At 36.1% G+C, this 72089-nt stretch overlaps 3 protein-coding genes and 1 pseudogene across 3 annotated transcripts; all 4 read left to right on the top strand.

Annotated features, from left to right (window-relative positions):
- The first annotated feature begins 12505 nt into the window (after positions 1-12505).
- LOC114748924 (espin-like) lies at positions 12506-16550 on the top strand. The gene is made up of 3 exons (XM_028937386.1): positions 12506-12530; positions 15790-16199; positions 16311-16550. Exons 1-3 carry the CDS (start codon positions 12506-12508, stop codon positions 16548-16550), a joined length of 675 nt encoding a protein of 224 aa, XP_028793219.1.
- A 22832-nt stretch (positions 16551-39382) lies between these two features.
- On the top strand, positions 39383-41129 carry LOC114748923 (uncharacterized). Its single transcript, XM_028937385.1, has 2 exons — positions 39383-40042; positions 40194-41129. Exons 1-2 carry the CDS (start codon positions 39383-39385, stop codon positions 41127-41129), a joined length of 1596 nt encoding a protein of 531 aa, XP_028793218.1.
- A 10081-nt stretch (positions 41130-51210) lies between these two features.
- On the top strand, positions 51211-53192 carry LOC114748921 (flavonoid 3'-monooxygenase-like; annotated as a pseudogene).
- A 9381-nt stretch (positions 53193-62573) lies between these two features.
- Positions 62574-64117, top strand: LOC114748920 (ankyrin repeat-containing protein ITN1-like). The gene is made up of 2 exons (XM_028937384.1): positions 62574-63185; positions 63296-64117. Exons 1-2 carry the CDS (start codon positions 62574-62576, stop codon positions 64115-64117), a joined length of 1434 nt encoding a protein of 477 aa, XP_028793217.1.
- Positions 64118-72089: the final 7972 nt, after the last annotated feature.

Below are 72089 nucleotides of genomic sequence, written 5' to 3'. Positions count from 1 at the left end.
TGTTGTTGATAAGCTTGGTTATAGATTTTAATGAATTTAGGGAGCTTGAAACTCTAGGGGGATACGCTGCACAAAATTCTTAAGAGTAGAGGAAGATGAAATTGATGTTAGAATAATGTTCAAAGCTTGAAAGGAACACGAATCAAGTGGTTTTATGCTGAAATTGGTTGAACTTCATGATTATGTAACTTGAGTAATATTTCGGCCAGGGCTGGTTCTTGGGGTTAGGATTGGATTTTGATTATTTTGATGCTTCCAATGTGTTTAAAATGAAAAATTGTGCGGGGTAAAGGTGAGAAAACAAGTTTGGAAGCATTAGAATTGAAAGTGGAATGTTGAGCCCTAACACCCTATGTTTGGCCAGATCAAGTTGAGTAGGGAGGAGTTTGATTTTGATTATTTTGAGCTTGGAAATGGATTCTACATGCAAAATTGTGTGGGAATAGTATGTGGAATTAATTTTGGGAAGGTTGGAAATCAAGCTCAAAAGTTAGAAGCTAATATAGCTCAAAGAAAACAAAGTATTGATGTTATTGATTACCATGGCTCTAATGAATAAATGGAAATGATGTGTTGGTGCATTTAGGGCCATGAGACATCAAGGAAAAAGGAATGGCAAAGGTTGAGGAAGAAACCTTAATGGTTGGAAGCAAAAAGGAGTAAGTTGAAGAGCAAGAGAAAACTTATGATACAAGGTAGCGAACTTACCTTTCTTGTGTGCTTGATGTGTATGTGTGTATGTGCTATGAATGCCATGATGTGATTAAGCTATGTTGCTGAATTAGGATTGCTATGTTTATTTTAAGCATGCCTTGGTATTATGTTATGTGAATATGAATGAACTAGCTTACTTTCCATGGCATTTCACCATGCATGAAAGATAAAGTTATGTGCACAAAAGCATGCCATACACTTGCATCCATCTTGCTTATATAAATGGTAATGTTTGCTACTAAGGTTCTCCCGAATCTCACCCTCCCTTAACCAACCATACTAGGTGCAAGAGAATGGGAGAAGAAATCAAGAAGTGGAGCAAGAAAGAGAGGAAAAGACTTTAAGAAATGTATTACATTACGTTATACACTGTATATACCAATCTATGTTGTAAAGGTGCCATTGATGGTATGTGATTATAAATGATGATGTTGGCTTGTGTAATTAGCTATGATAATGTATGGAAATAGTTAGTATATGAATGGAACGGTATTGTGTATAGAAAGTCCTAATCATGAACTGTTAGTGCAAGTTAGGAGATAAGCTATCCCTAATTGAGCAACAAATTAGTGATAGAGTAGAAGTATGACAAATGACTGACTCTGCTCATAAAATTTTGCATGATTAAAGTACACACCCTGAGCTTTAGAACAAGTGATAGATCACTTAAAACAGATGTGTGTGCTAAGAGTTATAATTGCTCAAAGTTGGACTGAAAATCTGAAATTTAACCAGTGAACAGTAACCCGAGAACCAATCACAAAGTTCAATCTACGGGCTTATTTTGTGAATTGCTTGAACCATAACGCTTCCAAACATGTACCCTCAGGGGTTAAAGGTAGGATGTTTTAGGGGAGGGGAGCGACAGCGCACTGTCAGATCATTCTTTGCCATTGTCTGTTAACAATGTTTGCAACATCAATGATGGAAGGATTTTGTAAATTTAACAAAATTAACTACAAGGATTCAATAAAAAGAAATAAAACTATAAGAATCTAATTCAAAATTTGATCAAACTATAAGGACCTGAAATATATTTTCCCTAAATCAAGTTATAAAGACACATCATCATTAAAAAAATAAACTATAAGAATTTAAGTTACAATTGGAGAAAATTATAGTAAAGACCTACCGGCTTAATTTTTCTTATAAATAGGAAAAGAAATAAATGGCCACTTAATCCCATAGCTGATGATCACACCATTGAGAAATAAGAACAATGCGCAGGAACCTTCACTCCTTCATTTCTCTTATAAAAATATACTGTATATATAGTGAAATATGTAACTGTAGTTTATATATATAAATATCAACTCCTGAGATATTAGGTAGATTATAGGGAATCAGATTTATTTTTGAATTATTCCTAGAATATCTCTGTAATCTCTCCCAATCTCCTCTGTAATCTCTCCCAATCTCCTCTGTAATCTCTCTCGATCTCCATTCTGCTTATATATACATTGTACAGCAACACCCAGAAATATACAAGTGAATATTTTCATATATACCATGTCTATATGGTACCAGAGCCAGCAGACGGTCATCCCTCAACGAGTCCGGCGAATTCCTCTTCTTTGTCCTCCACGTCAGAGGACATATCGGTTGGGTCGAGCCCCAGGCAGCGTCCGACCACGATGGACCCTCCTGGTGGATCCCCTGCACAAGTTTCTAGTTCGACCAATGCCACCTCCGTGTTGACCATCAATGTCAATAGCTCCTCTATTGCTCTTATGTCGGAAAAACTCATCGGCAACAATTACAGGGAGTGGGCTCAAGCTATGCGATTAGCCATCGGTGGTCGTGGCAAGCTCAGTCTGATCACTGGAGAATCGACCGCACCTAGTGACCCAAAGTCTTCAGAGATGCAGCAATGGCTCACGGACAATTCTCTTGTGTGCTCCTGGTTGATTAACGCTATGTCGCCTTCCCTTAAACAGAGTTTTATGTATTTACCTATTGCTAAAGACATATGGGATGCTGTTCAGGAATCCTATTCTGATGGTGAGGACCTTGCTCGTCTTTATGATCTAAAAACCAAAATCTGGAATATCAAGCAAGGTACTCGCACTGTTACTGACTACTGGTTGGAGCTCGTTGGACTATGGCAGGAATTGGATATGATCACCGAGGAGGAGTGGTCATCTTCCACTGATGCTGCACGACACAAAAACAATGTTGAAAAGGAACGTGTTTTTTAGTTCCTCGCTGGTTTAAACCCTGAGTTTGATGACATTCGAAGCTGGATTCTAAGTCATTTGTCGCTGCCTAACACTCGTGAGGCTTTCTCTGAAGTACGTTGTGAAGCCTCGCGTCGTGACGTTATGTTGTACCCCGCCTCTTCAACCATTTCTGACTCCTCTACCCTTGTTAGTAGAGGGGGGTCCTCATCTTCCTCCACAAAGTCTAAAGTCACTTGTGATCATTGTAAGAAGCCAGGCCACACTCGTGACTGTTGCTGGGACATTCATGGCAAACCAGCTGATTGGAAATCTTGAAAGGGTAAGCCTTGGGATTATCAGGTATCACCAGAACCCTCCCAATCCTCTGATTCTCTTCCACCCTTGTCAAATGAGCAACTGTAGCAGTTACTTACTGCTCTTAAAGGCCTCCCAGCGCAGCAACCTCCCCCTGTTGCGTCTGCCTCCATAGCTCACACAGGTACTCCTCCATTCACTCTTCACACTTCATTCTCGTCTAACAAATAGATAGTTGACACTGGTGCTACTGACCATATGACCTTGGATGCTCGTATGTTTCTCACCTATTTTCCCTGTGTTGGTAATGACACGATCACCACTGCTAATGGTTCAGCTTCTCCCATTGCTGGTAAAGGCTCGGTTACTCTTTCAAATTCACTGCATCTCAATTCTGTCTTACATGTCCCTCATTTGGCCTGTAACCTTCTTTCTATCAGCAAAACTACTAAACATGCAAATTGTGGGGTGCTTATTTTTTTCCCACTTACTGGATTTTTCAGGATCTCTCATCGGGGAAGATGATTGGCATAGCTAGGGAGCATGATGGTCCCTATTATCTCGATGTCTCTACCGTGACTACCTTGTGTTCGCAAATCTATGGTCTTGTCTCTACTTCTGACAATAATGATATTTTATTATGGCATAAAAGAATGGGTCATCCCAGTTTCTCTTATTTGCAACGTTTGTTTCCTTATTTATCCATTAATAAAAATTCCATTCTTCATTGTGATTCTTGTACACTTGCCAAACACCATCGTGTACCTTTCCCACCATCTCAATACAAACCAACTCGTCTATTTTCTATAATTCACAGCGATGTTTGGGGTCCGTCTCGTGTTTCCAACTGTACCCACTCAAAATGGTTTGTCACCTTCATTGACGATCACACACGAATGACTTGGGTTTACTTAGAGAAAAATCCATTGTTCCCTCTGTTTTTATGGAATTCTTTCACCTTGTCCAAAATCAATTTAACACTACAATTCAGGTTTTATACACAAATAATGGTACTGAGTTTTTTAATCAACAGCTTGACTCTTTTCTGAAAACCAATGGCATTGTCCACAATAGCTCTTGCCCTCATACCCCACAACAAAATGGTGTTGCCGAATGCAAAAATCGACATCTTCTTGAGGTCGCCCGTGCGCTCCTGTTCACATGTAATGTGCCTAAATTTTTCTGGGGGGATGCTATTCTTACAGCCGCTCATTTAATCAATCGAATGCCAAGCCGTGTTCTCTCTTTTGTCTCTCCTTTAGACAAACTTCGTGAAACTCACCCAGTCACTCATCTTGATCACGACCTTCCGCTTCGCGTCTTTGGTTGTTCTGCCTTTGTTCATCTTCCTCACCCTCAATCTAAACTTGATCCACGTGCCGTTAGGTGTATTTTTTTGGGGTACTCATCTAGTCAGAAAGGATATAAGTGCTATGATCCCACTTCCAAATGCCTCTTTGTTAGTCGTGATGTCTCTTTTTCTGAGCATGAACCGTACTTTCCCACTTCTTCAATTCAGGGGGAGAATTGGAGTGAATTTCAGTGTGTAGAAAGTGTACCTGAGCCTATGCCTCTAACTTAGCCTGTTCTATCCATTTCACCTAGTAATTCTACACCTATTCCTCCCAATGTTATGCAAGTGCCAAAGGCAGGGGGAGATAACACCAGCAATAAATATAACAAGGTATACACACGGTGAGATAAAGAAACTATAGAGATCATAATGCCCAGAACTCTGCCAGAATCTGACCAAATGAAAGATTCTGAAACGGCGATAGAAGTGAATGAGGAGGACCTGCCCATTGCCCTAAGAAAGAAGACTCGCTCTTATACCATGCATCCTATCCAAAAGTATGTATCGTATGCCACTCTATCTCATGATTATCATGCTTTTACCACTAATCTTGATGCAATCAGAATACCTAAAAATGTACATGAGGCTCTTGAGCATCCTGAGTGGAAGAAGGCAGTGATGGAAGAAATAGCAGCATTAGAGAAAAATGAGACTTGGGAAGTGGTTAATCTACCAAAAGGGAAGAAAACAGTTGGATGCAAGTGGGTCTTTACCCCAAAATATAATGCCGATGGAACACTCCACAAGTTCGAGGCACGATTGGTAGCCAAGGGTTTCACTCAGACCTATGGGCTAGATTATAATGAGACATTCGCTCCCATGGCAAAGTTAAATACAATAAGGGTTCTGTTATCAATTGCAGCCAACTTGGATTGGCCTTTACAATAATTAGACATAAAAAACGCATTCCTTAATGGAAAATTAAAAGAGGAAGTCTATATGACACTGCCCCCATGTTTTGATAGAGAGAAACAAAATCAAGTTTGTAATCTGAAGAAATCCTGGTATGGCCTAAAACAGTCCCCCAGGACATGGTTCGACAGATTCTCCAAAGTTCTAAAGGTTGAAGGCTATAGGCAAAGTCTGTCTGACCATACAATGTTCATTAAGAAGAATGGAGCACTAAAGGCAATTCTTATTGTCTACGTAGATGACATTATTCTTACAAGTGATGATGTAATCGAGATAAACAGAATAAAGACAGCTTTGAATCGAGAGTTTGAGGTCAAAGATCTAGGAAAACTAAGGTATTTCCTTGGAATGGAAGTTGCACATTCAAAGAAGGGAATCTATGTCTCTCAACGAAAGTATATTCTTGATTTATTAAAAGAAACTGGTATGCTTGGTTGCAAGCCAATTAAAACACCAATGAGTGTTAAGGGGGAAAGCACCAACCGAGGTAAGAAAAAGGCAACTACCAAAGAAGAGGCTGAGAAAGAAAAAAAAATGACAAAAAGATGAGAAACCCATGGACATTGGCAGATACCAAAGGTTAGTAGGAAAGTTAATCTACTTATCACACACCCGACCTGACATTGCCTTTGCAGTAAGTGTAGTAAGTCAACATATGCACTCACCCAGAAAGAAACACATGGATGCAGCCTATAGAATTTTGAAGTATTTGAAAGGAACACCAGGAAGAGGACTTTTTTTTTAAAAAAATGTGAATCTAGAACGGTGGGAATTTACACAGATGCAGACTAGGCAGGTGCTCCAGAGGATAGCAGATCCCCATCTGGCTATTGTACCTTTGTGTGGGGAAATCTAGTGACATGGCAAAGTGAAAAACAAAACGTTGTATCTAAAAGCAGTGCAGAATCAGAATTGAGGGCCCTAGCTCAGGGTATTATGGAAGGTCTCTGGTTGGAAAGAGTAGCAGAGGAGGCTCAAGTTCAGATCAGCAAACCAATGAAGCTATTCTGTGATAACAAGGCAGCTCTGAATATGGCTTTAAATCCAATACAACACAGCAGAACCAAACATGTCGAGGTTGATAGACATTGTATTAGAGAAAAAGTAGAGGATGGGATTGTATGTTTGTCCTATGTGACCTCAAAACAGCAAATTGCAAACATTCTCACAAAAGGGCTTCCTGAAGACTTGTTCGAAAAATTCATTAGCAAGTTGGACATGATTAGCATCTATGATCCAACTTGAGGGGGAGTGTAGTTTATATATATAAATATCAACTCCCCGAGATATTAGGTAGATTATAGGGAATCAGATTTATTTTTGAATTATTCCTAGAATATCTCTGTAATCTCTCCCGATCTCCTCTGTAATCTCTCTCGATCTCCATTCTGCTTATATATACAGTGTACAGCAACACCCAGAAATATACAAGTGAATATTTTCATATATACCGTGTCTATAGTAACCAAGAAATTTTATATGGTTAATAATTACATTTGTCTTATTTCTATTATTTGAACGACCACAGAAGGATGAAGACTTGATTTTTATCACGAAAAGAAAAGAAATGTTGACTTGATCAAATTCAGGCACACAAAAAAGGACTTCCAAAAGAAATTGTTTGCAGTGAAAAAGAATAACAATAATAATCACCATCAATCCTCAATAATAACCGTTTCAATAGATTTTTATCAGAAACAACGCAGAAGTTATTGACACCATATACAGTGAAAAAAATTGGAAGAACATTCCGTTAAGCGACACGAGATGGCATTATAAATTGGAACACAAAGTTACCCTAAACTTGCATCACGCAGTAAGTAAACCAATCACATAATGATGAAGCAGACGAGTCATTCTTCTCTGCAAGAGACGGAGCTGATGAACATAGAGACTGCTCATCATCATGAAGAAGATAGGATGAGAGTTCTCTATGAAGCTTCATATAAAGGATGTGTTTCAACCTTGAACTCACTGCTACAGGAAGACCCTGGAATCTTGCAGAAGATTAGCTCACAAGCTGTCTTCATAGAAACTCCCCTGCACATATCAGCTTCACATGGTCACCTTGAGTTCACAAAAACCCTCCTCTCTCACAAACCAGAACTTGCCCTTGAGAGAAACTCTTTACAAGGCACACCTCTCCACTTAGCTTCTGCAGAAGGCCACATGAACATTGTGAAGCAGTTGTTGAAATACGGTGAAGAGGCGTGCTTTGTTCGTGATCAGGAAGGCAGAATTCCCTTGCACTATGCAGTTATAAGAGGCAGAAGAGAAGTTGTGCTGGAGCTGAGTAGAGCAAAGCCAGAGTCCGTGAGGTTACATGATGACAACGGGGAAAATATTTTCCACTTGTGTGTGATGTACAACCACTTGGAGATCCTTAAAGATTTGATGGCTTTGGATATTCACAACACCAATAAGCTTCTCATTGAGCGAGACTCGGATGGCAAGAACACCATTCTCCATTTGGCTGTCATGCTGAAGCAAGTCAAGGTACTTTTTTACTTGTATAACCAGCTTGAGTTTGAGATCACATTACATATATAACTGTTTTCGATCTTTTTCTGGTTCTGTTAGGTATAAGTCACAAGCATAACAAATTAAATTTTCTTGTTGGTTGTTATGTTCAGACTGTGAGTTACCTCATTTCAATTCCAAAAATAAGATCAGAATCACTGAACTTGAAGAACGATATGGGTTGTACGGCCCAAGATATCGCTTATGGGTTTCCCAAGGACTCCAAGAGCCTTGAAATACAAGTCATATTGATGGAGTGTGGAATCAGACGTGGAGGGAGAGAGAAGATTGGCGGTGATAGCAAGGAAGAGAGATGTTGGATGAAGAAGTGGTCGTGGAAAATTGTTTTCAACCAAATAGACCAATGGTTCCAGTATAATGGCGATTGAGTAGAAGACATGAGGGGGAATCTAAGTCTGGTGGCTACTGTCATATCAACCATAACCTTTCAAGCTACGCTTAACCCTCCGGGAAGCGTCATCCAACAAAATATAAGACCCAGCGATCCCGATTTCAACCTCACTACCAGTTACAACACTTCTATCAATGACGGACCCCTCGGCTGCTTGCCGTACCGAGATAATTTTGGGTTTGACCGCTCTTACGGACCTTGTCCCGGGCAGGCCATGTTTGCTTATCGTGAGCCATATTACTTTGGCGAATTCATAACCTATAAAACCTTCTCTTTTGTGGCATCTCTGTGTGTTGCCCTCTTGCTTGTAAGCGGAGTTCCTCTCAAACATAGATTTGTGTTGTGGCTCCTATCCATAGGCATGGGCATAGCTCTCACCTGCCTTCTGAACGCCTATTTTCTTGGCCTCGAACCTCTTTCCCAAGACTCAGTGCAGACCGGAAAAACGGGGTGATGATAGCCACTGGAATTTTTATTGGTTTGTATGCACTGGTTGGTGTATACATTGCGGTGAAGTTTGTTATATGGGTGGTGAAGAAATTGAAGGACAAGATAACGAAAGTGAAGAAATAGAAGAGAAACTTGGCATCAGAAGTCAAGTAAACACTTGATGCGTCTTAGGTGTGTAGAACTTTTCAGGGGTTGGTTACCGTTAATGTTCCTTGTGTATGCATATATATATATATATATATATATATATGCACTTCTTAAATATTTAATGAATGGCCTGTGTTGTAGAAGTTTTCAGTACTGTCTTCCTCATCTTCACTCATCTCATCCTCATCACACAATTTGTATCTTAATATGCTTCAAGTTTTGAAGGTCGTCTCACTTGCTTATGTGTATGGGACGCCTTCTTCCCCCCATGAAATTACATCTCGATCTTTATTTCGTTGTTATCGTAAACCATTTTTATAACCTTTTTTTCCTTAAAAAAATAGATTAATTCAATGAAATTTAAGATTTATATGCATGGCTCACTTTCCTTTAAAAAGAAACTTTAATATATATATATATATATATACTGTTAAAGAGATGTATTGTTCTACTGATAGCAATCCTGTTTGAGATACTATCAGTACAAAATGTTGGCAACTTTCTCAATGAAGATTCAAATATTGACTTGTCTTGTTGTGAGGGATTAACCCCTTCTACTAGACTAACCCCGTTAATAAATTTTAAAATAATTAGTGATGTGCCACCATATCTTATCGAAAATGGGCCAAATGAGAATATGGGTTGTCGATGAAGTAAATGGGCTGAAAAATATGCCCAAGGGTTTGACAAGCATAGGCTATCAATAACAATCAAAATTCAGAAATATATGTATATATAATGACAGAACAAATGTCAAGCAAATGTAATACTGTTCTCATCACAGTATGGATACTATCATACTTTAGAAATAAAAAAATATGCAGAAAGGGAAATGCCAGAAGAAGAGAAGAAGAATTCCAAAAGGAGGGAGGGAGCCAACAGAAAGAGGAGAGATTGCAAAATCATTCCGCCCTCCTTCTCTCTTCGGAGCATCATCTCTACTAGAGACATTTTCTTTACTGCAGACAATGGCTTCACGTTTGGGGTAGGTAACAAGGGCGGCAAATTAGCCTTCGCCGCACTCCCCGCAGACGACACTCCCAGATTCTTGGTTCCTGCCCCGGTCACCATAGATTGATTCCGTGACCTCATCACACTGGCTCCACTATCCTCCTATTGGTATAGCTTGGCCAATTTGACTGCCCTGTGCAACGTGTTAGGGTGACGGGATACCACTTCATGCCATATCTCAGGCGTCAGACTACTTGTAAAGCAATCAATAAGGGCCTCCTCAGAGAGGCTTTCAGTGCGGTTTGCCAAAGCCATGAAGTGTTGACAATACTCCTCCATTGGACCGGTTTGCATCAGTTTAAACAATCTGGTCCTGGGTTGTTCAAGAAGTGAAGGCCCATATTCGGTTTCACCCGCCCGCGTCAGAGTGGCCCTATTGTGGATCACCTTGGTCTTTTGGAGTGATTGGAACCATGGAATAACATCACCTTCTATGTTGATAGCCACTAACACCAATCGATGCGAATCTGGGGTCCCGTAATAATCAAAGTACTACTTTGCAAGGAATATCCAATTTGTTGGGTCGGTCCCATCAAATTTTAGAAAATCAATCTTCACCTGTTTAGACAAATTTGACTGGTGGATCGAGCTCAACCCCCCTGGACTAGACCCTGGGTCCCACCTTGTTCTGCCAACAAACACCATTTGACTTAAATGTTTGATATTTCAGTTCTGCATTTCGACGTCTGTGCTCATTCCAGTTAGTGTCACCGTAAATTTTTCTAATAGGCCATCAGGTACCCAAGTGAAGGCTTCAATAGTAGCCTCAATTCGATCCAATCGTGAATTCTGACTAGCTGCCAGCTACTCAATCTTATCCGTAGTGTTCTTCTCCTGTTGCTCTAGTTGGGCGTTCAAAGACACCTCAATCTGATGAATGTGCTCATTTATGCTCTTCACCTCAGCTTGTACATCCTTAAATCGAGTTGCTTCGGCCATCATGACCCTCTCAATGAAAGCACCAAAATGTTATGGATTTATATATCAAACAACACAAATGGATAACAATCTGGATTTATTGATAACGATATTCTATCACCAATATGCAGTAACAGCAATCCAGACACAGAAATGCAAGCAACTACAATGGATATAATCTGAAAATAACAGAAAGAAAGCAAGGAAGCGATAAGGAAATAACCACAAGGGTCCAAATAGAGACAAACAAAAAGGGAATCCAGGAATCAGAGAGGAAGGGCCAGAGTGAGATCATTCACAAAATATTCCACACCTCCCTCCACTCAGCAACGACTTTTATTCCCGCATATTCCAGGTGGAGCTTCTGACACGTGTACTGTGCCTTAGCACCTTTCCCTCCTCATGGATCCTGTTACGTAGGCCTCTCTCACATTGGCATCTTGGGCTATGACATCAACAAGCCAGGATTCCCTTGCATTATGCTGTTATGAGAGGGAGATTTGAGGTTGTGATGATGGAATTGATTAGAGCCAAGCCAGAGTCTTTGAGCATGCTTCACAAAAGGAACATCATTTTCCACCTCTTTGGGGGAATTGGACACTACTGACACGTACGAGCTCCTCAGTTCAAGAGATTTGGATGGAAATAACACCATTCTCCATTTGACCGTCATGTTGAAGCAAGTTGAGGTACTTCAATTTTATTACCATTCACAAATTCTGTACTATAGTTTAACTAACTTAAGAGATTAGGGGGGGGGGGGGGCACAAGTATTAGCATGCTTATTTAATGTGTGGTTATATATGCAGACTGCAAGGGACCTGCTTTCGGTTCTTAAATAAGAGGTGGCAAATATGGAGAACTGCGTGGGTTACACTTGCTCGTGATTTTGTTAAAAGAATTCCACAGGACTTGAAGAGCCTTGAAACAGAGTTGATATTCATGAAAACTTTCATCAAAAGGGATGAAAAGACAAGAAAGGAAAATCTTCATCAGACACCGGTTACTGCTGTAGTTGTTGACGAAGCTTCTGGGAGACCAAAGAAGAAGCATAGGACAAAGAAAATTTTCAAGTGCATGGGAAAGTGGTTTAAGCAGAATGGTGATCGGTTAGAGGAGATGAGAGGAAGCATAAGTCTTGTGGCCACTGTTATTGCGACTATGACCTTTCAAGTTGCCATTAATCCTCCAGGAAGCTTCATTCAACGATGTATAGCTGATTCCAAAGGCAAATCCGCTGACAACGTGGGACCCCTCCGCTGCTTTAAGATGATTATTACGCGATTCATGCATGTCCAGGGGAAGCGATGCTTGCTTCTCGTTATCTAGATGCCTTTCGCATCTTCGTAATTTACAATACCATCTCCTTCATTGCATCTCTAGGCGTTACCCTTCTGCTCGTAAGCGGGTTCCCTCTGAAGAACAAAGCTGTGATGTAGACGCTATGCATAGGAATGTGTATCACTCTCACAGCCCTGGCCTTCACTGGCTTCAATGCCTCCTTTTGACACCAAAAGTATATAACGTAGCCAGTTTGACTTGGGTTGCATCGCTTGGAGTCGTCGGTGTACACATCGTAAGCGGAGGGGTTATATGGGCAGTGAAGAGATGCGTCAAGGTAATCAAACGTTGGATGTCAACGTGTGAAAGGAACAAAAACGGGAACATTTGCTTTTTGATATGATCTCAATCATTAGTGTGCTATATATACAAACTCTTTGGATAATGGCAAGAGTTTTCAGGCAAAATTATGTAGTGTTTCATATCCTTTTTATTTAGTATATAATATGTTCCGTAATACTTAATATAAGAGTTAGAAAACTAACTTGGAAGATATTAAAGAAATTTGTTAAGTTAGTTATTTATAATAAATGAATGTTGTTTTTCATAAAAATCCTTTATTAATCATTTGCATTGAAATTACTTTTTGATGAAAACTCTTTAACATATATACAATCATAATGAGAATACTTGGGAGCAAAATTAATAAATCTTAGAGACCAATAATTGAATTGAAATATTATATTTATGACCAAATTAAATATCCAACTGGCTCTTATATTAAAGACTAGAGTGAGTGTGAAGCTTAAAACAAGCATAGAATATATCCTCTCTAATATAGATTCATTAACGAAGAGAAGGAAAGAGATCAAAATGAGATTCAAACCCCACTTCAAACAAGAGAAGTATGCCATGCTAATGTTACTCGGATGATCCACATCCCAAGGCCTGGCATTGATGAACATATTGAATTATCTATGTGGCTAAGATTCATCACAATCCAGGCACAAGATGCAATTGCCAAGGGTGCGCTCTACCACCGAGAAGACCCCCATCTTGATACATCTTAACTGTTTGTTTTCGTTTTCTTTTACATTAAGAAACTTTATCAAGAGGAAGTTTGCAGCAGCAGCAACAAAAAGTCTTATCACATTAAGTGAAATCAATTATACGGGTTATGTATATCATGACATCGTGCTTTGTCACAACGAGTTCTTTGGATATTTCATTCTTCAATAGATCGTTTGATTGATAGACCAAATTAAACCCCCAAAAAAAAATATCGGGTGATAACTTTTCGTTTGTTCTCAATCTTTTTTACATCTCTTTATAAGGTTAAAGTCTTTGCTCAACCTCCTTACTGGTGCCTCTATTGATAAATAAATTTATCATATAACAAAAGCAAAACTAACTTGCTAGTTACTAAAGAGTTTGTGCTCAGAAATTTAGTCTAAAATATTTTAATATATATATAAATTATTTGTTGGGCGGATGATCCAATTAAGCCTGTATACTACTGTACAAAAATAGTTCGAATACTGATTAAATGGAATAGAAGGTCCATTATTCGTTCTTCAGGTTATATCTTTTTCTAATGATAAATAGGAATTGTTCGTTGATATATGCATCGCGTGGACTAATCCAAGTGATGTAAAATATTAATTAGATCAATATTATTACTTTCCATTAACTAATTTGGATAGATTAAAAAAGTTAAATAAATTACTTAATTATAACATATGTTACATGATTTTTTTTAAATATTTAAATATATTATTAGATTATATATCAATTTATAAATTAGGCGAATTAGTTTAGAGGAAAACGATATATACGTACACAAATACTTTTTAAAAAATTATTTAATTTTTTTAATCTTTTTAAATTAGTTACCTGGATTTTATATTAAGGACATCAGCTAGTATTAATTAGATGTTGATGGCAATACAAAAATAACAAAAAGTTGAGTTGGATACTTAAATAAGCACAGATCGGTCAGGGAGTGCTACATTATTGATCACATGATATGCGAGCTTGACTGCTAATTAAGGGTCCGTTTAGCAGGGCTTTTGGAGGGCTTAAAAGTAACTTATTTGTAGTGTAAACCCCATTGGAAAAATCAAGGTGTTTGATTGGGCTTAAAAAAAAAAGAAGCTTATGGAATTTAAGCTGGCAAACGTATGTTGTGGCTCAAGCTGAATTTTGTAGCTTATTGAAGAGCTTATTATGGCTTTTAACCGTTGTGATGTGTCAGGGTCAATTTTCTGATTTTCTGCCAAAGCTTTTTGTCTCTCACTTCTGCCATATTCTCTCATTTCAACTTTCTTTGTTTTTTTTTCCCCCAACCTCAGCTTTCACACTACTGCGTTGCCGTCAGAGGGTCCTTTTTTTTTATTTATTGTTCTTCTACCATTATTCCCTATTCACTTCTTTTTTTTTATTTTTTACCAAGCTTTCATCACCCATGACCCCTCTCAGATTAACGTAAAAGCTCATTACTCTGCGGCCCAAGGAGCTTTGTTTTTAAAATATTTTTTTTGATTTCTTTAAAATTTTAAAATTTAAATCACCCATTAAATTTCACTTCTTCATATTAAATTAATTTAAATTCATTATATTACACAAATTTATTTTTTAATCATGTTTCATTATTTATTAAAACTCATACCCATTTTGATCATTTTACAACCAATCTTACTTTTACTCAACCATAATCCAAACAACTTTTTACCAATATCATTTTTGCAAACTAGCTTTTCTGAACTCCAATCCAAACACAATTCAGCTTATTCATTTTATCCAACTTCACTTTTCCATAAGCTATTTTTCCAATCACTGATCCAAACGGACCATAAATCAATGATGGGGAAAACTAGTAATGTTGCATTTCACGTAATAGAAATTGTTTTTAATTCCTTCATTTTTTTAAACTTTTTTTACTGCTTCCCATCTTGAATTCATCTTCTCTCCTCCTCAGTTCTTGACTGAAGATTTTCTTTCACCAAAATAAGAATAAGCACGAGAAAAAACGCTGACGAATATGTAATTTAGTTATATCATTCTTTCTTTTTTAGACTGCACGCCTTCGTACCAAACAAAGCAATTTTCCTTCTCTTTCGCGTGAACTAAACGTATTTTAGACACACTCCCCCACACACAAATGAGAGACATGTGAAAATTTTTTAAAAGTTAGAAGTGGGCGATACACGACTAAAGATTAAAGCAAAATTAAAAAGGTCAAGCAAGGCATACAGGAAAATGGTCGTTGATTAAATTATGCATGTTTAAAGCTCATTTTCCAAAGTCTTCTTGGGTGAGCTCAAATTAGTTAATGCTGGTGTTCTGATGCTTTAACACATTCTTTTCTCCCTATTGATGAACACGTGAAATAGTTTAAAACTTAAAAAGCTAAACTTTTGGATAGTGGAGAATATATTAATAAAGAAACCATTTAGACTGTCCTGTGCATAAAAAAAGCCAGTAAGACCGTCCTAATAAATTGGACCACTAGTTATTCTCAACCGGGCATGGTCCACTAATCCTACACAAAATTAACTCGAGAGCAATCTTCACTGAAACTCCCTTACACATATCAGCTTTACTTGGCCACCTGGAATTCACAAAACTCCTTACTCACAAACCCAAACTTGCCCTTGAGTTTGACTCCTTTCGAAGCACAGCCCTTCACTTAGCTTCTGCAGAAGGCCACATCCACATTGTGAAGGAGTTATTGCAAGCTTGTGACCATGCTTGCTTGATCCCTGATCAACAAGGTAGAATTCCATTGCATTATGCAGTTATAAGAGGGAGAACAAATATCGTGTTCGAGCTAATTAGTGCAAAGCCCGAATCACTGTGGATCCTTGATGAGGGGAAAACTGTTTTCCACTTGTCTGTGATGTACAGTCACTTGGAGATTCTTAAAGCTTTGATGGATTTCGATATCGACGCTCGCATGCTCCTCAGTTTGAGAGACTGGATGATAACACTATTCTTGATTTGGCTAGCATGTTGAAGGAAGTTGACGTAATTTTTCCAACTTTTGTATTATTTCAAGACTTGCGCTCTATTACTGTATTACTGATCGTAAAATTTTTGCTGTATTATTACTGTATAGATCATAAGGTTCCTCCTTTCAATTCCAGCAATAAGAGAAGCTGCAGGCGTGGAAAATGAGACGGGTTTTACAGGTCACAAGAAAGTCTCCAAAAGCCTTTACATGCAGCTCATGTTGATGAAATCTGGCATAAAAAAGATTCAAGACAGCAAAATGGAAAGTCCTCTGCACCCTCCACCTTCAACGACTATCCCACAGAAGGGTTGGAGAAAGATTATAAAGATCATGGGACATAACTAGAAGCATAATGGGAATTGGTTAGAAGAGATGAGAGGCAATTTGAGTCTGGTGGCCGCAGTCATCTCAACCATAACCTTTCAAGCTGTAAATAACCCTCCTGGTGGTTTCGTTCAGCAATGTATAAATCCAGAAGATCATGATGATCCACTTGGATGCTTTAAATACAAAACTGGTGGCAAGGCATGCCATGGCGATGCAGTATCAGCTATTAATTACCCACCTTATTTTCATCCCTACTTAAAGTACAATACCATAGCTTTCATTTCATCTCTCACTGTCGTCCTCATACTCGTAAGTGGGGTTCCTCTCAAGCATAAGGCTGTGATGTGGATGTTGTCGATTGCTATGTGGATAACTCTCACATTCTTGACACTCACCTACATTAATGGCCTCTATATGGTAACCCCAGATGGTGAACTTTTTGACTCAGCTTGGAAGATGGTTAGAGTATCACTGAGGATTTGGATTGGCTTCCTTGGGGTGGCTGCTCTGCTTATAACATGGCGCCTGATTATTTGGCTAGGCAAGAAAAAGTTGAGAGAATTCAAGCGTCAGATTCATCCTAGCATCGGCAACGACAACATGTGACGCCAGTGTGTTTTGTCATGAGAACCATAGTAGTTAGGGATCTTTAGAATATGTTGTCAGAGTCTTGGGCCAAACATAACAATTGATGCTTCTTTCTAGAGTTGATCTGAGTTAGTTTTACTTACTTGGAAGTTTTAAATGCTCTGACATTTCCACAAGATTTTAATTTCCTGATGTCGGTTTTGTAAGTGGGAGTTGGTAATTGATTGGAATCCAGCATTAGATCTATTACATCATGAATAATGAAGTTTATTATCATCGCACAGTCTATTTATATATCTAGTTACAGAGCAAATGTGCCATCTTTTTAACACTATTCAATTACATCCAAATATGATGGGGGATTAAAATACTCAGACGTGTTGTTACATCCTTCAAATAAGAGAAATCTTGAGGGCAAAGAGTCTCTCTACTTCTCTTCCTCTCCATTTCCATCCACTTTCCATCTCAACTGTTGAGATTGAAAGTTTAACAGTCCAGATCTCATGTTTTTGAAAATAATTTTATAAAATATTTTTTATTATTGTTTTGAATTATACTGACTAAAATTTAGTAGTTTTATTTGATTTTGTTTATTTATTTTTGAAAATTTAACATTTTATTCATAATTTTATAAATATGAAATCTAAACCGTTAAAATCTCAATCTTATGACTAATATGAGAAGTAGATGAAAATGGATGAAAAAGGAAGTGGAGACACCCATTGCCCAACTTTTGAAGTGTTTTCTTTATCTTATTTGTGGAAAAACCGTTGTTTAGATTATTTATTATTGTTTACCTCATTAAAAAATATTTCTTCAAAGAATCAATTATTAAAAATCATTATAGTCAATTATTAAATGAGAGTGATTTGGTAAAGAAATTGACATCTGTTAACATATTTATTGAATCCAACTGATTTTGACTGTATTTCTTGATTTTTAACAACTAGTAATTCATCTCTTATAAAAAAAATAGAGAATGTGTAGAAAATTAAGAATGAAGAATTATTCGGAATAGATAGAGACTCAAGAGAAAATAGGCTTTTTATTTTTAAGTTATTTGAATAAAGCTCCATTAACAAATGCTTGGAGATTATTCTTTGCTACCAGCCATCATCCAAGAGCTCAAGAGACACACACGCACGCAATAATTCAATTATGTAATGAATGGGCTTTGCATTAATGAGAAGCAGGAGGAAGTTACTAGTGGGGCAAAATAAGTTACTACTCGGCTCAGGAAGTATGGGCTGTCATGGATAGAGATATCAGAGAATTTTTGCAGAGTCATTTCTCCCTCACTAGGGATTAAGTCTAGTGGAAAAAATTAGTCCATCACATATTAGCAAACTAAAATTTAAATCTTTGTTGGAGGAAGTGCTAACATTAGTACCCAATAGTGTCTCAAATATGATTGCCTCTACTAGTAAGATACATGTGCTTCGTAGAAAAAAAAAACTAAATTACTAATTTAGAGATATGAAGTAATACAAGATCTAGTTAACTAATTTGAAGAGATTAAGAAAGTAACTAAATTATTTAATTATAATAAATGTTACATGATCTTTCTGAGATACTTGTGTGTATCATTAGATTATATGTCAATTTGTAAATGAGACAAATTAGTTTGAAGAAAAATGATAAATATAAATATTTTAAAGTAATTTAATAATTTCTTACTTTTTAAAATTAGCTATAAGTAGATCTTATATTGATGGCTGAAGGTAATAATAACAATAATAATAATAATGCCTCCCCAGTAAAGTATTAACCTAACCAATATCATTGTTGAGTAGTATAAATTTTGGAGTCCCAGCAATACCGGCTTTAATATATTCTGGAAGCATGGATTATTTAAATAAAACCGAAATTAAAGGCAGAACATGACACCTATCGTGACTGTTTTAAGTCATGTCTAACAATTATACTTTTAAAATAAATTTCCTTTTTGAATAAACAGTCCAGTGTCCAATCAACTGCATAAACGCTCAAACTTCAAACCTGCTTATATAAGAAACTTCACCCTCCCCCCACCCCCAAAGACACAGAGAGCTATTGCCTCGAACTCGAACTCGAACTCAAACTCTCTCTCCAGTCTCCAATCTCTCCGTCCTCAGGTCAGTCGTCGGTCTACTTTCTCTCTCCCAGCTTCACTTCTCCCTCCTCACTCCTCAATTCTTACTCAGTCCTAATTTCTGAAATTAGTCCAAGCTTGCTTGCCTATACTAACTTGGTCCTCTTTCTCGGATAATCCACATTCCCTCCCCGTGGAATCAGTGAGCAGGGGGTCCTCATCCCCCAAACGGCAGTGTTTGGGGATGACCGAGGTACTTCGTTTTTTTTTTTAAGTACAAATTTATTCCTGATCACACCACACTGGATCTTTTTAGTGGTGCGGTTTTACCATGGTATTTTTTTTTTAGCAACAAAGATTAAAGGTAAAATCGCACCAGCAAAATAAGATTATGGGTAAAATTACATTAAAAAAAAGATTATGAGTAAAATTATATTATTAGAAAGATTGAGGTGCTGACGAAAAATAAGATTGGAGTAAATTTGCACCTTTAATGTTTTGAACTTTTTATTAATTTTTCTTACTTATTTGGATTAAGTTGTATTTAGCACCATAAATTATTTTCTTAATAGCACCTAGTATAATAAAATATTGTTTAGTATTACTTAGTATCTTCAATTAATTAATTTTTGACGTATCCGACACACTAAATTATTTTCTCAGTAGCACTTAGTATCCTAAACCAATTTTTTATGCATCAAACACCCTAAAATATTTTTCTAATAGCACTCAGTATCCTAAGCTTAAACTGCACCAAAATTAATTTTTAGAATATTGAGTGTTGCTAAAAAAAATAATTCAGAGTATTGATGAATACAACTTAACCCAAATAAAAAAAATTAATAAAAGGCACACAAGTTTTTTTCCAAAAAAAAAAAAGGTTTCCTGGCTCATCCCAAACGCTGCTGTTTAGGGGACGAGCATGCCCAATTTATGAGGAGGGCAGGCGGACTCTCTTGTTCCGGGTTTTCTGAAACAAAATCATATCTTGTCAACTAAAATCATGCACTAATTTGCAGACTATTGATTAATGCTTTTAACAATTTGTATTGATTTTCTGTTGATAAGGACTAGAAGGTTTTGTTGAGCATTGGTTTGGCAGCTAATGGTTGGTCCATAAATAGTTAACAAGCAAACGCACACAGCCACGTCAACAACCGAAAATGGAAATAGCAATAGCTGATAACAGTGAAGAAAAGAGAACAAGGGATCTATACGATGCATCACAAAATGGTTCTGATTCACCTTTGAAAGCCCTACTTCAGCAAGACTCATTGATCTTGCACAGACTATGCTCGCGAAGAACCCTCCTTGAAACTCCCTTACACATATCAGCCTGACTCGGCCACCTTGAATGTACCAAAACCCTTCTTGCTCACTGTTCCCAGCTTGCCCTTGAGTTGGACTCATTTCGAAGCACACCTCTTCACTCGGCTTCTGCACAAGGTCACATTCACATTGTGAAGGAACTGTTGCTTGCTCGTGGAGAGGCATGCTTGGTTTGTGACCAAGAACACAGAATCCCTCTGCACTGCGCTGTTATAAGAGGAAGAAGAGAGGCTGTGTTGGAGCTGATTAGAGCAAAGCCAGAGTCTTTGAAGCTGCATGATGACAACGGAAAAATATTTTCCACTTATGTGTGATGCACAACCACTTGGAGATTCTTGAAGATTTGGTGGCTTTGGATACTCATGACACCAATAAGCTGCTCACAGAGGGAGACTCGGATGGCAACAACATGCATTCTCCATTTGGCTATCATGTTGAAGCAAGTTGAGGTACTTTTCACTCACTTTTATTATTAGATTTAGTTTGAGATCCAGAAAGACTAGAGTCAGCTGGATCTCCTTTCCTGCAGGTGACACTACTAGAAAAAAGACTTTTAACGTCGCAAAATAATGGCGGTTAAGCAGAAAAACGACGTGAAAAAAAAGGTGGTGGCATTTTTGTAAATAAGTCGAAGAGGCTTGCAATTTTGGAAAGTGTGTCACTTTACCTTCTCCGCTTCGATTTTCTGTCACTTTCTTTCTCATTTCATCAGTGCGCCGTGGTCCCCCTCTGCCCCACCACCGAAAAACTGCCATTACCGGCCATTCCCGCCACTACTCCACCGTTTAAACTCCTCCATTGAGCTTGTGGAGTCTTGCTGCTATCCGCCGTGGTTCGAACGGCCCTCATTTCGCATCATTCTTGCTCGGCCGTGGTCCCCTCTGTCCTACCACCGAAAATCGGCCATACCCCCCACTATCCCACCGTTTAAACTCCTCCATTGAGCTTGTGGTGCGTCCTCCGCCGTCCGCCGCCATTCGAACGCCCTCATTTCTCATTTGAATCTTCTTTGCTCTGTGAGTATCCTCTTCTTTCATTCTTTTCAATTTTTCTTGGTTTGTTGAATGTTTTGGCCATGAAAATTTGTTATATATGAAATGGGTTTGTTAGATTCTCCTCAATGGAAAACAATAGATCAAAAATTTCCTCAATTTGGTGGCGAGCCAAGAAACCTTCGACTAGGGCTTTGTACGGATGGAATTAACCCATATGGTAATCTTAGTAGCACACATAGTGCTTGGCCAGTGCTCCTCGTAATTTACAACTTGCCTCCTTGGTTATGTATGAAAAGAAAGTATATCATGCTATCTTTGATGATCTCGGGGCCAAAACAACCGGGAAACGATATCGATGTGTATTTGGCACCTTTGATTGAGGATCTGAAGAAATTATGGGAGGAAAGTATTGATGTGTTTGATGCATATAAGCAAGAGACCTTCAATTTACATGCCATGATCTTCACCACGATAAATGACTTTCCAGCATATGGAAATTTGTCAGGATACAGTGTCAAGGGGCATAAAGCATGCCCGATATGCAAAGAAGGCACCCACTATATGCAACTTAAACATGGCAGGAAGACAGTATACCTTGGTCATAGAAGGTTTCTTAGTCGGTATCACCCTTACCATAGATTGAAAAGTCATTTAATGGCTCACAAGAATATGAAATGGCTCCAAGACCATTAACTGGAGAAGAAGTTTATCAGTAGGTGGAGGGAATTAATGTGGTCTTCGGTAAGAAGAAGAAGAAGACTGCCAGTGAGAGAAATATATGGAAAAAAAGATCTGTCTTTTTTGATCTTCCATATTGGCAAAGTCTTGATGTGAGGCATAGTCTAGATGTGATGCATGTGGAGAAGAATGTATGTGAGAGCCTTGTTGGTACACTTTTGCATATAAGTGGAAAGACTAAAGATGGAATCAATACAAGACGAGACTTAGTCAAAATTGGAATAAGAAATGTCCTTCACCCACAAGAAAGAGATGGTAAGAGGGCTTATTTACATCCAGCTGCGCACACATTATCAAAAGAAGAGAAAAGAAGTTTCTGTGGTTTTGTCAATAGTATTAAGGTGCCACAAGGTTATTCTTCTAATTTAAGCAAACTTGTTTCAATGCAAGATTTGAAGATAACGGGAATGAAGTCTCATGATTGTCATGTGTTGATGCAACAATTACTTCCACTTGCTATTTGAGGTATTATGAAAACTGATGTGAGAAATACTATTACAAGACTTTGTATATTTTTTAGTGCCATTTGCAGTAAAGTCATTGATTCTGCTGAGTTAGATGAATTAGAAAATGAAGGTTATGTGATCCTCTCTCAATTAGAAATGCATTTTCCTCCATCATTTTTTGATATTATGGTCCACTTGATAGCTCATCTTGTGCGAGAGATAAGACTTTGTGGCCCTGTGTATTTAAGATGGATGTACCCTTTTGAGAGATACATGAAAATCCTAAAAGGGTACTCTAAGAATCCTTATCGGCCTGAGGCATTAATTGTTGAGAGATATAGCTGAGGAGGCAGTTGAGTTTTGTAACGCATATCTTGATAGGATAAAGGCAGTTGGTCTTCCTCAATCTCGACATGATCAGGGGAGAAGAAGCAAGGGAACACGGGGTGTCATAGTGAGGTCTATGTCAAGAGAAGTTGTAATGCAGGCACATCTATACATTTTAAACAACATGGATAAAGTTTTGCCTTACTTGAATGCTCACAAGAATATGCTGAGGAACTTGAATCCAAGAAAGAGTGATATGCAACTAGCTAATGAACATAATAAGTCATTTGCAGAGTGGTTCAAGCGAGAAGTGTTAAAAGATGGCAATCCTTCTGAGACAATACAGAGGCTAGCTGCAGGGCCTTCTTTTGAGGTTTTGTGTTGGGGTGGATATGATATAAATGGTTATTCTTTTTACACAAAAACCAAGACGATAAGAGTACTATGCAGAATAGTGGGGTGATGGTAGTAGCGGAAGCCATGCATTTTGCTAGTTCTAAAGACAGAAACCCAATGTTGGCGACAATGTCCTATTATGGAATAATAGAAGAGATATGGGAGGTTAGTTATATCAAGTTTAAAGTTCCCGTCTTCAAATGTAAGTGGATTAATAGTAATGCTGTGCAAGTAGATGAAGAATTTGGATTTGTTTCGGTCGATCTTGAGAGGTTTGGATATGGAGACGAGCCATTTATTTTGGCAAGTCAAGCAAAACAAGTGTTCTTCGTTCCCAATCTAGCAAAAAAGAAATTGTCTATCATGCTTCAAGGTAAAAGGCAAGGAGTTGGTGGAGATGATGGTGACTTAGAGCTTAATCTTGATGAAACCCCGCCTTTCACAGCTACTCGACCTAAAGTAGTTGAATTAGATTTGGTAGATGATGACTATGCTGTTAGAGATGATCATTGTGAAGGAATTTGGGAGGATAATCGTTGTAAGCCTCAAATGAATTATTTGATTTTTTTTTTGCTAAATATACTTAATAATATAATGTTTTATATTAACTTGATATTTCTTATTCTTACATTTATTAATTATTAATTCGTTGTTCTTTAAACAGGAAATGGACGGATCCGGTCAACAGGGTTCTGGTGACGACAGCTCTTTTACTAGCCAGAGAAAGGGTAGAGGGCCAACCCATATGAGGCATTTAGCTTTACGTGATGAGAGCACACAGCCTATGAGGATTACAGTGGAGTTTGATGATGATCTGAAGCCTATAGGAAAGGCTGGGGCTCAATTTACTAGTTTGTGGGTTATGTCGCACGCAGTAAGATTGGCATTGACATTCCTAGCTGGAAGAAGGTGGAAAGATTTGAAGAAAAACATTTGGGAGGATATATTGGTATATTATATTGTGCATTGTTTTCTCTACTTGTTTCAATTATAGTTGCTTATTTACTTTATAACTATATGCTATTATTGTATTGCAGCTGACATTTGATATTCCTGCCACTAAGCAAATGAGAGACCGTCTATTTAAGCAACTTGATGAACGGTGGAGGGATTTAAGGCCACGCTTACAAAACATTATATTCGTGGAAAAAGAAAGGGTGTGCATCCCAAGGAACGATATCATTTATTAGTGACGAGGCATAGGAGAGTTTTGTGAAGCAACGTGAAGACCCTGCATTTCAGGTTTGGTTTCTTCAAACTTAATTTTTAATCAGGTCATATTTTATTTAACTAAACTAACTTTGTCGAATTTGTTTCATTGTCATAGGCATTGAGTCAGAAGAACAAACAAATATCTGAGCAGAATATATACCCACATACCATGTCTCGTGCAGGGTATGGTGGGTTGGAAAGAAGTATGATGGAGGAATGGATGAAGAATGTACAGATGGCTGCTGCTTCAGATCCTATTAGCTACATTCCACCTATTGAGCGTCCTTCTCGCCAAGAAAAATGGAAGGCGGCGAGGATTAAAAAGGGTCAATACATTACTCCACAGTCTGCTGCTGTTGCTGAGAGGATTGTAAGTAATATTTAAGAATTATGCTTCATTAATTGTTTTTTTCAATTATCTTAAATTGAATTTGTTACTTTAATGATACAGGATACACTTGAGGAGCAATTATCTCAAGGTACATTCATCCCTCAAGGACGGATGGATATCTTGGCCACTGCTATTGGAAAGGCTGACCATCCCGGAAGAGTTAGAGGGACTCCTAAAGGGATTGGTATTAAAGAATTTTTTGGCATTGCTTCACGAAGAAGCACTAGATCATCCTCCGCTAACATGGTATCTAAAGAGGAGCTCGACCAATAACTACAGGAAGAAACAGAGAGAGTTTGAGCTGAACTAAGTCAACAACACATGGCAGAGATGCAAAAGATACGTGACGAATTCGATGCCAAGTTTCAACAGACTCTGATGATGATGGGTACAAGCGGATTCCAGATGCCCCGAGTATCTGAACCTTCCCAGGTAATAATCACACATCTTTTTAAATCTTCTAAAGATTCATTTGATCTATTTAAACTTATTTAATGTTCCTTAACTAATTTCATATTATGTTTCAGGGTTCACCTGTGATAAAAAGCGGAAAGGGCAGTAATAATCAGACACAGCAACTGACAGTGTCTGACCCTGACCCTAGCCCTGACCCTGTCGAAGACAATGGGATGCCGTGTTCTCTCTATGTGGATTATGAAAATTCACCTGTTCATGTTGCTAGTGGTCGAGCATTCATGGGCACAACGATTCATGGCAACAAAATTCCGAGCGATCAAGCAAGGGTGACAGTAGAGAGGATTGTTCATGGTCAGGGGGTACACCAGTGCCCAATCCTACTGATGAGGTTGACTCTTGCCCAAGCTAAAGGACATTTCATTTTGTGGCCAAAGAGACTTATTGCAAAGCCAATGGTGAAGAAGGCGGTAGCGAAGAAGGCCACAACGAGCGCATCATTAGATCCTGTACTCTTGCCTCTTCCTGGTGATGTTGCGTTTATGTATTCCAGTTTGGAGGTTCTTCATTCCATGGTGCCAAACATGGATAAGCCTGTGACTTTCAAGATGCCGTTGGGGATTGTGGGTTCAAATATAACATACGACTTCACCATTGACAAGAGAGACCTCGTTCAGTTCCTCAACTTTGAGGAGCTTGATATAGTCTTCATGCAGCTCGCTATTTTGTAAGTTACCATATCATTTTCTTATTACATATTATACTTCATGCATGTCCTAATGTGTTTTACTTGAACAACAGGCACTTTAATCAAATCTGTCGAAACGGAGGACTTGAAGGAACATATGGCTTTATGTGTCCTCAAAGGGTGCAGAAAGATTTAATACTGTGGAAGCAAGGTCAATCTACATTATGACCACAATGACTCAGACCAGAAAGCCAATATATTTTGCACCTTACGTGGAAGGGTAAGTGTATTATTGTATTTGAGATATACAAGTTGTATGTGTCGGGTTATAATTAACATGGTTTGCCTTTTACAGTTATCATTGGACTCTAATTGTTTGTGCCCCTCTTGACAACAAAGTTTACTGGTTCGATTCACTCTTGACAACAAAGTTTACTGCTTCATATCTCTTTCATTTGCAACGTTTGACCGTACGAATATGGAGGCAGAACCTGTGGAAGTGAAATTTATCTGTTCTTTCATGGTTCAATGTTCTGACTCAATAAGTACAATCCTTGTTCATCAGCTTTATATAGCTAGCTGTCAATCTATATCTCATTTCCACTAACCGACTTAGGGTCTGTTTGGATTAGAGATATAAAAAAAAAAAAAAGCAACTTATTTGCAATCTGACTTTTAAAAAATTTAGATTGGGCAAAAGTTAAATTGGTAATATAAATTGTATTTGGATTGAATTTTACAAAAGTTGGTTTGTAAAAGTTAGATTGGGTAAAAAGTTATTTAGATTATGATTAAATAAAAATAAGTTTAGGTTGTAAAATTACCAAAATGGGCATGAGTTTTATTAAACTAATGAGAGAATAATGGGAGGAGCAAGATAAAATTATTATTCTAACAATTTCTAGTGGTCCTAAGCCTGATTGCCACTTGTAAAACTAGCTCCTCAGCTTAAGGTGAATTGCGTATTTGGCCCCATTTTCAGCCCCCAAGTGTAGTCTTGCACACGCTCTCCCAAATAGGCTTACTTTCTGAATTAAGCTTCTACTACAAAATAAGCTACTTCTAGCCTATAAATCGCTATCCCAAACACACACTTAGAGCCTGTTTGGCAGGGCTTTATGGGCTGAGAAGTAGCTTATTTTGCTACAAGCCCAATTGGAAGATTGCTTGTTGTTTAGTTGGGCTTAAATCCAAAATGAGCTTATCTATTTTAAGCTGTCAAACGTACGTTGTGGGAGAATCGGATCATCCATATAATATACAAAAAGAAACTCTAGATATTTGATATCTTTCTCTTTGAATGAGATCTCAATTCCAACGACGGTTTCATTAGATATCTTACAACTAGAATCCCTCTTTTTTCCGATCCAGTTCCTCCACCACCGTGAACCCCAGTTAGATTCAGGCATGATACACTTTTTAGTTATTGGGAGAACCCAAGTACTCTCTTTCGGATCCAGGAGCTGCATTTTCTGACTTATTGGATCAGCAATTGGAGCTTATTTATCATTGTGATGTGTCAAATGGCTTTATTTTTCTCTGACTTCAGCTATTCCCTCATTTCACCTCTTTTTTTTTTTTCGCCTCAGAGCTCTCCACAACCGCGAACAGGGAACCCACCCTCTCCTGTCCACATGTTTAGCCAGTCCTCTTCTGTGAATTTGGTCAAATCATTTTTAATGTCTTTCTACTTCATTCAGAAATCTGAATATATTGACCATATTATTGTGCCTCACTTCCTATACCTGTTTTGTTTTTTCCTAAATATATTTTTGTACCATTTTTAATTGCTTCTCATGTCTATTTATTTCCAAATAATTCAAATTATTTTAGGAAAAAATTATCAAAGAATCTCCCATTAAAATATGTCATAACAAAAAAGTATTTCAATTTCTTTAGAAATATAATTATAATTTTTCAGATATATGTAACCTACATTTAACTATGGGAAAATTTCAATTAAGGATCACAGATGGGAATTAATTTCAATCAGCCTCTAAAAAATTCTGAAATATCACTGCAGAACCAAAGGACCAAACTGAAATTAAAATTAGAAGTAAGATTACAATAATACCCCTCATTTTTATTTTTTTTTAAAAATAAATATTAATGGTTGCCGGAGTTCCGGCCACTGGTGCTCAGGTGGCCACTATCGAAAGTTGGAGCTTTGGTGGCTGCTATTATAGCTCCAGTGGCCTTAAGTTTTTTTTAAAAATAAGGTGGCCAAGGGAAGGTTTGAACTCATGACCTGCACACCAAAAATGTGACCACCAAGCCAAGCAAACCATTTAATCATATGATGCAAATAAAAATATATATAACAAAGCAAATGCAAGTGTCCAAGTGTAAGTGAACAAGTGAAATTCGACAATTTACAACAAAAATTTAGCAATTTACAAATAACATAATGAAATTCATAACCCCAAATACAAGTGTGAATGAACAAGTGAAATTTAGTGATTTACAACAATAATTAAGATATTTATAACCCAGATTTAACAATTCATAAGAAACATGAATACTTGTATTTGAAGTTGTGAATTCTCTTATTAGTTTTGTAATGTTTATGTTTCTTATGAATCACTGAATTTAGGTTGTAAATAGTTGAATTTCACTTGTTCATTTACACTCAAACATTTACATTTTGGGTTGTGAATTCTTTTGTGTTTCTTGTGAATAGCCGAATTTAGGTTGTAAATCCATAAACTTTTGTTGTAAATTGGCAAATTTCACTTGTTCATTTATACTTGAACACTTGCATTTGAGGTTGTGAATTTCATTATGTTATTTGTAAATTTTCAAATTTTTGTTGTAAATTGTCAAAGTTTACTTGTTCACTTACACTTGGACACTTATGTTTGCTTTGTTATATATATTTTTATTTGCATTACATAACTAAATAGTTTTCTTGGCTTGGTGGTCATATCACTTTTGGTGTGCTAAGGGGTCATGGGTTTAAATCTTCCCTTGGCCACCTTATTTTTTTAAAAAAAAAAACTTCAGGCCACCAGAGCTACAGCAGTGGCTACTGAAGCTCCAACCTTTGGCAGCGGCCACTTGAGCTCTAGTGGCCAGACCTCCGATTTCCGGTGGCTGGAACTCCGCATAACCATTAATATTTATTTTTAAAAAAAATAAAAATGAGGGGTATTATTGTAATCTTACTCCTAATTTTAATTTCAATTTAGTCATTTGGTCTTGTAGTGATATTTTAGAATTTTTTGGGGGTTGATTGAAATTAATTCCCATCTGTGATCCTTAATCGAAATTTTCCCTTTAACTGTATCTAAAATGAAAATGAAAGATCTTCCCTACAAACGGAAAAATGCCATGAGATGCTCTAAAATATTCAGTCTTTGCTCAAGAACTTTGTTTCCTTTGATTTTAGAATTACATCCTTTATTGCTCTTTTAGACTTAGGATTACTAGGTTTTTTTTTAAGTTCTTGTTAACATTTGTGTGCATTATGTTTTATTTATAATATATTTTATCTTTTTTTTCATTTCTCTGATGTTTTCAAATTTAATTCACTCAATTAATCTCACTTCTTCATATTAAATTAATTTAAATTTATTGTATTATGTCAATTCATTTTTTTATCATGTTTTATTTTATATTTAAAATATTTCTTATGATTTCTCTGAAGTTTTCAATTTTAATTCACTCTATAAATTTCACTTCTTCATTATATTATCTCAATTCATTTTTTTTCATCTTTCACTTTATATTTAAAATATTTTTTATGATTGTTCTAAAATTTTAAAATGTAATTCACTCATTAAATTTGACTTCTTCATATTAAATTATTTTAATTTCATTGTATTATGTGAAATCAATTTTTTATCACGTTTCATTATTTATTAAAACTCATACCCATTTTGGTTATTTTACAACCAAATTTACTTTTATTCAACCATAATCCAAACAACCTTTTTACCAATCTCACTTTTACAAACTAGCTTTTTAAACTCTAATCCAAACACAATTCAGCTTATCTAATTTAGCTTTTACCCAACTTCATTTCTTTATAAGCTACTTTTCCAATCGCTGATCCAAACGGACCCTTAGTTGCAACTCAACTTATCCCAGCAATACAGTTAATTTTCAGGGCTATTGTTGTTATGGTGGTGGATCTGATGACTTTTTAAACTATTATTATATATTATTATCACCATTAGTACAAAAAAAAAACCCTTTTACAGCATTTTAAAAAGGCTTGCACCACTACTTATGAAACCGATCTAGGAAGTTTAATACTTTCTACAGCAGTTGTCATCGGTTGAAAAAACCAGTATAGAAAAGTGAAAAAAAAGTCTTCACTTTCTGCAACCTCTGCTTTTAAAGGTGAGCAAGGAGCACAGACACGAAGACCGAGTTTAGACAAAAACTGAGAGCGAATGCGAAGTTTGATCAAGCGTGAACAAAAAGATTGAGAGGGGTTTTGCATTAATTAAATAACCGGTGTAAAAATTTATTTACCTTTTTCGCATTGGTTATTTAATTAGGAAAATTGCAAATAAAGACCGTGGAATATATAAAATCGCAATTTGGGTCCTTGAATTTATATAATTGCTGTCAGAGACTCGGTCCCAAATAAGAATTATGAAATGTTAGGTAAAAGACAAAAACGCCCTTATGCTTCTCCTTGTCTTTTTTTCATCTTATCATCTCCTTCTCTTTCCTTTTCTTCCCCTCGGTCCTTCTCTCCATGCTTCTTTTTCCTCTTCCTCATCTCATTCTCCTTCCTTCTCCTTCTTCTCCAGTCCCACTTCCTTGTCCTTAACCCCATCTCTCCCAACTTCTCTCATTCTCTCTTTTCCCTCTGTCATCTTCTTTGTTCCTTCTCCCAAAGCAAGTGAATAACAGGACTTAGAAGAATGATGCCAAGGGAAACAATAATTAAGCTCAACAAGACTCCCGTTAGATATTGTTGAAGCCTAGCTTCAGCAAGGAATTGAGTTCCAGTTTGTCACCGAGTTCTGCGTTGAAGTCGAAGTTGGTTGCAGCGACGACGGCAAGTGTGTGATGATTGCTTGGTGCTCAGACAACGCCCAACAAATCTGGATTTTTATTCTTCATTTCTATTTTAATTTTCAGCTTCTGTTCATAATTGAAAATAACAAGTTTGATAAGTTGTTGAAAATAACAAGTTGACAAGTTCTGATACCCAATTCACGACAAGTTCAGTAATACGAATAACAAGTTTAGGAAGGAAAATAACAACTTCTGATAAGCAATTCATAGAAATTCGAGTTTCTGTGTTAAGATGACAGCATTTTCAGATTTCTTTAGCAGATGACAAGTTCTGATACACAATTCATGACAAGTTCAATAAGGCGAATGACAAGTTTAGTAAGGTGAATGACAACTTCTGATAAGCAATTCATAGAAATTTGAGTTTCTCTGTTAAAATGACAGGTTCCCATTAGGTTTTCATACTTTTTCTGTTAAAATGACTGAATTTCCACATTGATTTATGAAAATGACAGGTTCACAATAGAAAATGACAAGTTTCCATAAGATTTTCATACTTTTTTCCCTAGAAATACAGTTTGTACATTTTTGACAGCAACCACTTCTGATAAACACGGAATGACAAGTTCACAATGAAAAATGACAAGTTAAGTATGACAAATGACAAGTTCCTATAACGTTTTCATACATTTTCATACTTTTTCTGCTGGAATTACAATTTGCACATTTCTGACAGCACCAACTTCTGATAATTGCAAAAAAGCTCTAAATTGTGGAAATCAAATATGATGATTGTATTTCGGTGGATAAATCGATCAAGGTGTGGGATGTGAGAAACAAACGAGCCTTAAATACAGTGCTAAATGAATAAAGTTCTCACCTTATATGTAGAATTTGATGGTTTCTTGTTCATATGATATGACAATTTACATTTGGAATTTCATGGTTGAGGATGCACTTGTGAGTGGATATGATCATCATAGTGCATTTGCCGTTGGTGTTGATATGAGCATGCTTCTTGAGGGGCTTATGAGAGTTCTGGTGCTATAATTTTATACATTAGGAGGAAATGAGAGGTGAAATTGATGATAAAAGATGTTAATAAGAAGTGGTTACTGTCAGAAATCTACACATTGTTATTTCAGCAAAAAAATTTACAATTGTATAAAAACGTGATGGGAACTTGTCATTTTACATACTTAACTTATCATTCGCTATTATGGGCTTGTAATTTACTGTTTATCAGAAGTGTTTGTTGTCAGAAATCTGCACATTGTTATTTTAACAGAAAAATTTACAATTGTATGGAAACGTTATGGGAACTCGTCATTTTACATACTTAACTTGTCATTCGCTATTGTAGACTTGTCATTTACTGTTTATCAGAAGTGGTTGCTATCAGCAATGTGCAAATTGTGATCCTAGCAGAAAAGGTATGAAAATGTATGAAAACTTGTCATTTGCCATACTTAACTTGTTATTTTCCATTATGAACTTGTTATTTCGTGTTTATCAAAAGTGGGTGCTGTTAGAAATGTGCAAATTATAATTCCAACAGAAAAAGTATGAAAATGTATGAAAACATTATGGGAACTTGTCATTTGCCATAATTAACTTGTCATTTTTCATTATAAACTTGTCATTTCATATTTATCAGAAGTTGTTGCTGTCAGAAATATGCAAATTGCAATTCCAGCCAAAAACAGTATGAAAATGTATGAAAATCTTATGGAAACTTGTCATTTTCTATTGTAAACCTGTCATTTGATAAATCAATGTGAAAATCCAATCATTTTAACAGAAAAAGTATGAAAACCTAATGAGAAACTGTCATTTTAACACAGAAACTCAAATTTCTATGAATTGCTTATCAGAAGTTGTCATTCGCCTTACTAAACTTGTCATTCGCCTTACTGAACTTGTCATGAATTATGTATCAGAACTTGTTATCTGCTAAAGAAATCTGAAAAAGCTGTCATCTTAACACAGAAACTCGAATTTCTATGAATTGCTTATCAGAAGTTGTTATTTGCCTTCCTAAACTTGTTATTCGCATTACTGAACTTGTCGTGAAGTGGGTATCAGAACTTGTCAATTTGTTATTTTCAACAACTTATCAAACTTGGTTCAGACATCATCATATTACTGTCAAAACAAACAAGAAATTGCATTGACTTTTTATAAGATTCAAAGTCTAAAATGCTTTCTAAGAATTCTAGCATAGCATCTATCAACGTAAAACAATAAAGAAGCACCTCAAAGAGAGTCTTTAGCTCAGAATCTTCAACAATGCTGTTAATATTTCTAACAAAAATTGTTCTAGAAGAATGTTCAACAAAAGAAAGTTTCCCTTTAAAACGTCCGAAGCAACTAGGATCTTTATCTGGACCATTGGCCCCTTTTCCTATAGTTAGATGTTCATCGCCTTCCAGCTCCATACCTCCGCCACTGCCAAACAGATCAAAATCTTCCAGGTTATCACCAGTTTTGGTAAATTATTGAAACTCGAGTCATCAAAAACACCAGAAGATGGACCATCTTCATCAAGAAGGAGATTTCTAATGGTGTTAGCCTCAATTTCTTCAAGAGATTTGTATGGTTCATCATCAAGAAGAGGGAGACGAGTCGGAGTGAAGAAAGAGGGAGACGACTTGGAAAGTGAAGAAAGATAAAGTTAGGGCATGTAGACAAGGGACTGCAAAAAAACAGAAGGGCGTTTTTGTCTTTTACCTAACATTTCATAATTCTTATTTGGGACCGGGTCTCTGACAGCAATTATATAAATTCAAGGACCCAAATTGCGATTTTATATATTCCACGGTCTTTATTTGCAATTTTCCCTATTTAATTTCTACGATTGGCGTTGAAAATAATAAAAATAATTTGTTTAAAAATATTAAAAATTTAACTTTAGCTAAATCATTTTAATTAAAGAAACTTCTAAGCTCATTTTTCCAAAGTCTTCTTGGGTGAACTCAAATTAATTAATGCTGGTGTTCCGATGCTTTAACAGATTCGTTTCTCCCTATTGATGAACACGTGAAATAATTTAAAACTTAAAAAAGCTAAAACTTTTGCATAGTGCGGAGAATATATTGATAAAGAAACCATCAATATCGTCAAATAAATTGGAGCACTCGTTATCCTCCATTGGCATGGTCCATGCAATGAAAATGGAAACTAGTCATCATGAAGATGAGAAAATGAGAGTTCTTTATGAGGCATCGTAGGATGTAGGGTGTGTTTCAATTCTAAACACGCTAATACAGGAAGACCCACTAATACTACAAAAGGTCTTCATTCAGTGCTCATCACAACAATGAGCACTATATGCTCATCACTGTAATGCAATCTCAACCATCCAAAATATAATATGGATGGGTCAAATTTAAAATTTTTTAATATACAATTTTTTCAATGATAAATTTATTTTTTTAAAGATATGATAGTTATGATATTATATTTATTTTGAATTCTGTATCTATTAAAACCAAAAGTTGATTAAAATGTATAAAAAATTTAAATTCAATTTAAGCCGTTTAAAATCAATATGAATGGTCCAAATTACAATAAGCATTCTATGCTCAACATTGTGATAAGCATGGAATGTGATCCCATACCACAAACAATTAACTTCACCACAATCTTCGCTGAAACTCCCTTACACATATCAGCTTTACTCGGCCACCTTGAATTCACAAAATTCCTTCTTACTCACAAACCCAAGCTTGCCCTTGAGTTTGACTCCTTTCGAAGCACAGCCCTGCGCTTAGCTTCTGGAGAAGGCCACGTCCACATTGTGAAGGAGTTATTGCAAGCCTGTGACCAACTCCATTGCATTATGCGGTTATAAGAGGGAGAACAAATATTGCGTTAGAGCTAATTAGTGCAAAGCCTGTGGACCCTTGATCGGGGGAAAACTCTTTTCCACTTGTGTGTCATGTACAGTCACTTAGATTTCGTACGAAGGATAAATTTTATTGGTAAAATAAATTTTCTTCGATATGATTCAGAAAATGATTATAAAATTGATTTATAACAATTGATTATTTGAAACTTTTTAATTAACAGCTCACGGCAAAATCAAAATTTTAACTCAAAAATAAATTTTATCATTAAGAGGGGTGCATAGATCATCTTTAACAAAAACAAAGTTTAGCTGGATAAAATTTATTATAAACTCATTGGCCAAAAAAAAATTATAAACTCAATCCAAACAGACACTTATAAGAGTCAAAATTATGGTTTTATTAAAAAATATACCAACATTCTTATACATGCAAAATCAATTATGAACTCAAAATTTACATGTCAAAATTAATTATGAATAAAAAAACTATGATTATCTTATAAATTATTATACATTTATATATGCCAAAAATCAATTATGATACTTTACTTTTATAAATCGGTACGTATACCCACGCGCTTCTAGAAGCTAACAAACATTCATTTTGATTATCTTATGGATAGCCAAGTTATTCTCTTAACACGTTTGTGGAATATTTTTTATACTTTACTTTTATAAATTCACATTATTGTGGGGTTTGTCTATAAAAAGACCCACCAAGTAATTATGGTAAAGAGGTTAGGCAGAGGAAAGCAACGAATTGAGTCAACCATAGAAGTAAGCTAAACTTTTCCATTATTTCAAAAAGTAAATTCTCAGTTTTAGAACATGTGTCACTTATTTATTAAATCCCACTTCGACAAAAGCAATACCCACTATTGATGACCCCAAAAAAAATGGTGAAACAACAGCACTATTATAATAAACGCATTTTATCGAAGAATATTTGGAGGTCCTGAATTCAGGACTATTTAATGCTACTTTCGATCCTTAATATAAGAGTTAGTTGATTAATTCGAGTATATTAAGAAATTAGTTAAGTTAGTTATTTGTAATAAATAAGTGTTGTCTCTCCTAAAATATCCTTATTAATCAAATATATTGGTTAGGACTACTGTTATTACAAAGATTATCTTGAAAAAAATAAATAAATATGATAAACAAAGTGGACTAGGGTTTTATATTTAGAACTAAAATAAAAGTTAAACAAGGTCTTATATTAAGGACCGAAGGTGGTATATATACTCCGCTGGTAATTTTAAATTTAACATAATTTCCAGACTATATATTTATTAGAAAATGCAACAGATTAAAAAATTTTCAAGAAAGAAGAAGAAAAATTGGATCCTCTCTTTCGGTTTGTGGATTTTATTTTCACTTCAAGACGTTCCGCACAAATCAATTAATCCTCAAATTATATAATGCAAATGATTTCTCAATTAAATCGTGGTGAGTTTTATGTGCATTAAATTATTAGAATTATTTCTTGGTGAGAATTCCCTTACAATGAATAGAAATATTTTGAAAAAAGATGAAAGACAAAATGAATTGAGATATTATATTTATGACCAAATTGAACTCACAATTACCTCTTATGTTAAGTAATGGGGTAATATTATTGTTTTTTTTTTTTGGGAAATAAGGACAAGCCGTGGCTTGGGAGGGGTAATATTATTGTTGAGTAGTGGCGTGGAGTCCCAATCGCACTGAGTTTACTAGCAACCTTTTCAACCATGTGAATGTGTCTGGCAATAGTTATATTCCATTGCATTTTTTTTCATGTCAAATTGTCATTGGTAAAAGAAAAGGTAGGTAGGAAGAGAAATCACAAATAAAGGAGAGATGAGGACAATAAAATGAGACAAAGAAGAAGAAAAAGATGCACATCCCTCCAATTACACCCTGATCATAATAACAGTCAATGTCTTAGGTGGTATCATTTAAGGAGAATTACAATCAGGTCTTAAGGAAGGGATTTAATTACTTTAAAATCTATCAACAAGTAAAGAGTATACAATGACACGTTTTAAAGTAAGAAATGACAATAAGTTTAGATAGTCCCTTGTCATTAAGATGTTTTGGTAATTAAATTTTTTTTTTTACAACCTCTTGGTAATTTTTCCAGCCCATTATTTTCAATATGATTGAGGTGATGCCATCGTGTGAGTCATGTAAATGATGTAATACTAACGAGCTAGGATGCTACTTTCTATTTAGACTTTTGACAAAAGATCACTCTACGATCATTGATCAACACTTATAATTAGTTTGAAACTACCTGGAAGATGAAGTGAACTTGCATTAAACATTGGTTATATCCAACAATCATATTGTTTTCACGCAAGAAACAGAGAAGACGACAAAGAAACTTGTTTTAATTTGTATTTGTGTGTGATGAGTGGGGGGAAAAAAAGGGTGATTGATATTATGACATTACCAACCCACTTGATCCTTCCCGAGGGCTCTTATCCGATGTGGCCCCCGGCGGCCATGGCCATCGCCTTGCCATATGTTGGTACGTGCATAGGGATATTCTTTATCAAGGAATGGGAAACTAATTTTTGAGATCATTAACCAAGAAAAGAAAACCCAGTTATTCTCAAGGAAGAATTAAATAGTAGTTAGGTTTATTGGGCAAAAAAAAGGGTAGCCTGTTATACACACACACACACACACACACACTCCTCCGGTCCTTAATATAGGACCCAATTCTTAAGTTGGTTTTGGTCCTAAATATAAGACCCATTTCTCATATTTATTAATTTTCTCTAAATTACCCCTATAGATACTCCCTCAACCATAATCAAATAGAAGAGGGAGAAGGGTATTAAGAAAGATAATTATGGTGTTTTAGGAAAAATGTGTTACTTTTCTTATAATTAACTAACTTACCTAACTTCCTTAATCTAATCAAATTAGTTAAATGGGTCTTATATTAAGGACCAGAGGAGTATATATATTTATATAATGTGAATTGGTTTTGTTAAGTTATCACCAAAAAAAAAACCGTGAAAATTACAAAATCGCAAATTGGGATTGGTTACAACACTTTCATTGGTTTTGATAACAATTGAATTGCAAATGACAATACAGTTTTAACGAAACACTTGACTTGCAATTTCACAATTTCCACAGCCTTTTCTTTTTCTTTTCTTTTTTCTATTTTCCCTAGAAATTACTCCTCTAATTTTATTTATGTCACTTCCAATATGTTTCACAAAAATCATAAAAATCTTATCTTATTAATGTTGTTTTAAAGTTTACCAACTTTCTAATTTCACCCTTATTTAACATGTTACACTTTTTTTTAAAAAAAAAATCATACAATAATAAATTTCAGTTAACATATATGAAATTCTAAAGCGAATTGAGATGCCCTTCTAATTGTTGTGGTTGTTATTATTCTTTGAGTTACATATAAGTAAGCAGACTATTAGATTTACGCCAACTTGTTTTATTATCAAAATTCTACATTTTTTGTTACGTATAAATATTCTTTTTTTTTTTGAGACAATCTTATTTGAGGTACTGTCGAGCACTTAATATAAACATCTCTTTTATTGAGAATTTAAATATTAACTCGTTAAATTATAAAAGACTAACTCTTTCTATTAAACTAAAAGCCATTGGTAGAATTTACGTGCCTAAGAAAAAACAATGTGCTGGGAATAGAATAGAGACCTATATGGGCCCTACAAAACTTAATAATAGAGAACTATATTGCGTAGATGTGGTTGTTCCTTGTGAGCATTAATTGTGTCGAATTTTCACTTAGTGATTCATTCTTTGAGAATTATTAATCTAATCACAACTTTTTCTACGACCAAATCTTTGAACTTTCTTCGACCAAATCTTTGTTGGGACCCTTTTTGGTGTGCAATACTGGAGGTTGTTTCATAATCACTCAAACTAGGACAAAATTATTGCCACTCATACCTGTCATTAAATTACTTGTTTTATGTATGTTAAGTGACTATAATTTATATCAATTTTAAATCAAGTAAATCATAAAGGCCTACGAGATTAAAATCAATGCACAGGAATCTCCACCCCGTCGTTTCTCTTATCAAAATATATATACTGTATATATAGTGAAATATGTAACCAAGAAACTTTATATGGTTATTAACTACATGTCTTATTTATATTCTTTAAACGACCACAGAAGAATGATGAAGACTTGATTTTTATTAAAAAAAAAATGTTGACCTGGTCAAAAAAGGACTTCCAAAAAAAATTGTTTACGGCTTACTGAAACAACGAAGAAGTTGACTTCATATACCCCCCCGGGGGGGGGGGGACTTGGAAGAATATTCCGTTAAGGGGCACGAGAAGAATATTCCGTTAAGGGGCACGAGACAGCAATTATAAATTGGAACACAAAGTTATCCTAAACTTGCATCACGCAGTAACTAAACCAACCACATAATGATGAAGCAGATGAGTTATTCTTCTCTGCAAGAGACGGAGCTGATGAACATAGAGACTGCTCATCATCATGAAGAAGATAGGATGAGAGTTCTCTATGAAGCTTCATATAAAGGTTGTGTTTCAACCTTGAATTCATTGCTGCAGGAAGACCCCGGAATACTGCAGAAAATTAGCTCACAAACTATCTTCATGGAAACTCCCCTGCACATATCAGCCTCACACGGCCACCTTGAGTTCACAAAAACCCTCATCTCTCACAAACCAGAACTTGCCCTCGAGAGAAACTCTTTACAAAGCACACCTCTACACTTAGCTTCTGCAGAAGGCCACATGGACGTTGTGAAGCAATTGTTGGAAGCTCGTAAGGAGGCGTGCATGTTTGGTGACCAAGAAGGAAGAATCCCTCTGCACTATGCAGTTATAAGAGGCAGAAAAGAAGTTGCGTTGGAGCTGATTAAAGCAAAGCCAGACTCTGTCAGCTTACGTGATGACAACGGGAAAAATATTTTCCACTTATGTGTGATGTACAATCAGCTGGAGGTCCTGAAATATTTGGTGATGAAATTGAATACTGATGAAACCGACGAGCTTCTCATTGAGAGAGACTCGGATGGCAACAACACCATTCTCCATTTGGCTATCATGTTGAAGCAAGTGAAGGTACTTTTTACTTGTATAATTAGCGTGAGTTTGAGATTACATTGCATATATACATATATATAACCGGTTTCGATCTTTTTCTGGTTCTTTTATGTATAAGTCACAAGCATAACAAATTAAATTTAATTTGCTTGTTGGTTGTTATGTTCAGACTGTGAGTTACCTCATTTCAATTCCAAAAATAAAATCAGAAGCACAGAACTTGAAGAACGACATGGGTTATACTGCCCCTGAAATCGTTCATGGAATTCCCAAGGACTCCAAGAGCCTTGAAATACAAGTCATATTGATTGAGTCAGGAATCAGATGTGGAAGGAAAAAAAGGAACGATGTTGGTAGCAAAGAAGACACAAGTGGGAAGAAGAAGACGTGGTGGAGAAATGTTTTCAACAGTATAGACCAATGGTTTAAGTATAATGGCGATTGGGTAGAAGACATGAGAGGAAATCTAAGTCTGGTGGCTACTGTCATCTCAACCATAACCTTTCAAGCTGCACTTAACCCTCCAGGAAGCATCATCCAACAAGGTATAAGACCCAGCGAACCAGAATTTAACCTCACTACCAGTTCAAACACTTCTCGCGATGAAGGACCCCTCGGCTGCTACTATGAGCATCAGGCTAACAATTTTCTTCGCAGCCGCGGAGCCTGTCCCGGGCAAGCTCTTCTTGCTCATCGTGATCCAGGTTACTTTGGGGAATTCATAACCTACAATACCATCTCTTTTGTGGCGTCTCTGTGTGTTGCCCTCTTGCTTGTAAGTGGAGTGCCTCTCAAACATAGATTTGTGTTGTGGCTGCTATCTATAAGCATGGGCGTAGCTCTCACCTGCCTTCTGAACGCTTACTTTGTTGGCGTCGAACTTATCACCCCATACTTTGTGCATACCGGTTCAGGGGTGATGATAGCCACTCAAATTTTTATTGGGCTCTATGTACTGGTTGGTATATACATTGTGCTGAAATTTATTATATGGGTGGTGAAGAGATTGAAGAAAAAATTTAAGAAAAATGAGGAAACTGAAGGGGAAAATAAAGTTAACTTGGCATCGGGAAGTCAAGTGACCACGCGGCCAATTAAGACTTGATATGATCTCAGTCAACTGGTGCGTCTTAGGTGTGCACAATAGCTTTTCCGGGGTTGATTACTGATAATGTTCTCTCTGTATGCATATATATATATATATATATATATATAAAAATAGCTCTCTGTGTGCGCGCTTAAATACTTAATGACTAGGTTGTGTTAGTAGTTTGCAGTCCTGTATTTCATCCAGATCAGTAATTTGCATCTCATGCTTCAAGTTTTGAAGGTCTTCCTACTTGTTTATGTGCGTATGAGAAACCTTCTTTTTCCCATGAAAATACCTCCATCTTCATTTCATTGATATCACAAACCATATGTATAAGCTTTCTTTTTTTTTTTTAATAAAAAAATAGAGATGTTATCTCAATGAAATTAAAGATTTGTATGATTTAATTACTTGACGTTGAGGATTAATTTTAAAAATAAATATAATGCTTGTATAATTTCGATTAGAACAAGATTGTGATAGTTTAATTTAAAAAACAAAATTATCCATTTTCAAACACAATTCCACGATTGACCCTTATCTTGATTTTTTTTATGTCTTTATTCTTTTTTTTTTGGGTGAACATTTTATGTTTTTATTCATTGCATAGGAGACAGTATGATTAATCAGTACAAAAAAGTCGAAATTATATATATTCTATAAATAAGAATAGATAAAACGAATTTAAGTAATGAATTCCAAGTCAAAATAGCAACTTTCCCACAGTCGTAATTTCTCTCTATCCAACTTCCATTATACTAGCTCGGGTCTTAAATATAAGAACTAATAGCTCGGGTCTTAAATATAAAAACTAATTGACTAATTTGAATGAATTAATAAAATAAGTTTAAGTTAATTATTTGTAATAAATATATATTATGTTCTTAAAAATATCCTTGCTAATCAAATATATATTAGTTATAATTATCATTATTAGAAGAACTATCTTAAAAAAATGCACATATATGAGAGAGAAAATAGATTTTAAGACTTATATTTAAAATCAAAATAAAAATTAAATAAGATCTTATATTAAAAAATTGAAGTAGTATATACGTCTAGTGTTTTTGTGCGCCCAGATATTTGTTAGTGTGCAAGCAAAAAGCAAGCGTAATTTCACCGTGCACGGTGAAAATTCAACAATGCTGCTTCATTGATATTCTCATTCCATGGCACTGTCATTTCCAACCTCTCATTTCTATTTCATTGTTTGGAAAAAAAAAAAAACAAACAAAGAAAGAAAGAAAGATAATTAGGCCCATGGTTTTACGTGAAAAATTAATAAATATATAAAATTGGTTGATTGGCTTTAGGAGACGTAAAAGAAATTTTAAAAAATTATATGAATAATGTATGCCGTACACGTGGTTTCCCAAAATGGACTTTTCTTTTTTATGGACAAAGGGACAAATTTTGTTTACGAAAGGTCAGAAGATAAACAGACGCCCCACGATCACAGACTTCTGAAAAGAAAACTCCCACAGCCACCGGCCGGACGTCGCCACGTCGCTATGGGCTCATTTGAAAAATTAAGAGTGAGAAAATTATTTTTTATTTAAAATTTCACACCCACTAAAAAATTTCTAAAAATAAAAATTTAAATAAATTAATAAATCTGTAAAAAAATTAAAACGAGTTCTCTTGCTTCTATGCATGATGAGAAACCTTTTCCCCATGAAAATAGAGATTGTATTATTTCATTGAAATTTTAGATTTATATGATTTACTTTAGTTTAAAGAGAAATTTTAAAATAAATATGATATTTTTACAATTTCAATTAAAACAATATTGTACATGCGTTTCGAAACCTCTTATCTTTCTTTCCTATCTTTTTCACTCCTCTTTCTTTTTTAACCTTTACATCAATATTTCAACCGTTGAGATTTAAACCCTTTTAAACTATTATTAAAATATTAAATTATGAAAATAAATAAATAATAAATTACAAACTATATTAAACTTTAATTCTAATGCTTTGTAAATGTACTAAATATTTTTTTAATTTTTAAAAAAATTAAAAATCTGAATCATTAAAATATATTAATTCAAAAGTTAAAAAAAAAAAAAGATGAGAAAAAAAGAGAAGAGTTTCGAAACCGAAGAAACAAGGATGTAAAACCGTGCATCGAGGGTGCCTAACAACTGCTAGTCTGCTACAACAACAACGTCACTTCCATGACCATTGCTAGGACCCTCGGTTGCTTGAAGTACTTAGGTGATTATGAGTTCAGCAGATTCATAGTTTACAATACAATCTCTTTTTGTTTCCTTCTTAATTGCTTCTAAGTGGAAGAATCCCTTTCAAAATTATATCCATATATGATGTGTGGGTGCTCACTTAGGCATGCTCTCAAATCTCACATTCATATATATATATATATATAGAAATACATGTTTCTTTTCAGTTTTTCTGTCTTTTTATCCAACCAACTTTTCAGGGTTGATTATTACTGTTATTTTTCTTGGTGTGTGCACTTCAATATCTAATGAATAATGGCGTGTGTTTTATATGTTTTCAACGCTATCGTCCCCACCTTCAGTCGTCTACTTATAACTTTGCTTCATTATTTGGCTACTGAAGAAAAATATTTTTTGAAAAAAAAATCACGCCTCAAATATTAACACGTCGTAGTGGCTATTATGAAAACAGAGAGAATAAATGGAAAAAGAAAAAGATGGAAGCCACCAACAAGAGCTAGTCTAATTGGTATAGAGTTAGCTCATAATCAATAAAGTCATGAGTTCAAATTTTACTCCTGATATGGGGACTATATTGGCGGGGGGTATGTGCTTCAGCTTTAATTACTAGAAACGCAAACACAAAACTAGTTTCAGTGCTCATTAGTGTCCTAAACTTATCAGATCTGAAACATTGATATTTTGTTTAAATGGTCTGGATTTGGTTTTTTTTTTATTTGTTCAAAATAATTTTTTTAATATGCATAGAATCTAAAATAGAGATAATCTCTTAACTATCATTCTTTTAAGAAATAGTTTTTTCTATTTAAAAATAATTAATTAAAAATTTTAAATATGAACTGTTCAAATAAGATATAGAGGTCTAGGTCTGATGAGTTTAGAGCACGCAAACACCAAGCCACATGTCTGGATGCGGTCATATTCTTGGCTTTATTATTGAAATCGCTTTTGTCAAACTATTTTTATTGCATTTCTTATAACTTCACTGCTGACCGTCGAGTGATGATTATTTCTTCTTCCTAGTTGTGTTACTGCATGATTTCCACAAAAAATCTAGTAGTAGTCATCAGTAAATATAAGAATTAATTACAAGTAAGAATCTTAATATTTAAACCTTTATTAAAATAAATTAAACAGGTTGGATATGAGATATAGAGAAAGGAAAAAAATGATAAATGTGAAAGATAAAATGAAGTAATATCTTGCATTCAGGATAATGTTAATTGATCGGAGACTTTTCCAAATGTTCGTCCCAATCTCTTATTTGTCATCTATCAACGTTCCTAATTTTCATTGCTCCACGAAAGAGAGGAACTTGCTGGTCTTCGAAGTTTCACGAAGAAAAGCCATTTCTAATTAATTTTCAAATGTTGAATAAATCACATTATTAGATTAAGATGGCCATTTAAATTTTGAAAGTCGAAATGACAAGTGTTCTCATTCATTCTCTCCCTTTGGAAGGTCGTCAGCCGCCTGTTCATATTTTTAGAAACCGTGGTTCCCTCTAGTCCGGTGAGTGAGTCTAATTACCAAAGGGTTAATTGGATTACGTTTTGTGTTTGTATATTCTTGAAAGAGTTTCGCTGAATTGTTTTATGGAACAAGTTTTTCCAATATTTATTAACAGCACTTTCAGGAAGCATGCTAAAAACTGGGTCGTCAAAGGTTTTTTATGTTTGGGCGGTGGGGGTGGCAATGACTACTTGTTGAACGTACCAACCCGTAATACCCTTCTAAACGCACAGTTTGATCAATCTGAATACTTCATTAAGATCAAAAATGGATTACACCTTTGGGCCTACCGAGACCCGTTATATATACAAGTCACAGTAACAAACTAAAATACATTCAGATACGCAACCAGAAACTAATCCTCATGGGCTACGTACATTCGGGCCCATAACACTAATTGGGCCTACAAAAACTAAACAGGAAAATACAAGGAAACAAATGAAACAAGTATTTCAACACTCCCCCTCAAGTTTGGGGCTTAAAGACATCCATAGCACCTAACTTGCTTAGAAGATTTCTCTGCACATTCCCTCCAACAGCCTTCGTTAGCAAATCTTCCTGTTGATCGTTGCTTCTAACATGAAGCAGATTAATAAGCTTTGACTGCCATTTCTCTCTAATAAAGTGACAATCCACTTCTATATGCTTTGTACGTTCATGAAAAACTGGGTTAGCTGCAATATGTATTGCAGCCTTGCTGTCACAATACACCTTCACTAGATCATTGTGAGTTATTCCCAAATCTTTCAGCAAACTAAGGGCCCACACCACTTCTGAAATGGCCATACTTAAAGCCCTATACTCTGCCTTAGCAGAGGACTTGGAAACAGTGTTTTGTTTCTTTGTTTTCCACATTACAAGTGAGCCTCCCAACTTCAACAAGTAACCCAAAACAGACCTTCTTGACATTGCACATGATGCCCAATCTGAGTCACAATAACACTCTAATTCTGGCTTCCCTTTAGAGCTGATGAAAATTCCCAAGCCAGGAGTCCCCTTTAGATAGCGCAAAACGTCTCTTGCTGCAGCCATATGAGCCTTGGTTGGCATTTGCATGAATTGACTCAATGTCTGCACAGAATAAGATATATCAGGCCTGGTCATAGTTAAATAAATCAGCTTACCTACCAAGCGTCTGTATTTTTCAGGTTGCTGTAACAGATCCTCCTTCTTATTCTTCTTTTCATTGTAGGGAAACAGCTTCAGACTTTGTGCCATTGGGACTCCCAAGGGCTTACAACCTGTCATACCAGTCTCAAACAACAAATCTAGAACATATTTCCTTTGTGACAAAATAATTCCTTTTTCAGATTTAGCAACTTCTATCCCAAGGAAATATTTCATTAAACCAAGATCCTTAATCTTAAAATGTCTGTGCAAAAAATCCTTAGTTTTACTAATGCCAAATTCTGTACTCCCAGTTATCAATAAGTCATCCACATATACTAGAATAAGTACAACCCCATCATCATAATGTTTAATAAAGAGAGAATAATCTGATTTACTTTAAGTAAAACCTCCTTTCTGCAATGATTCAGACAGTTTTTGATTCCACTGTCTTGAAGCCTGCTTTAAACCATAAAGAGATTTATTTAATTTGCAAACCATTTGCTCCCCCTTTCTCTCAAAACCCTGAGGTATTTTCATATAAACTTCCTCATCTAAATCTCCCTGTAAAAAGGCATTATGTACATTCATTTGATAAATATTCCATTTATTTACAGCTGCTAATTTTAGAACCACCCTAACAGTAAACATTTTCACAACAGGGGAAAAGTCTCATGGTAATCGATCCCTTCTCTTTGACTATAGCCTTTAGCCACTAATCTAGCCTTATACTTTTCTATGCTACCATCAGCATTATACTTGATTTTATACACCCATTTGCAACCAATGGGCCTTTTTCCTTTAGGTAAAGGCACTATAGTCCAAGTTCCATTATTTTCCAAAGCATTCATTTCAGCTTGCATGGCCTTAACCCAATCTGGATTTTGAACGGCTTCTTGATAACAGGATGGTTCATTATTTGAATCAAGGGAGGTTAAGAAACACATGTGATCAGGAGACATTAGTGCATAAGATAAATAATCATCAATAGGATATTTACAGTTACTCTTAACAGGATAGTCTGAATCAAACTGTAATAAAGAACAAACATAATCATTAGCCCAGATGGGGGGCCTTCTAGTACGTGTGGACCTATGAGTATGAATCCCATTTCTGTTGTGCACATCATCATCATTATCATTGTTATTATCCTCACTGTTTTCTTCATTAGACATTCTGTTTCCAACGAATTCATTACCACTATTATCTAATTCAGGTTCTTTAACAGATTCTGAATTCTGTTTCTCAAAAGTATCTGATTCAAACCAAAACATAGATCTAATGTCATTACTCAATCCATTTTGAAAGTTTTCTTTAACATCCCTAAAAGGGAATTTATCTTCAATGAAATTCACATGCCTGCTTACAAAAAAATTGTTTTCCTTTAGATTAAGAAGAAGAAAACCCTTCTGGTTATCAGGATATCCTAAAAATATGCTAGGGATTGACCTAGGCTGTAATTTGTCACTGGTCCTTAAGTCAGTCGCATAAGCGAGAGATCCAAAGGTTCTTAGATTGCTTAAATCTGGTTTAGTACCATAGACTCGTTCATAAGGTGTCTGGTACTCCAGTATCCTAGATAGGACCCGATTAAGAATGAAAACAGCCATCTTGACACACTCTCCCCAATACTTGATAGGTATTCCAGATTGGAGAATGAGACTCCTAGTGATCTGCATAATGGTTCTATGTTTTCTTTCCACTACCCCATTTTGTTCTGGAGTATAAGGGCAACTAGTCTGATGAATTATACCCCTTTGCTGGAAATAAGTTTTTAACTGACTGTTAGTAAATTCAGTGCCATTATCACTCCTAATCTTTTTCACAGTGACAGAAAATTGGGTTGAAATATAGGAAATGAAATTCCGAATATGTGATTCTGTTTCACTCTTATGCTTCATTAAAAATATCCAAGTCCCCCTCGAAAAATCATCAACTAAGGTTAAAAAGAATTGAAAACCTTGATGTGTGGGGTTCCTATATGGGCCCCAAACATCAGCATGAATTAAATCAAAACACTTTTTAGACTTGATAACACTAGAGTTAAAGGGGAATTTAGTTTGTTTGGATCGAATACAAATATCACAAGAATGAGAACCTTTATTCATAACAGAATTGTCAGTACATATGGAATCCAAATGCTTAATCACAGACAAAGGTGCATGTCTTAGCCTTCTATGCCATAACAGTATATCATAATCTCTCTTGGAAGTTTTCTCATTTTGAATTACATTGACTGAAATAGGGGTATTGTTGGTGACTTTTAGCACATATAATCCCTTATACTCTCTACCAGTCATCCTGATCCTCCCATCTTGAAGGCCCTGCAGTATACAGAGATCAGGAAAGAAGGCTGCCATGCAATTATTTTCTTTTATAAATCTAGATATGGATATGAGATTAAATGCTAAGCGAGGGGCATAAAGGACATTATGAATAACAATATTATCCGCAACTGTGATAGAACCAGTGTGTGTAACAGAGAGTTTGTCCCCATTTGGTATTTTAATTGAATTAATCGGTCCATTATACAACTCACAATCGTCAAACAATTCAAGTTTTCCAACCATATGAGTAGTAGCACTTGAATCTAGAATCCAGTGTGTGTGAATTTCAATATTATGAGCAGGAGAGGTCAAACCTGTACCGGTTAAAATGTGGACCGTAGGCTCAGTCTCCTTTTTTAGCAACTCCAGGATCTTCTCATATTGATCTTGTGTGAATGTTGGGGCAACCGTGGGTACTGCGTGTCCTTGAGGGTCAACATCTTTGAAGTGATCAGCTCCCCTTTGCTGAGAGTCCCCTTGTTGTCTTCCTCTGTTCCCCTTGAAGCCTGGTGGATATCCCACGAGCTGGAAACAATTTTCTCTGAGGTGTCCCTTCTTGTGACAGTGTGTACACTCCAGTGTACTGTCTCCTCTCCCGCATCCTCGTCCACGTCCCCTTCCCCTTGCAGCCATTGCAAGACCTTCAGTGAGAACGTTCTTATCACGGTAAGACAGGAGGCGTTGGGTTTCATCCTGGACGATCAGTGAGTACGCCTCGTTAACGGATGGGAGAGGGAACATCATCAATATTTGGCCGCAGGCTTGAGAGAAATTCTCGTTGAGCCCCATCAGAAACTGTAATAGCTTCTGTTCTTGAACAGCATCGGAATAGGCTTTGGCGGTCAAACAATTGTAGGACGGAATAGCGATGAGGGCAGCCTACTCTTCCCACAACTCTTTCAATTTCGAGAAATAAACGGTGACAGAATTCGAACCTTGACGGAGCGAGTGAATTTCCCGGTGCAATGCGAAAATTCTTGAACCGCTCTTCTTGTCAAACCGCTCCTTTAGTTCAACCCACACTCCGTGCGCATCTTGAAAGTAGATAATGCCACTGGCGAGTTCTTTGGATATCAAGTTAATCAGCCAGGAGAGGACGACAGCATTGCATCTCTCCCACTGTGGCTAGAGACTCGTTTCTTGGTCGCTTTTCTTGCAAGAACCATCGACGAAACCCAGCTTATGCTTGCCGAGAAGTGCAATTTTCATTGCGCGGGACCACACCGTGTAATTTTTAGTACCGGTGAGAACGTGTGGGATGATTGCCATCCCCTGTGTGTCGGACGGATGCAAATACAGGGGGTGCGAAAACGGGATGCTCTCGGGCGTGACTTTCTCATCTCCCATGGTTCTTACGGCGGAGGATTAGGGTTTCTTTACGCTATTCTTGGCAGGCCGTCGTCAAGGAGCTCTTCTCAGCATCACTCAAACGGCGACGTTTGGCTCTGATGCCATGTTGAACGTACCAACCCGTAATACCCTTCTAAACGCACAGTTTGATCAATCTGAATACTTCATTAAGATCAAAAATGGATTACACATTTGGGCCTACCGAGACCCGTTATATATACAAGTCACAGTAACAAACTAAAATACATTCAGATACGCAACCAGAAACTAATCCTCATGGGCTACGTACGTTCGGGCCCATAACACTAATTGGGCCTACAAAAACTAAACAGGATAATACAAGGAAACAAATGAAACAAGTATTTCAACACTACTTATGATTAAATTGAAATATTGTTTGAGTTTGAGTGTTTGGATTTTAACCATGGAAAATTAACTTCGTGTTATACGAAGTAAACATTTAAAAGGAATTTGGTTTGATAAAGCACAAAAAACGGTTTTTTTAAAAAAAAAAAATTGATCCAAACAGCTTTTTTGGATCACTCGTGTTGTAAAACCAAAGCTACTAATGAATGAAAAAAATTTTATTTTGGGTATAACATCAAATTTGAAGATAACATTAGAGTCTGAAAGCAATAGACTGACTGAAAGTGGAAGATAAAAGAAAGGAAGAGACCTTTATCAACCAGTTGAGCATTTGGGAATGGGAGTGATATAGTTGTTTTCATTGAGCTCTTTAAGAAGATAGCCCCTTTTATAGAAATCAAAGACCATAGCACATACATCTTCTTGGATTGAACTCCAATTTTTCTCAGTCTGGGGAAAAAAAAATCTAGCATGGAAACCCTCCACACTATCGGATGCAAGTTGAAAAACAGCCTCAGCAATTTCTGATTGTGAAAGGGTTTTAACCAACAAAGGTTCATGATGCTTTGGGAGAACTGAAATATCAATATCTTCCAACACAGACCCTTATCAGAGATTCAACAACCAGTCTACAATTGGCATCTTTAACTCTGAAAGTTTTATCACAAATCCTTGCTGTATCGTTGATATCTTTGGAGAGAACTCATTTGACGTTGGACATATTCTTGATAAGGAGTAAAACTGAATAGTATGTACATAAGGAATTACATATAAAGATTTATTTGGTGCTACATCCCATAATCAGGTTAAGATATTGAAGAATTATATCATGAACTTCGAAGAGCTATTGATTATTTGATTAAATTGAATAAAAAGGCACAGGGCCACCAAGCACAACCAAGAGAAGTATTCGACGGATCCGATGTAAGCATTTTAGGGGGACCATTAAGATTAATTTCCACAGCATCTAGAGGTTTATATTTTATTTTATCCGATTATTTGATTGATTTGATAAAACTGGGAAGATGTTACAAGTTTTAAACGGATCCCATCTGAGTCATCCTCCAAATTGTAAAAATTAATAAACTGGCCGGAAGATGTTAAGTTTTAAACGTGGTTTTCGTGGCAATTTCAAAACTGTACGGGTCTCTTTTTTTTTTTTTTCAAAATATTTTCTGTCTATATAATGCCTTTCCCTCTAAACCAGACTTCACACCACAGACCCCTCCGACCGATGGAAATGGAGGTCGCATCATGGCCAGCCATCATTATCCCTTTCCTCTTCTTCCTCATCCTCTTCCGCCGTTTCCGCGGCCGACGATATAACCTGCCTCCGGGACCAAAACCATGGCCTATCATCGGGAACCTCAACGTCATAGGCCCTGTTCCTCACTCCTCCTTATGTGCACTCTCCCAAAGATATGGACCGATTCTGCATCTCAAATTGGGCTTCAAAGACGTCGCCGTCGTATCCTCAGCCGACATCGCTAAAGCCTTCCTCCAAACCCACGGAAACACTTTCTCATCCAGACCAAAAACCACCGCCGGAAAGTACACAGTCTACAATTACTCCGATATTCTCTGGGCTCCCTACGGCCCACGCTGGCGCCAGGCCCGCAAGCTATCCTTCACACAACTATTTTCTCGGAAAAGCCTAGAATCCAGCGAGTATATCAGAAAGGAAGAGATGAAATGTACGTTGAACGAACTTTTCATTTCTTCGGGCAAGGCCGTACTGCTGAGAGATTACCTTTATGCTTTAAACCTAAATATTATAAGTCGTATGGTTCTGGGGAAGAAGTACGTGGAGAAGGATCAGAGTGGGTTTATCAGCTGGGACGAGTTCAGAAGACTGGTGGATGAGTTTTTCGTGCTGAATTCGTTTGGGAATATTGGGGATCTGATCCCTTGGCTCAATTTCTTGGACTTGCAGGGTTACCCAAAGAGAATGAAGGATTTTAGTGTGAAGTTTGATAGGCTTCTGGAGCATGTGTTGAATGAGCACGAAGAGAGGAGAAAAGGGGTTGAGGATTATGTGGCCAAAGACATGGTGGATGTGCTTTTGCAGCTTGCGGAAGACCCCACTCTTGAGGTTAAACTTCAAAGGCACGTAATCAAAGCATTAGCTCAGATATGCCTGTGTATATTCAATTTCGATTCTTTCTACTTTATTTTTCTCTTTTTCCTAATTTCTCTCTTCAACTTATCTATCGTTTAAGCCAAACTTCAATAATTTCTTTTGTTCGTTGTATCTGAATATGCTGTGTTTATCCCAGGCTCATGACTACCTTTTAAGACAAAACTAAGACAATTTGGATTTTTACTCTCTTTTTGTTTTTATTTAATTGTTGGAAGCATAAGGTTTTTTAATGTTATCATGGGATTATCTCTGACGTGTTTGGTCAGAGCAAATAAATTCAATAAAACTTTTATCATTGCTAATAAGGCATACGGTCGATGGACATAAATTCAACAGGATATACAGACATATAATCAAGCCATATGTACTGAACTATTCAGAAGAACAAATGTATACGTGCTCACAATAAGTTAATGACATATGCTTTGTATACTTCTCAGGACCTTGTGATAGCTCCAATGGATACCTCCAATGTAACTGTGGAATGGGCAATGTCAGAGCTATTGAAAAACCCTGAAATCTTAAAGAAGGCCACAGAAGAATTGGACAGAATGATCGGACGAGACAGATGGGTAGAAGAGGAAGACATAGTGAACTTGCCTTATGTTGAAGCTATTTTCAAAGAAACATTGAGACTTCACCCTCCGGTGCCTATGTTGCCTCCGACGACGTCATCCATAGATGGCGACTCCAAAGTTTCAGGGTATGACATCCCGAAAGGGACCCAAGTGATCGTCAATGTCTGGGCTATTGGTAGAGACCCTGCAATATGGGACAACCCTAGTGAGTTTTAACCACAGAGATTCATAGATAAAGATATTGATGTGACAGGACGCCACTTTGAGTTATTGCCATTTGGGGCTGGAAGAAGGATCTGCCCTGGTTATCCTCTTGCTCTTAAGGTTGTTCATGTAAGCTTGGCCAATTTGGTGCACGGCTTCTCATGGAGCCTGCCGGATCATATGAAAGAGGAGGACGTAAACATGGATGAAATTCCAAGGCTTACTAGTGTCAGAAAACAACCACTTGAAGCTGTTATTAGGCCTAGACTTTCATCCCTTGGTCTTTACCTCTAGTGATTGTGCATAAGCAAGCAAAATAAACACTTAAGGACGCATAATAATATAGTAATGAAAATTAAGAAACCTATCAACTAGCGCCGTTAATGTTTCCATTTTAATTTTATAGCTGGCAGGGGCTGGGGCCACTAATATCGCGAATGGAATTTTTTTTTTTTTTTTAAGTGTGGTGGTCTGTGTGATTGGAGAATTGTCATTTAGCCTCTTGTTATTGTGGAATGTAAAAGCATATGGTCAAATGAATAAAAAATTATTACTTGATAGTAAATTTCCTGTGAACTAGTGATCCGCTGTTTTGGTATACAATCCAAGTAGGGTTTGGATTAGTAATAATGAGAATTTCCAACTCAACTCGATGAATTGTTCAATTTTATGTTTGAATTCTTTTTTTAAAAATTGGATTTTAATCTACTTATGAAAATAAATAAATAACGGATCAAATTAAATATCACTTGAAAATCTTCAGCCTGGAGCCTGAGAAATTTACTTAAGATCATTCCTAAACCATCACTAACAATTATCGAATAATTAAACTCAATTACCGATAGCTAATAGGGAAAAAATCGAGATGTTACAACGGAGAGTGCAGTGAAGAGAGAAGACGATAAAATATCTTCGGCTGCTTATTGGTTGTTTGATTGCAAAATTTGATAGGTTCATGCCAAAAAGTATATACTCCGGTCCTAAATATAAGACCCTTATACTAGTATATATAAGGGTCTTATATTTAGGACTGGAGGAGTAATTTTTTTTTTTTGACAAAATGAACCCAAAGTTGTTGTCTTATACAGAAGGTATTAAATTATTAGTTGACTTTCAGCGTTTGGTTTCCAAAATTTTTAGAACGAATGGGGGAAAAATCTTGAGAATCTCATGAATATCCCATCACGCATAAAAGTCAAGAAGAAAAAGCTTGTTGTCCCCCTCTATGGCGTCATCCCGCCGGCAAGGCACTGTTTCAATTATCATCACGTTGAAGAATATATTGAGTTGTGATTGAAAATTGGGAGTAATCTATTCTATACATAAAATTAAAATAATAATAATCATTTTTGTGCTTTCATTTTAAAAAAATGAGGATAAATATCCTGCTGACCTACTCGCTCCTCCAAACTTCCCAACCCTCGCACGCAAGCTTCAAATGCATAAAAGCAATTACTCATACCTTAAATACAATGAGCAAAAAATGTGAACTTTTTCATTTATGTTGACTCATACAGAAGCATGTGATTAGCGATGAAATTTAATGACGAAATTTTTATTTAGAGACAAAATTAGTGATGGATTAGTATGGAATCGAATTAGCAACGAAATTAGCGACGGAATTTTTTCCATCACTAATTCTTCTATCACTAATTGGATTAGCGATGGAATTTCAATATTCTAATATGTTTTCCACTTTGAAAAACTGTAACTTGTGTGTTTTTTCAACTATAAAAGTGATTTCGCGGTGAATTATAATTAAGGTCTTTATTTCTATATGTAACTTGTGTGTTTTTTCAACAACGCACGCATCTCTTGTCCAATAATGATGATGCAGAACTAGGTCCATTCATAAATCATAAAATAAATGCTTCCATTTTTTTTAAAATATTCATATATATAACATTAAATTATATATCATTTCATAACTTAAGTAAATTAGTTTTGAGAAAATGATAGATATGAAAGATAAAATAGATTGAAATTTTATATTTAAAATCAAATTCAATTCTCTAACTAGTTCTAGTATTAGAAGCAACAGGGAATACATTAATTTATCTATAGCCGGTCTAATTAATTATGGTTAGACCAGTCATTAAATTATAAACTTGGGCCTATAACGAGTGATCCTTTTTTTCCCCCAAAAAAAACATTTTAACTTTTCACTTGAGATATGAGGATGGCAACACAATGGCCTTCATGTATAGGGCAGTCATTTTGTCTCTTTGCTAGCCCACAATAGTAGGTGCATTGCTATCGTTATTGAGTATTATTTAGTATATGACAAAACTGAAAAAGACTTGAAAGAAAAATCAAATAAAAATAACAATTATGTCTTATTTCAAAATACACTTCTAATTAAATAATGAAAAGAATTTAATTCAATGGAATGCTTGTATATTGATCGTGGAAAATGCAGAGTGGCGCCTTATTCAAACAAGATTGTCAATTATGAGTGGCATGATACCTAACTTCTATCGAAATTGGACATTTAAAAAAATATTAATACTTATATATGTTAGATACCATGTCCAATATAATTCTTAAAGTTAAGAATGAATATTATGCTTTGTATTTTAGGGTCACAGTCTCTAAATTCATCGTTCCATATATAATATTACAAAACATATTTAGCTTTCTTTGAGTATTATTTATGAGGGTAACATGCTAATAAATACCACGCACTTTAATTTAGCTTCAAAACTAAGGGACCAAAGTAAATTTGTGTAAGGTAACAAGTAATAGATTATTCGCTGCAGATATTTTGTTTTGTCGTATGATCAATATTTAATCAAAGCAACGTTTTTGAAAAGGATTCTCAATCAATTACACAATTAAAAATATCCAAATGCGTTGCCCAATTTGTTCGTCATCATGGACCATCTTTCCTTGAGCCTTTTCTACTTGTCCGTACCTAAGTGGATAATAGTTCATTTGTTTTTATCACTTTTAATTAGAATTATTACTTATTACTATCTTTGGTTCTTAATATAAAAATTAGTTAACTAATTTGAGTATATTAAGAAAATTAGTTAAGTTAGTTATTTATAATAAATAGGTATTTTCTTTCCTAATATATCCTTGCTAATTAAGTGTACTAGCTGGAATTATCATTATTATAAGTATGACCTTAAGGGAAAAAAAGATAAATATAAGAGATAAAGTTTATTGGAATCTTATATTTAGGACAAAAATAAAAGTTAAATGAACTCTTATACTAAGGACCAGCAATAATGACATAGAAGTTATCTTAAACTAGTTCTGAAATAACTTGGAAGAGATGGAGATGTAGAAGATGAGATTATGAGAACTCCTTACATCTCAGTCATAAACAACTTGGAAATTTCTCAGAACTTGCATTATTTCACATCAATTATATATGCAGCCTATACTTTTTGACAGCAGCAAGAAAGCCGTTTGGACGTTAAATTCTTCACTAACGGAGGCTGCTCACGACTTCCCTTTTCTGGATCATCAAAATGAATGTAACGAACCAGCTTCATAGCAAGATAGTAAGATGGGCTTGGATTATAAGGAGGGTGTTATTGGGCTGATGAACTTGGGCTTAGGCAGAGAAGAGAGATCAAGAAGATATATATAGACGGAGAAATGGCTATGGAGGGTGTGGATTGATTTTGGACTCTTCTCCCTCTGCAGATTCTCTTTCTCCCTCTGAACCTTCTTCTGTCACTTCTTTTCCCTTTTACTGCTATATTTTCTGATTGTACTGGAAAGCTGCTCTGATTTTCTTGTGGTTATTAGCACTATCACTACATAATATTATCCATTCGAATCCATATATGAGCATATTATTCTACTGTGTTTCCTATCTGTCTTTGTGATCGTTACAATGTGTCAACAAGAAAGCAACCGAATGAGCATTCTTTTTGAGGCATCAAAGAAAGGGCATGTATCAGTGTCAACAATCACATATCTTCAAGGCCCTCTCATAGTGAGTCCAACTTTTTCGCTTTTTAGTCTTTCCTAGTAAAATGATTTTCCGATCACTTGTGTTCTGGTTTGGGGTTATTGGGGTTGTTGCTGTGTTGTCCACATTGCGCTTTGCATTTTGGCTAATGAAAAAGGGGAAGAAGAAGTTCAACACCCTCCGGTGATATTTGGTGATCCGGGGAGCGGAATCGAAAATGCATGGTCTATGTGTATTAGATACTGTTACTGTATAACTTTGAGCTTGTGATAAATAAAGTTGTTGATACTGCGTGCCCGAGCTGTCAATTTCACGTTCTTAAATATTTTTCACGAATATATGAAATGAGAAGATGAAATTGAGAGTAGAAAATAAAATTGCTATACACAGAAAAAGTGTTAAATTACAACTTTTGTGTTGTTTCATATCCCACTAATATGACAGTTTAATAATACATTATACTCGAAGCAAATTAGCTGGTCCCACCTGAGGATTTATAACTTGATTACACACTAGCTTATAATTCCTTCTTTTTTCTGAATGAATTTATATCATTCTCTTCCGCATACGAGAGTACAAAGGGCCAAAAATGTTCTGAACTTCATGTTTCTATCAGTCGTACATCAGAAAGAAAAAGAGAGAGAGAGAGCATGACTGTAGGAGCGGAAATATTAGAGGATATAAAGTACCCCTCTCCTACGCTAAATAAAACTCATTTTATAGTGTAATTTACACTATAAAATAAATATTATCTTTAGAACCGGATGGGTAATAATTAATTTAGAAAAGACGAAACCTATAAGAACTTGTCTTTCAGCAATATGTCCTCTTTATGAATGAGTGGTGACATGAATGTTTGGTCACATGGTAACAGCCAGACTTTAATAATTGAGGAACACAAGAAGAGGAGGGGAGAGCAAGAGATAAATTAAAGAGAGATTAAAAATCATACTTAATTCTTATCGGGGGAAAAAAAATCATATTAAAGTTGGTAAGCAATAAAGCTGTTATATTATCCCTGCAGCCTTTCCCTTTCCAAACTCTACATTTCCATTTCATCAAGCATGGTCACTGATTTTTATATATCCAACGGTACCCTCATTTCTACTAGTTTTCAAGAAACGGAGGAATTAATCTTCAGGTGTCTTAACTTTCTCCAAGCCAACTTCTAACAAAAAATTATATCAATTCGTTAGATTTCATAGCAAGGGTCAGTTTCTGAGTATCAACATTGATACTTCATCTATTTAATTGGATATATTAAAGCAATTATTCCAGTTGAAAGTTCAATAAATTATAGCTTTTTTCGCCAGCAATAAGTTATAGCTATTTAATTGATACTCCATGGAGTACTTTTATTTTCCAACCTTTCATTTTTTATCACCTATGAGGAGAGTTGTTGTATAAATAATAATTAAATCGTAGTTGACTCAGTCAATATATCCGCTGTCAACATGGGAAATATATAAGCGATCGATATCCCCTGTTCACATTTTATAAATTGTGCCACATAACATGAATAAGATACTACCTTCAGTCCTTAATATAAAAGCTAATAGACTAATTTGAGTAGATTGAGAAAATTAGGTGAATTAATTATTTGTAATAACTAAGTGTTATCTTTTCTCACTACAAAAAAAAAAAAGACTTTAGGCGACGACTTTCGGCGGCGACAAAAAAAGTCACCGCCGAAAATGGACTTTCAGTGGCGATATTAAAAAGTCGCCGCTGAAACTAAGACTTTCAGCAGTGACTTTTTTTGAGTCGCCGCTAAAAGTAGACTTTCAGTGGGGCCTTAGTGTCGCCGCTAAAAATGAACCCAGTGATTATGCTCAAAGGTATACTTTCAGCGGCGACAAAAAAAGTCGCTGCTGAAAGTGGACTTTCAGTGGTGACATTAAAAAGTCTCCACTTAAGGTTTGACTTTCAGCGGCAAGAATAAAATGTTGCCGTTGAAAGTCTACTTTCAGCAGTGACTTTATAATGTCGCGCTGAAAGTGTAATACAATAATATATATTTTATTTTACAATAGTAATAAACAAATTTAATTCGGTTCAGCAGCAAGAAGATTGTACACAAAAGGAGGTGGTCACAAGTTCGAACCTTGAAGAAGACACATTTAAAGTGAAAATATTTAGACGATGATGTGGCGGGGAGGAGTGATGTGGCAATGACATGGAGGTGGCTAGTGATGATGTGGCACCTGGTCGATGATGAGGTGGAGATGGCTAGTGATGACGTGGCGGCCGGTGATGATGACGTGACGGCTGGTGGTGATGATGTGGTGTTGGTAAAGCCAATTGTTCTTCGGCATCACTTTCAGTCGCCGTTGAAAATTCTTTTAGCGGTGACATTATTATCGCCGCCGAAACTGTCTTTTAGTAGCGACAAATGTCACCGCTAAAACTTCCAAAAGTCGCCGCTGAAAGTGTCTTTCAGCGACGACCTTTTTAGTCGCCGCTGAAAGTTTTCAACCACGGCTGCTACGGCAATGACTTTTCAGCAGTGACTTTTATATTTTCAGCGGTGACTTTTTGTCACTGCTAAAAGTCAATTTTTTTGTAGTGTCTATAATACTCCTCCGGTCCTTAATATAGGACCCAATTCTTGAGTTGGTTTTGATTCTAAATATAAAATCCATTTCTCATATTTATCAATTTTCTCTAAATTACCCCTATAGATACTCCCTCAACCATAATCAAATAGAAGAGGGATAGGGGGTATTAAAAAAGATGATTATGGTATTTTAGGAAAAATGTGTCACTTTTCTTATAATTAACTAACTTACCTAACTTCTTTAATCTAATCAAATTAGTTAAATGGGTCTTATATTAAGGACCGGAGGAGTACCTTTATTAATCATGTGTATTAGTGAGAACTACGATTGATAAAATATTTAACATGTGCAACTATTACAAGCTACTTTAGGAAAAAATAGATAAATATAAGAGAAAAAGTCAACTAGGATCTTATAGAACTAAATTGAATACCAAACTAGTTTCCATTTTGGTTTAAAATGTGAGAAAATTCGTGATGCATAGGAAAGTGCATTATTTATAAACAAAATTCATTCTGATTTTTATGTTATCCCTAATCTAGATTAATATATTTTATAAACAAGACTAACGCATTTTTTTACATTTTGGATGTATGAGTTTATCCCAATGCATCCAAACGAAGTCAAGTCATTAAGTGCCCTCAAACTGTATCGGTCTCTGTCAGTCCGTTATTTACTGCCATGATGGAATCTTATATCCCATTTGATACGAAGCATTAAAAATAAGGGATGGAGATTGAGATTAAAAGTGTAAAACTATATTAAAAGAATGTTTAGTATGAGTAATTATATTATACTTGGGATTAGACAAACCCATATATATGAGATTGGAGAATACCATGAGGGGAGGTGGTATTCTCCAATCCTATCTATATGGGATTGTCTAATCCCATATGATAAGAAAGCACTTATGCTAAGCATCCTTTTAACATATATTTTCAATCACAATCCCAATCTTTATCTCTTATTTTTAATACTCCGTACCAAACGTAAATTTAGTTCCTTGGTCCCCATGTAAAACGTTGGGCCGATTTTTGCCCAGAACAATGACAAACTTTTAATTTTGAAATTTAGGCGCTTGATTCTCTCGTAATTCATTGTGACATCGGTTTTTTTTTTTTATAAATAAGATTTTGAACTACAAAATACAGATATTTTTTCTTCAATAATTTTCATTGGGCAAAAAATATTTTCTCACGGATATATTCTAAGATAAAATCTTCTCTCAGATTGTCCATGACAAAACAACATTACTTACAATCTATTTCTCTCGCATTTTGAATCGTGAGAAATTCTTACCATGTTTTCTGAGTTTCTCATGGATATGATTTTGGCAATGAGAAAACTCTGATTTTCTTGTAGTATTGGAGGAATTTATTGTTAAATTTAGACAAATAAAAAAGTTATTAACACGAAGTTGAAAGAAGATTCGATGATTTTTTTTTTAATAAAAAATGTTAATATAATACTCCCTCCAATCTATGATATAAGAAGTTGGTTAATTTTTTTGACATGCTAAGAAATGAAAGTTTAGTCATTAAATTTGTCCGGAAATAATAGAGTTTTCTTATTTTCTGCCTTTAATGTTACACTTTTATTGTATCTCATATTTCTCTTCTTCTTTTTTTCCCATATTTAATGGAGACGAAAATAAAAAAAATCACATTAATTATCTTAATAACGTTTATATGGTGTACCATATTTTTCTTCAACTAATGTCTTATATTATGAACTATCATGCATCTAATACTATTTTGTCAATTATCAAAGGCAAGTGGGGAGCAAATTCTCCACAGAAAAATGGGAAACGATGAGATCGAAGGGGCATATCTCATCTTCATTATAACGTCAACTGTCAAACGTAAGTGGGGCAAATTCTTCAAACGTAATTCATTGGTTAGATGGAGGCAATAATTCAAGTTGAAAATCCTGATATGGTGAGCCACACCCTTTGTTCCTTCATATTCATACCTCTCATTTGTTATCTATTGAAGATGCCCTTATCTGCATGGTGCATTAGACGGGGGACCTGCAATTATTCTAACTTAATTGGTATAAAGAGTCAATTTTTCATTTTAATATAAGGGAACAAATCAATTCGTTAAGACAATGATTTTAATTGAAAGTTCAACGGTCCCATATTCTTCTACCTCACTTATATATTCCATCTATTCCTTTTTATAATATCCAAAGTTTTTAATCCTTTCGTTCATTTTTATAAGATTTGCTTTGGGGTTAACTGAGATTAAATTTTTTTTTTATCAATTTTACTCCTAATTAATTTTTCCCATACATTGTCTTTTATCATTTTTCTCATTATTACTCTTTCATTTAACCTCTTATAAATAAAGGCACATTTGGAAAAAAAAATATTTCTTACATATTTATTTCTTTTATTAATTTTAACAGTTTTAAAACAATATACGATATAATTATAAATGGAACAAATCAATAATTGTTAGAGCTTAGGACGGTCTTTTTAAGTTGAAAGTTCAATTAGGGTGAGCTGTGTGGTTGATTTCGTGCCTCTCGTTTCCTACTCTATATTCCTTAGTAGTTTGGATTAACTTTGATATTTTGGTACGTCAATTAATTCGTTAGATGAAGGCAATCATCTAAGTTAAAAAGTTAAACTATGGTAAATGACTAAATGCTACTTGATAATGACAGTACATAAGTACTGATATTCATTCCAACATCTTGCTTCTAACAGCTACCTAGCAAATAATATACGTAGAAAGTACAACAGAAGTGGGATGGTGAATTAGCTTCTTTCTTTCTTATAAATTTACATGAAAATATAGGGATTGATAGATATTGTTTCCTTTATATTAATAGAGATTATAATAAGCATAATCTGGATTAAATCGTGGGATGTTAACTGAGAATTCCGTTGTAAATTGTATAGCTGGTGGCGTTATCGAATAATGCCTCCCTTACAGCTAATGGCATGTTGGTCATAGTGAGGCAAGGACATATATATACGTGGCGTGTCTCTCTTTCTTAGTTATTCTGAGTTAAGTCATGCTGATGCCTCCCCTATGAAGTATTGTGGGGTCCCTATAATACTGGGTTTGAAATCTTTTGGAAGCATGTCATAATAAAAATTACAAAAACATATGTGAAATGAAGCGATTGGTCTATAAATAGGTCACAAGCAAACGCAGATATGTACATCAACAGCCGAAGATGGAAATTACTAATAACAATGAAGAAGAGAGACGAATGAGGGATCTATACAAGGCAGCACAAGAAGGCCGTGTTTCAACTTTGAACACACTACTCCAGCAAGACCCATTGATCTTGCACAGACTTAGTTCCCAAACAACCTTCTTTGAAACTCCTTTACACGTATCAACTTTACTTGGCCATCTCGAGTTTACCAGAACCCTTCTTGCTCGCTGCCCCAAACTCGCCCTTGAGTCGGACTCATCTCAACGCACGCCTCTTCACTTGGCTTCCGCACGAGGCCACATGCACACTGTGAAGGAACTGTTGCAAGCCGGGGGAGAGGCATGTTTGGTTCATGACCAAGAACACAGAATCCCGCTGCACCATGCAGTTATGAGAGGCAGAAGAGACGTTGTGTTGGAGCTGATTACAGCATCGCCAGAGTCTTTGAGGTTACATGATGACAAGGGGAAAACTATTTTCCACTTGTGTGTGATGTACAACCGGTTGGATATCTTGAAAGATCTGGTGAAATTGGATACTGATGGCACCCACGAGCTGCTCATTAAGGGAGACTTGGATGGCAAAAATACCGTTCTCCATTTGGCTATCATGTTGAAGCAAGTTGAGGTACTCATTTCTTACTCTTTCATGTTTGTGTTTCCATCCTTTTCTGGTTCTGCTATGTATAAGTCACAAGCATAACATATTATATTTGCTGCTTGTTCGTTGTTGTTTAGACTGTGAGTTACCTCATTTCAATTCAAACAATAATATCAGAAGCATTGAACTTGAAGAACGACATGGGTTATACTGCGACGGATATTGTTGAGCGAAGTCCCAAGGACTCCAAGAGCCTTGAAATACAAGTCATATTGATGGACCGTGGAATCAAAAGCCGAAGAAAAGAAAGGATTGATGGTGTTGCGAGCCAAGAGGAGAGATGTAGGAAAGAGAAGTGGTCGTGGAGATATGTTTTGGAAACTATAGACCAATGGCTTGTGTATAATGGGGATTGGCTAGAAGACATGAGGGGGAATCTCAGCACGGTGGCTACTGTCATCTCAACCATGACCTTTCAAACTGTACTTAGCCCTCGAGGAATAAGACCGAACGATCCCCTTGGCTGCTTGCCGTACAAAGATGAGTCTGAGCATGATAAAGGCTCTTCGGGACAATGTCCCGGGGAGGCCATGCTTGCTTATCGTCAAACACATGTCTTTAGCCTCTTCATAATGTACAATACCATCTCTTTTGTGACATCTCTGTGTGTTGCCCTCTTGCTTGTGAGTGGGGTTCCTCTCAAACATAGATTTGTGATGTGGCTGCTATCTATAGGCATGGGTATAAGTATCACGTACCTCACAAATGCTTATGCTGTTGGCCTCGTCCTTATCACCCCGGACGTTCATGATATCGATCAAGTGATGACCATATCCTCTTGGATTTTTAATGCTTTGCGTGCACTGACCGTTGTATACAGCATGGTGATATTTGTTATATGGGTAGTGAAGAAACTGAAGGCAAAGGCAGGCAAACAACTTTCGCAAGTAGTCCAGTGACCACACGGCTAATAATGCTGGACATGATCTCAATCAATTCATGCGTCTTTGGTGTGTACAACTTTTAATTTCAGGGGTTGATTACTGTTAATGTTCTCTGTGTACGCATAAATACACACACACACACACACATATATATATGCACTTAAGTATTATATTTATATTCAATGAATGGCTTGTGTTTTAATTTAGATGTTTTCAGTTCTGTCTTCCTCATCTTCCCTACTCAGCTCATGCATCCTCATCATCATACAAGTTGTGTCTCACGCTTCAAATTTTGAAGGTAGTCCTACTTTAGCGTATGAGAAACCTTCTTTTCCCCATGAAAATTCCTCTTCATCATTTCATTTCAATGATGATGTATAAACCATTTATACAGTGATATGTATAAACTAACGCTTCTTGATATGGATCACCACTACCTTGTATAGATTAAGAAAAGAAAGAACAACTAACTTTCAGTTTAGATACAGAGAAACATAAGATCTATTATTTTTTAAAGATTTTTTCTGTACTCTCTCCTCGCCGTTTTTCTCTATCCAAATGAAAGTTGTTTAGATCATTAAATTATGAAAAAAAGTTTCCAAATAAATTTGCTTACACTATCATATTGCTATCAGTAGTGACTATTGAATCTATTCGGACAGCGCCTTGCAGTAGAGGTCACGCTACCCTATTACGGAAGAATAGTTGGAGGATTTTTAATGCTAATTAAAAGAGCAAACAGATGGGACCCACAAACTTCCGAATACAAAAGGAGCTCACATGTCACTAGCTTATAGGACCGGTGCATGAAAAAGATTTTGTTCGGAGAGTGAAAATCCGCTTCGGTGATCTCCACGAACTCGAAGCAATTAGTCTATTATCCATTGCCGATACCACGTAGTTTTTAACCGAAAAAACACACAGCAGAATAAATAGAAAAGGCTGCAATGAAATGTTGTTTTAATCAAAACTATCACAAAGCACGTTTTTACGCGAGAGAAATGAAAATATAAGGATAAAGTGCATCCAGCATTATGTTTTTCTTTTTCAAATGCATCTGGTGCCATAATTTTTTTAGTGATATAAATTTAGTTATGACCTTTTTTTGGGTATCTGTCATCTTGATTTCTCTAGTTGCATCCAACACCCCTAATGCACTATGAATAAGATTAGAATATGAAAAATAAAAAAATTATGGGTAAAATTACACTGTTAAAATCACAGATACATTATTTCATTATTGTATTCACGTAAGTTTCTCTCTTTTGTCCCCACAATAATATCACTGATAAAAATATTTTAGTTTAAAATTTTTCTTTTCAAATTAAATGCTTTATGAAACATTAAGGAATAATTAAATGACAGTGTAAAGAACCAGAAAACCAGAGAAAACTGAATAATTCTTTCATTACTAACGTAGGCCCAATACAAGCCCAAATACAACAACCTGAAATTAAACCTCTTAACACTCCCCCTCAAGTTTGGGGTGCATAGAGGTTTACAGCCCCTAACTTGCTCAAGATTTTGTCATGATCTTGTTTTTCTAATCCCTTGGTGAATATGTCACCTTGTTGTTCCTTACTCCTTACATGCTCAAGACTTATAACTCCTTGTTGTAATTTTTCCCTAACAAAATGACAATCTATTTCTATATGTTTGGTCCTTTCATGATATACAGGGTTATTTGCTATACAAATTGCAGATTTACTGCCACAAAACAATTGCACCGGTTTTAAATCAGTAAATCCAAGATCTTCCAGCAGCCTTTTGACCCATACGATCTCTGAAACAGCACTGCTTAGTGCTCTGTACTCTGCCTCTGTGGATGATTTGGAGACCGTGTTCTGTTTCTTTGACTTCCAGGATATTGGTGATCCTCCAAATTTCACTACATATCCTGTTACAGACCTTCTAGTATCTGGACATGTTCCCCAATCTGCATCTACATAGCATTCCAGCTGAGCATCCTTATTTGCTGCAATCTTGATCCCAAGTCCTGGACAGCCCTTGAGGTATCTCACCACTCTCACTGCTGCCCTATAATGCGACCTCCTTGGAGCATTCATGAACTAGCTAAGTGCCTGCACAGCAAAGCTTATATCAGGCCTAGTTACAGTGAGATATGATAACTTACCTATCAACCTTCTGTATGCACTTGGGTCAGATATTAGATGGTCATCTTTCTCACTTTTCGGTCTATTGCTGAGTCTTATATTTTGCTCAAGAGGTATACCAAGAGGTTTTGCTACAGTCAAGCCTATGTCAGTCAAAATATCTAGAGTATACTTCCTTTGATTAAGTATAATTCCATGTTTTGACCTAGCCACTTCTATTCCCAGAAAGTATTTGAGCTGACCTAAGTCTTTAATCTTGAATCTATTATGCAGAAAATTCTTCACCTCATTAATCTTTTCAGTCAAATTTCCTGTGATAACCAAGTCATCTACATAAACTAGAACCATAGTCATTTCAGATTCAGTTTTCCTTATAAACAGTGAATAATCATATAAACTTTGCCTAAAACCACACTGAATAAGAGCTTCACTAAGTTTAGCATTCCATTGTCTGGATGCTTGTTTCAAACCATACAAGGATTTGGTCAATTTGCAAACTTTATTGTTTCCATACTGTCCAAACCCTTGTGGAACTCTCATATACACTTCCTCCTTCAAATCACCTTGAAGAAAAGCATTATGAACATCCATTTGAAACAGATTCCAGCCATTCATTACAGCAATACTGAGAACAATTCTAACTGTAACCATTTTTACTACAGGTGAAAAGTCTCAAAATAGTCAATTCCTTCTTGTTGACTATACCCCTTGGCAACCAATCTTGCCTTAAATCTATCTACCTCACCTTTTGAATTATACTTTACCTTATAGAACCACTTACAGCCTAGGGGTCTCTTTCCTTTGGGCAGCTCCATGATTTTCCAGGTCCCATTGTCCTCCAAAGCCTTTATCTCTGCCTTCATTGCATCAACCCACCTGGGATCTTTGGTTGCTTGCTCAAAGCTGGTTGGTTCTGTAATACTGTCAAGACTAGACAGTACACATTTATAGTCTTGTGAAATATGAGAATAAGATAAATAAGACTGCATTGGATACCTTACCATTCCTTTATTTGTTGTTGGTATTTGATCATTATCCATAATGCAAGCATAGCCTACCATTGATCTAAAAGCAGTGTCAACATGACATACATAATCTTTCATCCAGGTTGGTTTCCTTGTTTCTCATACTGTTCTTCTAGGACATTGGGGAATCTCGACAGTTACTGGATCCCCAGCATCCCCCATCTCTGGTTCATGACTATTATGTTCTTTAACTAAAGATGGTGGTGCTAAATCAGTCTCATAGACCCTATAGTCATTGCTAAAGGGATCAATCACTTGTTGGCTATGATCTCCCCCTTGATTGGGACCTATTGCATCTTTAAAAGGGAATCGAGATTCCTCAAAAGTGGCATGTCGACTAACATGCAGAGTTTGGGACTGAATATTATACAATAAATAACCTTTTTGATTATTGGGGTACCCAAGGAAAACACAAGGAGTAGAGCGACTGTGAAACTTATCATGAGTGTGCAAAACCGTAGCAAAGGCTAAACAGCCAAAAACTCTAAAAAATGACAAGTCTGGAGGGTGATTATACAAAATTTTGTACGGGGTTTTATAACCTAAAATGGAAGAAGGTGTTCTGTTGATCAAGAAAGTGGCTGTCCGAATGGCTTCCCCCTAAAATTTTAAGGGAACATGAGACTGAAACAGAAGACTCCTAGCAACTTCTAATAAGTGACGATGTTTGCGCTCTACAACCCCATTTTGTTGTGGTGTATAGGGACATGAGGTTTCATAAATTATACCTTTACTAGTAAAGTGAGTGTTCAATTCTATATTAACAAATTCTAAACCGTTATCCGTTCTAACTTTCTTTACAGCAGAAGCAAACTGATTAGAAACATAAATCAGAAAATTCTTGAGATGATGAACTGCTTCATTCTTATTAATCATGAGAAAGGTCCAGGTACAGCGAGAGAAATCATCAACAATAGTCAAAAAATATCGGTATCCTTTATAACTGGGAACCCTATAGGGCCCCCAAACATCCACATGAATCAATTCAAAACAGCAACGGGTAACAGAATGACTAGAGGGGAAAGGTAAATGGGTTTGCTTAGCACGGGAACACACAATACATTTCTCATCAGTAAGAGCAGGAACTTCTTTCCTAATCAGTTCAAAATAGCGAAGCTTATTCACAGGAACATGACCTAGTCTGTTATGCCAAATAGTCTGTTTAGTGGAAAAATGCAACACATTATCCATGTTGTTAATTCGTTCTATGAGGTAAAGACCCCCATAGAGTCTACCAATCCTCCTTGTTCTCCTAGTTGAGATGTCCTGCAGTGTGCAATAATCAGAGTAAAAGGAAGCCACAAATTTCTTGCTAGCTGTTAATTTAGATATTGAAATTAAGTTATAACAACAACCAACAGCATAATAAACATCGGTTAAAACAATGTCATCAAGAATTTTAACAGTTCCCATATGAGTTATTAACATTTTATCACCATTAGGCACCTTAATTACTCTAATTGGTCCTGCATACTTGTCTACCGTGGCAAACATATTTAAACTATTGACAACATGGCATGTGGCACCTGAGTCAAGTATCCAGTTTGATTCATAAAATGATCTAGGGACAGTTAAAACGATACCTGAAATAGTTTCTTCCAGATAGTCAGTTGTGCCCACTGTAATATCATCTTGATCTTTTCACAGAAGCTTCAATATTTGATCGTACTGTTCTTGAGTAATGGGCATCTGACTCAGTGCGGGAGAGGGAGAGGATGAAACGTTGCCAACATGACTGGTGTTGGTGGTTTGGATAGGCTTTCCTCGAATGTTAGTGGGAAAGCCAACCAACTCATAGCAATTCTCTCTTTTATGGCCCTTTCTATGACAATGTGAGCATTCTTCAAATGATCTACCGCGTCCTCGTCCACGGCCCCTTCCTTGTCTTCCACCACGAGCAGCCATGGTGCCATTATCATACGGTGAATTATTGGTCCGTGATGAGATGTACTGCTGTGACTCATCTTGACAAACTAGAGAATATGCTTAGCTGACAGTGGGCAATGGTGACTGAAGTAAGAGTTGTGTGCGAGCTTGATGGAAATTATCATTCAAGCCAGTCAAGAACTGAAATAGTCGCTGTTGTTGAATGGTCTTGGTATACTGCTGTGTAGTATCACATTTACACATGGGGAGTGGCATGATGGCGTCGAACTCGTCCCAGAGATCTTTGAGTTTAGTGTAATATTCTGAGACATTCATAGTGCCTTGGATGATTGAGTTAATCATCTTATGCAGAGTAAAAATACGCATGCCATCAGCCTTATGAAAACGATCCTTTAAATCGAGCCAGACGAGTCTAGCGCTATTCGAAAACACGATGCTGGTGGCTATCTGCTTGTCCACCGAGTTGATTAGCCAGGATAGAATAATCGCGTTACACCTATCCCAGAGATCATGGAGATGGGGATCTTGATCTTCTCTGATACATGTGCCATCGATAATCCCCATTTTGTTTTTGGCCAGCAGAGCAAGCGTGATTGACCGGCTCCAAATCTCATAGTTTTCAGCTCCTCGCAATACTTGGGATACCAATGTGACCGACTGAGTGTCGGACGGATGAAGATATAGAGGATGCGTAAAATCCATAACAGTCTGGGTGCTAGATGCTGTACCATCTTCCTTGCCCATGTCGAATGAAGATCGGAAGCAAGAAGGGGAGAAGAAACAGAGGGTTCGCAGAAAGGAGGAAAAGAAGACAAAAGAATACAAGAAATGAAATTGTAAGACTAATTCTTTACCGATAACCGTTGCTGGAGGTGTGGACGATGACTGGTATGAAGCTCTCTGATGGTGAAAAGAGAGAGAAAAGAACTCTGGAAGCTGAAATCAAACACAAGCTAGGGCTTCAAACAAAGCCGGACAGAGTACAGGGACGACAGAATCACAACGACGCCGTTGGATGGATTGGGCTTCAACCGGTTGACTGAATTATTAGGACTTTGATTCATAGGAGTCCAAACGAATTGACCTGGCTCCTAGATACCATGTAAAGAACCAGAAAACCAGAGAAAACTGAATAATTCTTTCATTACTAACGTAGGCCATGCGGCCAGGAAGATACAACAATACACTGAAGGACCTGTTTCACTTACTTATACAGAACAGGGCCTAGACTAACTACCTCAGGCCCAATACAAGCCCAAATACAACAACCTGAAGTTAAACCTCTTAACAGACAGCAGTCAATTGCATCAAGATGCTATGCGCACTTAAGAAAACTGTAAGTACGCGCAAGGGTATTTTACATTAAGAGGGTTTGATTCCTTAATCACTTTATTAGATAATCACTTTACATTAAGTTCTTTATATTTATTGTGTCAAGTTCTCCAATCACAGATAACTGCGTGTCCCACTTCTAAAATATTAGCATTTAATTGTAATTCACATAAAACAAAAAAAGCACATGACCCTTGAAATAATGAATATAAACAACTTAACCTAACTCTTTTCCTCCACGATTTGCCTTATTGCTTTCATCAGCTGAACTAATCGTAATTAATGACAAGGTGTAAGTAGTTCTATAAAATCTTTTTTCGCTTTTTATTAAAAAGAAAGAAAAAGTAATCTTTCGAAAGTCTATTTAATATTAAAAAATAAATGATATCTAGATTGTTTATAAATTTTATAAGAAGTGATTTGTAGTTTATCGATTTTATGAAATAAATATTTAAATAATTCTTTGTTTGGTTATAATAATAAAAAATTGTTTTATTATTCAGTGATTTTTAAATTTTATGGTATCTTTACCTATCGTTGTACGTTCATCAATATTCTTTCTCATCTTTTCACAATTACAAAAAATGAGATATAGTGTTGTAACCCAATAAATGGGAGCGTTTATAGTATTCTCATAAGCATTTTGTATAATAATATCAATCTGCAGATTCGATTATTTTTAAAAGTTACCAAAAATAGATCTTCAAATTATAATTAGAAAACCACCGGCCTGTTGGCCCAGTAGTGTGGGTGTGTGTAATGCGGGTTCGATCCCGCTTCCTGGTAACTCAAAAAAAAAATTATAATTAGAAATATGTTTTTGAGAAACTCCTCACAAAGCACGCCTATCCACTTAGCTTCCGCAGAAGGCCAACGTCGTCCAAACTACTGCCTCTTATTTTTAATATAAAATCTTATTTGATTTTTATTTTGATTCTAAATATAAGATCTCAATTCATTTTATTTCTCATATTTATGTATTTTTTTAAGGTTGTCCTTCCAACAATGATAGTTATAGCTAATACACTTAATTAGTAAAGATATTTTGGAAAAACAACACATATTTATTACAAAATAATTAACTTAACATTTTTTTAATATCCTCAAATTAGTCAACCAATCCTTATAATTAGAAACGAAAGGAATACCATTATAATAAACACTATATTGTTTCACAGCAAAATTGCAAACAAGTTATTTCTTGGATAAAGGGACAAATTTACTGATTGTAATACCATAATAAAATGCTGGGTATATGAACTCTTCGAAACAGACCAAAAATACCATTTCCGTTGATTCTTTTTAACAGACGCTACTTTTTTCTAATGGGTCCCACTTAGTGTCTACGTGTTAAATGCTCTGAGTTTCATCTTATTTCTCATCCGAGTCAACTATAATTCCCTTCATCCTTTCTCTCTCCCCCTTTCATGCTTAGCGGTGATGGTCCACTCTTCTGATCCCACTTTCACTCCAATCCCGTGCTCCTGCGTTATCACCTCCATTACCAAGTTCCACCCAAAGCGGCTCATGAACCCTCCAGTTGCCTTATGTTCCAGGATCAAAACATGTGGGGTCCATCCCTTAACAATCATCCCCCTCTTCTCTCTCTCTCTCTCTCTCCCCCCCTTA

The sequence above is a fragment of the Neltuma alba genome, unplaced genomic scaffold, assembly GCF_004799145.2.
Source record: "Neltuma alba isolate B1F8T4 unplaced genomic scaffold, ASM479914v2 tig00005857_pilon, whole genome shotgun sequence".
In the NCBI taxonomy this organism is placed as follows: domain Eukaryota; kingdom Viridiplantae; phylum Streptophyta; class Magnoliopsida; order Fabales; family Fabaceae; genus Neltuma; species Neltuma alba.
This window is presented reverse-complemented; position numbering and strand designations above follow the sequence as displayed.

Excerpts from the sequence above, each read along its gene's own strand:
- LOC114748920 (XM_028937384.1), top strand. The coding sequence starts at position 62,574 with ATGGAAATTACTAATAACAATGAAGAAGAGAGACGAATGAGGGATCTA. Across the intron at positions 63,186-63,295 it reads TCATGTTGAAGCAAGTTGAG|ACTGTGAGTTACCTCATTTC; the intron begins GTACTCATTTCT and ends GTTGTTGTTTAG.
- LOC114748924 (XM_028937386.1), top strand. The coding sequence starts at position 12,506 with ATGGGCAGTGAAGAGATGCGTCAAG. Across the intron at positions 12,531-15,789 it reads CAGTGAAGAGATGCGTCAAG|CTTTACTTGGCCACCTGGAA; the intron begins GTAATCAAACGT and ends TACACATATCAG. Across the intron at positions 16,200-16,310 it reads CACTATTCTTGATTTGGCTA|ATCATAAGGTTCCTCCTTTC; the intron begins GCATGTTGAAGG and ends ATTACTGTATAG.
- LOC114748923 (XM_028937385.1), top strand. The coding sequence starts at position 39,383 with ATGAAGCAGATGAGTTATTCTTCTCTGCAAGAGACGGAGCTGATGAAC. Across the intron at positions 40,043-40,193 it reads TCATGTTGAAGCAAGTGAAG|ACTGTGAGTTACCTCATTTC; the intron begins GTACTTTTTACT and ends TGTTATGTTCAG.